The sequence below is a fragment of the Diabrotica virgifera genome, chromosome 5, assembly GCF_917563875.1.
Source record: "Diabrotica virgifera virgifera chromosome 5, PGI_DIABVI_V3a".
NCBI classification, from domain to species: domain Eukaryota; kingdom Metazoa; phylum Arthropoda; class Insecta; order Coleoptera; family Chrysomelidae; genus Diabrotica; species Diabrotica virgifera.
Genome location: NC_065447.1, coordinates 33676690 through 33748778, shown reverse-complemented (window position 1 = coordinate 33748778; position 72089 = coordinate 33676690). Strand labels below are relative to the sequence as shown.

General features: G+C 32.6%; 1 protein-coding gene across 1 annotated transcript; it reads right to left on the bottom strand.

Annotated features, from left to right (window-relative positions):
* Positions 1–27936: 27936 nt before the first annotated feature.
* LOC126885337 (zinc finger BED domain-containing protein 4-like) lies at positions 27937–62611 on the bottom strand. The gene is made up of 3 exons (XM_050651893.1): positions 60903–62611; positions 28137–28190; positions 27937–27985 (listed from the first exon to the last, which is right to left on the bottom strand). The coding sequence occupies exons 1-3, from the start codon at positions 62609–62611 to the stop codon at positions 27937–27939; spliced, it is 1812 nt and encodes a 603-aa protein (XP_050507850.1).
* Between the last annotated feature and the right edge of the window lie 9478 nt (positions 62612–72089).

Below are 72089 nucleotides of genomic sequence, written 5' to 3'. Positions count from 1 at the left end.
AAAATATATTTATTACAATACTCATATCCTGCAATTGGCAGATAAAATTACTGGGTTTCAGAATAAGTTGCTCTTATGGAAGAGAAAATTAGAATATCAAGAAATTGACTGTTTCCCTGCTTTACAAGGTATTCTACAAGAAAACTCGATAGAAATCCTCGATCCCTCTTTAAAAAATATGTTTACACAACACAAAATATAAATGTTCAAATAGTTTTTTTTTTTGTTATAACTATAACCTGTTACTAGGCTAGTACTTACTAATATTGGTAAATTTTTTTGGGGCTTGGGTTGAGGGGCGTCGCAAAAAAATCCAAAGTCTCAAGGGCGTCACAGTACGAATAAGTTTGGGAAGCCCTGTACTATACTATTCTACTGTTTAAACAATAACAATTGTTTTGTATAAATAATTTTAAAAATATCGGTAAATTCATCATTTTACTTTGATCAAATACGTTTTTATTTCATTTTTGATTATGCTGAATTCGAATATGGCCTTACAAGTTCTTATACAGTATGTCTGCGTAGCTAGGAACCATATATGGAAATCTTTTTTTATTGTCAATTCTACGAAAAAAAGTTATTCTTCATAAAATGGCATATAATCATAGTCTAAACTCTAAAACTCAGGTATGTCAAAAATATGAATTTAGTTAAAGAGGAAAATAAATACCTTTATATTCCAGAATATCAAAAATTGTTATTATGAAAAGTTGTTTGGAATTAAAAACTGTGTTTGAATATACAATAATTATATCCTTCTAACTGAAAAAAAAATTAAATTTCTTCTTAAATTACGGATAACCATCGTCATTTTATTACAATTATGATAACTATTTTATTATCAATTTTAAGAAAAAAAAGTTATTCTCCATAAAATGCTCCACCTAATCTAAAATCTAAGATACAACCATCAGATATCAAACAGTTTTAATTTTATACGAGGTATGTAAAAAAATATGAATTTCGCTTAGTTAACAGTTAACAGTTAAGTACCTTTATAGTTCACAATATTTCAATTAGAAGGATGTAAGTGAATTCTGAAACATAGTTTTTAATTCCAAACAACTTTTCTCAATAACAATTTTCGATATTGTGAAATATAGGTAAAGGTACTTTACTCTTGAGTGAAATTCATATTATTTGACATACCTCGTATAAAATTAATAAAATGTGATATCTGATGGTTGCATCTTCGATTCTATATGATGCAGAGTATTTTATAAAGAATAACTTTTTTTCGTAAAACTGATAATAAAAAAAGTTATCAGTTAAGTAGATAGGTATAGGAAAATATATTGTAAAATAAATGAGCAAAATTGGTGAATCGGCGAATGAGCCTTGAAGAGCCCGTAGTCATACAACTCCAAAGAAAAAAAAATACATCCTAAGCTTTAAAAAAATATCTATAACATTGTAATAAATATGTTCAACCTTGAGTAATACCGTCTTAAATTAGTGGTAATTCTGTAAAACTACGAAGTTTTCAAAAATTACATTTTTTGAAACGTCGTATCATTTAAATTAAATTTTTGAGATTTTTTTGAAAGAAACATCGTTTAGTAAGATGTTTGAGAGCTAAGTTGTGCATATTTGAGAGTTATGTAAATAAAATTGTATTAGTTACACATTTTTAAATAATTTTTAAATAAAATTCATGTAAGTCTCACTTTCTGCCCACACCATACTTATACCCATACATTCTATTTCTTTTTATTATAACCATAAGATAGCTTAATTGTTCTTCTTTCATGTCCAATTTGTGAAATTTCATTTGATCTATCAGTTAAATAATTACATTAAAATAACTCAACCGTGCACTTCGCCGTACGCTAGTTTACAGTGCGCCAATGTTTGTGAGAAGGGTGACTTTAGCGTTATAAATAAAAAAATATAGAAGATACAGATTTAATTTTAGAAAATTCTTTATATAAGTTTTTTTTGTAAAATTTTCTGAATTTTTCAATGGTCAAGTTAGTTTTTTTCTATATTTTATATTTTCGGAGTTATTTAAAAAACATGTAATATCGCAGTTCATTTGTATAATAAAAAATGAAGCACCCACTTCTCGAGTAGAACTTTTTGATATGTTAGGTCTGGATCCCGCGTTTGAAAAAAAGTTGATTAATAGCAAGCTGAAAATTTGTTACTAGCTTAAGGGTGTCTAGTCGGACAAACTTTGATATATGGGAACACTGGAACAGGGGAAGTTTTAATTGTGGAACAGGTTAAAAATTTGGAACGGTCAGACCACGAAAACGGCACATGTATTTTGTCCGGCAGAACAGACTTAAACTCTCCGAACAGAGATTAAACTCTCATGCAAAAATCAGACTGCTATTTATCACCAAATGGGCGTTTTAATGAGTGGAACATGTAGAATATGTCAAATGACAGGAATTATGACAGGTGATAAATAGCAGTCTGATTTTTGCATGGGAGTTTAATCTCTGTTCGGAGAGTTTAAGTCTGTTCTGTCGGACAAAATAAATGTGCCGTTTTCGTGGTCTGACCGTTCCAAATTTTTAACCTGTTCCACAATTAAAACTGCCCCTGTTATAGTGTTCCCATATATCAAAGTTTATCCGACTAGACACCCTTAAACTATTAACAAATTTTCAGCTTGCTATTAATCAACTTTTTTTTCATACGCGGGATCCAAACTTATGTTGTTTATTAAACATTTCTTAATGAAATAACAAAAAGTTCTATCTTGTTTGATTTTTTCCGAAGTGAAAATCTATAGGCACTCCCCTATTAATCATAATTTGACGTGCCACTAGAATTCTATAAAAAAATTCGGCGATGTGTCATTACATTGGAAAATATTTATAAAATGGGTTTGCTACAAATTAACAAATGGCTAATATTAAGAAGCCGACATGATAAACTTTAAAGCGATAAAAGTGAAGAAACTTTTACTGGGTCAAGTGTTATCAGGGTTAACTATATAGGATTGACGTAATGAACGACGAAAGAGATCAAATGTCTTCTCATTAACATCCAGAAGAAGAAAAAAATAAACAAAAGGTAAGAGTGACAGATGATCTTAAAATTATTGTGTTCAATATATACAGAGAGAGTCTGTAATTTGGAATAAATTCAATATCTCAAATACTAATTGTTTTTTTGAAGAATGTTCAAACTCGTCGATTAGTATTTCAAATTGTCCTTTTTGACATACAATAATAATGTATACAGGGTGTCCCAATTTCGAGATTTGACGTCATCGTTGATTTTCTTAAATGGCAACACTGTCATTTTAATAGCAATTTCGATAGGGTGTGTAAAGTTATACACAACTGCAAAATATCAAATTTTTATTTTCTACCATTTACAAGACAATAGAAAATAACAAAGTTATATTTGTAATTTGGAATAAATTCAATAATTAAAATATTAATTGATTTTTTGAAAAATACTCAGACCCGTCGATTAGTATTTCAAATTGTCATTTTTGACATACAATAATAATGTATACAAGGTGTTCCAATTTCGAGATATGACGTCATCGTTGATTTTCTTAAATGGCAACACTATCATTTTGATAGCTATTTTGATAGGGTGTGTAAAGTTATACACAACTGCAAAATTTCAAATTTTTATTCCCTACCATTTACAAGATAATAAAAAATAACAAAGTTATGAAAAACAAGTACCCCTAATCAAATAATAATTGAATTTAATTATTTCAAATAAGCACATGCTCATAAAGTTGCCCATTGACAATTTGACAATAATTGAGGGCAACGTTATGAGTATTTGCTTAATTGAAATAATTAAATTCAATTATTATTTGATTACTTGTTTTTCATAACTTTGTTATTTTTTATTATATTGTAAATGGTAGGGAATAAAAATTTGAAATTTTGCAGTTGTGTATAACTTTACACACCCTATCAAAATAGCTGTCAACATGACAGTGTTGCCATTTAAGGAAATCAACGATGACGTCATATCTCTAAATTGGGATACCCTGTATACATTATTATTGTATGTCAAAAATGACAATTTGAAATACTAATCGACGGGTCTGAGCATTTTTCAAAAAAACAATTAGTATTTTAATTATTGAATTATGACAAATTGCAGACATAACTTTCGATATTTTCTATTATCTTGTAAATGGTAGAGAATAAAAATTTGATATTTTGCAGTTGTGTATAACTTTACACACCCTATCAAAATAGCTATCAAAATGACAGTGTTGCCATTTAAGAAAATCAACGATGACGTCATATCTCTAAATTGGGACAACCTGTATACATTATTATTGTATGTCAAAAAGGACAATTTGAAATACTAATCGACGGGTCTGAGCATTTTTCAAAAAAACATTTAGTATTTGAGATATTGAATTTATTCCAAATTACAGACTCTCTCTGTATTAGATAGATAGTTAAAATGTGTTTTATGATATTTAATGAAAGTTTATAAATAAATAAAACAGTGTAATTCACAGTTTGTGACTTGTAACTCCATTATTCTATTCTATAACTATATTATTATCATTATTCATTAATACTTATTATTACGTTGTCTATTACGTTTTTATATTATCCCATGGTACTCCTTTGATATAATAGTTGTACGTTGTTGAAGGCCTCTTCTAAGTCTATAAAACATAGCTAGGCAGAGCCGGTCCGAGGGCCGTGCGAGCCGTGCGCCCGCACAGGGCGCCAAGGGTTTGGGGGGAATTTCCCCCCTACCCAAAAAAAATAAAAAGCGATCAATTATTTAAATTATGTCAATTTTTAAGCCAATTATTCATTCATTTATGATGAATTAGTAATATTTCACAAAGCCTTAGTCAGTTTTAATTTTATTATAGACAAAAAGACATAATTGTATGTGTGGAGGAATACTGCGCACCCCGCGCCATTTCTTCTACTAAGCGACGGGGGACTGGCGCGGTGTGTCGCCTTGCTCTCTGCATTGTGTGCAACGTGCTTTTTGAATTTAGTCAAGACCAAAAAAGGGTAGACGCATATGCAAGAAATATAGCTACAAGTTTGGCCAAAAAGTTGAAAGACTTCCGATTCATCTGCTGCTTAGTAACGTGGCATATGAGTTTGTTTAATATAAACCTCATAAGCAAGAAACTTCAAGAGGTTGACATGGACATAGCAAACTCTCTTGCTTTGATTTCTTCAACGAAGCAATTTTTTCAAGAAACAAGGAGTGATGAAGGATTCAACAGGGAAGTGGCCGAAATGATTGAAGTGGGCCCAGCATTCACTAAAGAAAGTTAACTGTGGCCGAGAAAAAAGAAGAAAATGTTTTCTTATGAATCAAGTGATAAAACAGTTCTTGATCCTGAGATCGTGTTCAAAACTAAATTCTTCTACGCGGTCTTGGATCAATGTATCTCTTCTCTGGGAGACAGATTTGAGCAGCTTCAATACTATCACCAACTGTTTAGGTTTCTACATTCAAAGACCACAAGTGATGACAAAACCTTATTAAAATGCTGCTAGGATTTACACATTGCTCTTACTGATGGCCAGCGTAGTGACATTGATGGTCACAATGTCGAAAAATAAAAAATAAGACAAAGGCAAAATCAAAGGCCCAGTTGACATATTGAGCTACTTAGCAGACAACGGATTTGTAGGGAACTTTCCTAACCTGTGTGTAGCACTGCGAATCCTTCTTACTCTCCCAGTGTCTGTCGCGAGTGGAGAAAGGAGTTTCTCCAAGTTGAAAATAATAAAAAATTATCTCAGGTCTTCATTGTCGCAAGACAGATTGGTGGGACTAGCTTTGATGTCAATTGAGTTTGCAGTGCTCGACGATATTGATGTTAATGCAATTGTAAATGAGTTTGCCCAGAGAAACTCTATGAAAGTTAACTGCGCTCAACTTAGCCTATAACATAATAACACAATGTCATGTCTCGTTGCCTTACAAGGCCTAACACTTTATGTCCAAAGCTCAACATTGTTATTTTTAAGTTTAATTCATTTTCAAGTTCAATTCTTATTAATTTAATAGTTATTTATGATACAAGTGTTAAAAGTACACGTTTAAGACACGCATGTGAAAGTTTGCAGAATGAGCGAAGCGAGTGGGGGGGGCGCCACAATAGTAATTCGCACGGGTGAAATATTACCCACGGGCCAGCTCTGTAGCTAGGCTACCCTGCTAGATTACAAATGTCGAATATGTAGCTATAATTAATATACTTAAAAACCTAATTCTCGTTAACTCCTCGAGTGTTCTTGACAATCTTACATCTTTTCAGGTTCACTAAAAATTCTCTTCGTCTTCTCTTCTTACTTTATCATTTCGTTTATTGTTAAATGTTTTAATTTATTGGATGTTACCTATTTCTGGTATTTTAGGAATTTCGTTTGTTTCTATTCTAGACTATTCATGTTTTGTAATATGCTTCATTTTTGTATCATGTATCTAATTTCTTTGTTTGATCTCTTATGAATCTACAATTGTTTTGCTGTAAATCTGTAAAAATCATGTGCCATTTCTTTCGAAATCTTTTTCAACGCGAACGGTTCTCTTTTTTTTTCGTACTTATACATATCTATAATATGTTTCTTTTTACCGACCCTCTTATATTTTCGATGTATGTATATGTATTCCATAATATGGTATTAATTTTTTCTCGAACTCATTAAGTTGTTAAGAGCATTTTAAGTTAAGTTTTCAACTAAATCTTTTATAAGAAGATGAAGTTTTCGATCCTAATAGCATTATTAAAAATATTTAGAAAATATTAAAATATTACTAAGAGATTTTTAAATCGAAAACTTATTGGTCCATTTCCTTGGTAACACCTCCAAGGCTTCTAAAATTTGCAAGCCAAATGGATGCTGAAGCGAAGAAGACAAGAGGGAATTCAAAAAACTTACAATTCACGACCCCGTCTGTTCAGCTGGTAAATTCCAACAGAAAATGGACCTAGTTACTCGAAGGAGTAAAGACCAATATAAAAATAAAATAAAAATTTTATTTTTAATTCAGCTGCAATGCGAAGGCAAAACAATCTTACTTTTCAATTAGAATACGGAGCGCAGTCCAGTCCCTTGAATCGCGATTTTCGGCTCTTATTGGAGCTTCATCGGAAAGATGTTGGAATTTACCAGCTGAACAGACGGGGTCGTGAATTGTAAGTTTTTTGAATTCCCTCTTGTCTTCTTCGCTTCAGCATCCATTTGGCTTGCAAATTTTAGAAACCTTGGAGGTGTTACCAAGGAAATGGACCAATAAGTTTTCGATTTAAAAATATTTTAGTAATATTTTAATATTTTAATATTAGTAATATTTTAATATTTTCTAAATATTTTTAATAATGCTATTAGGATCGAAAACTTCATCTTTTAATTGCCAGATGACGCTAGTCACCTAATATTTTCACTTCAGTTGCAATGGGTGGGAAAACCTCTCAGTGCGGATCAATTGGGATATGGAGAACAAGCCTACGTTCTTTCCGATGAGGCTCCAATAAAAGCCGAAAATCGCGATTCAAGGGACTGGACTGCGCTCCGTATTCTAATTGAAAAGTAAGATTGTGCTGCCTTCGCATTGCAGCTAAATTAAAAATAACATTTTTATTTTATTTTTATATTGGTCTTTACTCCTTCGAGTAACTAGGTCCATTTTCTGGTGGAATTTACCAGCTGAACAGACGGGGTCGTGAATTGTAAGTTTTTTGAATTCCCTCTTGTCTTCTTCGCTTCAGCATCCATTTGGCTTGCAAATTTTAGAAGCCTTGGAGGTGTTACCAAGGAAATGGACCAATAAGTTTTCGATTTAAAAATCTTTTAGTAATATTTTAATATTTTCTAAATATTTTTAATAATGCTATTAGGATCGAAAACTTCATCTTTTAACTGCCAGATGACGCTAGTCACCTAATATTTTCACTTCAGTTGCAATGGGTGGGAAAACCTCTCAGTGCGGATCAATTGGGATATGGAGAACAAGCCTACGTTCTTTCCGATGAGGCTCCAATCAGAGCCGAAAATCGCGATTCAAGGGACTGGACTGCGCTCCGTATTCTAATTGAAAAGTAAGATTGTTTTGCCTTCGCATTGCAGCTGAATTAAAAATAAAATTTTTATTTTATTTTTATATTGGTCTTTACTCCTTCGAGTAACTAGGTCCATTTTCTGGTGGAATTTACCAGCTGAACAGACGGGGTCGTGAATTGTAAGTTTTTTGAATTCCCTTTTGTCTTCTTCGCTTCAGCATCCATTTGGCTTGCAAATTTTAGAAGCCTTGGAGGTGTTACCAAGGAAATGGACCAATAAGTTTTCGATTTAAAAATCTTTTAGTAATATTTTAATATTTTCTAAATATTTTTAATAATGCTATTAGGATCGAAAACTTCATCTTTTAATTTTCAAATATTTTCACTTCAGTTGCAATGGGTGGGAAAACCTCTCAGTGCGGATCAATTGGGATATGGAGAACAAGCCTACGTTCTTTCCGATGAGGCTCCAATAAGAGCCGAAAATCGCGATTCAAGGGACTGGACTGCGCTCCGTATTCTAATATAAAAGTAAGATTGTTTTGCCTTCGCATTGCAGCTGAATTAAAAATAAAATTTTTATTTTATTTAAATCTTTTATATTAGTAATATTTTTAATATTTTTCAATATTATTAATGTTTCTATTAGGTTGAAAACTTACTTTGCCTTTTAATAATTTTATTTATTTCACTAAAGAACCAAGTTTTTTTTACATCAGTTATTTCTTAGGATCTCTAAATATGCGTAATATTGTTAATAGATGTTAAGATTTATTTTAGTTAATATTTTTTAATGACTAATTCTTTATTAATTATAAGAATATTATAATTAATTGATAAATATTACATTGTTGTCTTATTTTTTAACCATATTCCTATAAACGGGTTCAATCATGCGGTTTAAGTAGTTATATTAATCATTCCATTATCTCTGATTTGCAAAGCGGTAAGATGTAGTCATTGATTCCAGAATCGGACTCCTCACATAGAAGCCATAGAACTACCTACTTTTTTTTATAAAAGTCCTAACAAGATACTTTTGTTAAATAAAATATGAGTATTTCAACACCTCGCGTCTTTTGCGGTGAGTTTTTTATAGAGGTACAAAAAACAAAAAAGCCATCCCTCAACTTATTTTGCGGTCCGGAATTATTGTGATTCTGTGTTGTGACATATTGTTTCAGTCAACCACTGATGTTCAGGGATCAACAATTCCTATAAACCGCGAGAACAATGTAGCTTTGAGTTTTTTTCGTTTTCTGTATTTTATAATATAGGCTGTTCAATCATTTTTGCGGTTCGATACGAAAAACACAATTTTATGGTTTGAAATACACTCTATTATTCAGTATAGTCTCCCTGAACATCTTATTCCTGAATTTTTATACACATTTAGAAAGAAAAACAATTGTCCTAGGATAATTAGGGACGAAGTTAGCGCCCCGTTTCTTTAATTCACCGGTTCTTGCAAAATAGTATGATAAAATTGATCCAAATTATGGCATAACCCAGACATCCAAAGTGAAAGTTATCCTCCAACACCAAATTGTTCTATGTGGTCCACATAATGTTCAGAAAAAAGTCACATCATTTTTCACCTCCACTTTTCACCCAACGTAACTCTGGAACCGTTGATTTTATAACAATTGTGTATTAGACCTTTTTTGTTTTCAATTTTATGTAGAAAATTTGAGTATAGAACATAATTTACGCTAAAGCATAGGTTTAGAAATATTGACGAAAAACGTAAAACAACTACTAATTTACCGACTTCTCCCCCATCTCCCCCCTAAACTGGACGCTCAAATTGGTGTAACTTTTTACTGAACAATATGTGGACCATATAGAACAATTTTGTGTTGGAAGAAAACTTTTACTTTGGATGTCTGGGTTAGGCCTTTTTTTGGACCAATTATAATATACTATCTCCGTAACTTTGCAACCGTTCATTTTAGAAGGGTTATGCATCGGACCTTTTTTATTTCAAATTTTATGTAGAATATTTTTGTATAGAAGATTGTTCATGCTAAACTGCATAGTTTTAGAAATACTGACGAAAAACGTAAAAAACTACGAATTTACCGATTTCTCCCCCCTCTCCCCCCTGGTGTGACTTTTTTCTGAACATTATGTGGACCATATAGAACAATTTGGTGTTGGAGGATAACTTTCACTTTGGATGTCTGGGTTTGGGTCTAGTTATACCATACTAAAATAATTCTGTAGCCTGGTTTCAAAGATGGCCAACTCCATTTAGCAAAATTTTCAGTATAGGCAAAAATCTGTTTAAACTGCTTCCACACAATTGGTACTGTTGAATTTTTTTTTGTTGATTAATAGTTATTTCCAGAGCATCTTGGAATAATAATATTTATGCTTTTTACTGTAGCTAAAGGGATATTTAACGTTGAAATATGGAGTTGGCCATGTAATGTTTGTAACCAACATGTGGAGATGTCGTTTATGTCACCAAAAATATTGCTGATGGTGTTTTTAGCTTCTGACTTCAAACCTTGGTTGGTCCAGTCTTTTCCTAAAAGTTTGACTGTCCCATGCTTACTAAACTCTGAATGATACTCTTCAAGCTGCACAATTGTATCTCTTTTCTTTACACTTCGTTCTATGGCACCAAAAATTCGATCACTGGGTATATATGAGTGACCCGTAACAGGAAACACAAGTTCCACTGTTGTGATTGAAGTTTTAGTCCTGTGCAGCAAGATTCTTGTTTTGGCCTGGACACCCATCAGCTACCAGCCTTAAGGTGTCTTTTCCTTCAAAGTAACCAGATTTAGATCTGCACTCAAGTTCTTCAAATACACCAGAGGCTATCTCATTCGAAGACTTTTTCATTTCGTGTTCGGCCCAAGAGTAAATTGATACATTTTCTTTGCGTAATGCTTCGGTTCCAGTACAACATCCAGAAACTATCGTTAGATTATAGCAGTATAACTGTCTTAAATAGTACACACTCTGATCTGGGAGTTTTGGCAGAGGCATATTTTTTTGCATATCGTACGACATTATAGCAACATTAGGTTCATCTTTTTTCAAAAGGTTAAAAAACCCTTTAGCACGAGTAGTGTGAACAGTGTACTCTACTTTAAGCGTTTGCAATATTGCCTCATTTTTTAAAATCTTCTGTTTGGCTCTTTTCTAATTTGAAGGATTTGGTAGTTTCTTTCTTCCTTTCAACAAAGGAGATTCTTTAACATTAGTTCCTTCCATGTTATTTCTGCAGGTTTATTACACTAATATCTTTTTAGTATATTAGTAAAACTTTAAAATACTATACAATAAAACAACACCAGTCACAACACACCAGAATAGCTCAGTTTACTGCTATCTTCTGTTCCACCTAAGGCGGTGAAGTGACGTCAGTCACGTGACAGAATGAAGCCGTCTGATTGGTGCTTTGTGGAGATGGCTGTTTTTGTCACCAACATATTTCAGACCCGGCCGATTTTGTAACCAAGTACTATTCAAATGCAGTTTTAAAATTGTTCTGGCCATTTTTGACACCAAAACTCTTTAGATTTGGATTCCTCGTGTTATTTTACACAAGAAACAGTCAACCTTTGAATTTTCAAAAAAATGGAGTTGGCCATCTTTGAAACTAGGCTACAGAATTTTACAATATTTAGAATTATTTTTTGTCATTTTTTTAATTAAATTAATAGTGTAAATCTTCTTCTTTCATAAACTATTCAAAGTATTACTGTGACTTCTTCATTTTATGACTTATAGTGTTGCAAAAAAAATATTAATTTGGGATAAACAAATTAAATAACTTTTAAACTATTTGACCAATTGCTTTGAAATTTAGGGTATGATTTAAGCACCAGAAGTCTCAGTATTCCGTGTAATATAAAGGTTCTAAGTTAATTTTTACATAAGTTATGAATATTTATAAAAACTCAAAATGTATGATTTATTTTGTAATTTTCTAAGCAACCAATAAGGAGAGACATATTCAGCGAACGCCATACTGAAGTTTTTATAATCAATTACTTTTAATGGGAAATAAGCCACAATTTTACCAGAAAAATGCTTTTATTAACGTTTCGAAGCGCAAATCGGGTTTCGTTGTCAAAATACAAAATACTACTAAAATAAACAAAAATGTTGTTGCTAAGTAAAAAAATTCTTCTAATAATTTATTTAATCTGACTCATTTATATTGGCGATTCAGACGTATATTATACATTTTAAAGTAGAAGACTTTAAAATGATACCGCCAATATTTATGAGTTGCGTTCCTGGGACGACTTTACTAAAAGATAGTTCATTCGATTACATGAAATCAATCCCAACTCAAGAATATCCGTCACAAAAAAATCATAGCATGTGATCTGTCTTTAAAAAGACAACCAAATGTAACGATGACAGTAAAATTCTCGCGTTAGAGATTCCATAGTAAATCACAAGGGAAAACCCTCGTGATACTATCGTAACATCGTAAGTATTTGGTCTTACATTTAATTTACTTTCAAAAAACTAATACCAAATTCTGACTTTAATATGTTTAAATTATAAATAATATTAATAATACATAGATATACAATGAGTAATACTAAAATATAAAATTTGTATTAACTCGATATGTTATTGACTTACTAATCGTGGTATTTTCTTTCTATTGACTTCCTCTTTCAGTATGGGTAACCCACATCTTACTGCATTCTACCGAGGAATTTGCGACACAATTGGTTTCATTTAGCATAATTAGAGCCGCTTCTTTGATTTTTCTCTTTTTACTATCTGATTCTTTCAGGACTATACTTGAATCTCTCCACTGAACTCTATGTTCATTATCCCATGCACGTTGACATATTTGAGATCTATCAAATTCTCTATTCTTAATATAAGGCTGATGTTCACTTATTCTAACGTTTATTTTTTTGGTAAAATTGTGGCTTATTTCCCATTAAAAGTAATTGATTATAAAACATGCCACAAGAAAATAGCTTCAGAACAACTGAAATTTTTTATACGATTTATGAGTTTCTTACTCTCAAATTTGTGTAAAATGCTTAACTTTTGGTAATAGACGAAAAAAGCAAAAATTTACCGCTTTTTGATCTTCATTTGTTTATAACTATGTATATCATCAAAATTGGCTGCAGGTAACATATAGGTTATTATTATAGATGTCCATACTTCTCAAAAAATTTGGTTTCGGTCTGGAGGGGGTTGTGTAACCAACAGGATTTTTTTTCCTTATTTCTCTGAACTATATTAGGCAAAGAGCTAATACATAATAATTATTGACATTTGAATTCTTAAAAAAGTTTTTAATAATTAATATATCAATAGAGTTTTTTTCTTAATACTATAGGTCAATAAATATATATGTTCCAAATATTTATTGTCCCGATGCCAGTCCAGTACTGGCAAAAGGACAGCTTAATGCACAAGAGTATCAATTGCAGTTGATTCCAATTAATGATCATTACTCAGTTTGCTGATATACATCGTTCCTGCTGCTGTTGCCGACGTTCTTTATTCGAAATAAAAAAACTCTTTCACGGGTTTACAGAATGATCAGACCAATCAAATTAATCTAGGAGAATATTATTATTGTTAATATTATTCAGAGATTCACTATCTCAACTCGGGCCAGACAAAATTTACCTTTAGCTCAGAGAAACAACGTTTCTTCCAGAGGACTCTGATGTTTTTAACAATTTTTTAAATTATTAGTACTCTATGACAGAAGACACTACTCTTCCTACAGTAGTGAATGATTGTATGTTTGTTTTATTGTTATGGTTGATTTTTGTTAATGGGATTGCCATTTGCACTAGCACAAGCTTGTGGTAGACGCCGATGTTGGCAAATTATGTTAAAATTCTTGCATCTAATTTGTTTTAGGTATAAAAATTCGATAAAGTCAGGGAAAGATAAAGGCAGTTTTTGTTTTCATTTGATTCAGAGTTGGACCATCATCTCCATATAGCTATTTCAGCATCTATGCATCCTCAGTGAAGCTATGCAGTCACAACTCTGAAACAAATATCAACAGTCCTGCCTATTTAAGGGAAAACAAACAATGAACAATCCATTTTAAATCCAAGACTTTTCGTTAAGAAACTGCTTTCTGGCTGCATCCTGTATCTCTCCGGCTTTTACAGTATTAAGCGCAAGAGACGACGAATATAGAAGAAAGCAAATAAAGGACACTTTGGCCACGTATTTACCTTCTTTTCGTCTAGGAAAAGGACCGAAAGACAGTTTCAGGTACTCAAATCTGAGTAAAGATGAAAAAGATAAAGGCAGTTTTTGTTTTCATTTGATTCAGAGTTGGACCACCACCTCCATATAGCTATTTCAGCATCTATAAATCTTCAGTGAAGCGATGCAGTCACAACTCTGAAACAAATATCAACAATCCTGCCTATTTAAGGGAAAACATCCAGCTATATGGAGATGGTGGTCCAACTCTGAATCAAATGAAAACAAAAACTGCGTTTATCTTTTTCATCTTTACTCAGATTTGAGTACCTGAAACTGTCTTTCGGTCCTTTTAATAGACGAAAAGAAGGTAAATACGTGGCCAAAGTGTCCTTTATTTGCTTTCTTCTATATTCGTCGTCTCTTGTGCTAATATATTGTAAAAGCCGGAGATACAGGACGCAGCCAGAAAGCAGTTTCTTAACGGAAAGTCTTGGATTTAAAATATTGTTTATTGTTTTTATTTCAATTATTCTAATTGTATACAAGTAGTAAACTTTGTATCTATAGTCCGTCCCACCTTGACTTTAGAGTATAGGGAACATAGGCAATGCAGTCCTTATGAGAGTTTTTAGCGCGGTGATGCCAATTTTATCAAAAAGAATTGGTAATCGAACATTAGAGAGATTAAATTAAACCTGTTTTAGAGAGGCAATCCGCAATTGTAGGATTCATATGCGTAATAATTATAGTATCTCAAATAAATTTAAACGCATACGAATCCTAAAATTGTAGATTGTTTTTCTAAAACAGTTTTAATTTATTCTCTCTAATGTTCGATTACAAATTCTTTTTGATAAAATCGGCATCACCGCGCTAAAAACTCCCATAAGGACTGCATTGCCTAATATGTTCCCTATACTGTAAAGTCAAGGTGGGACGGACTATAGGGCTTTTCGTCTTCCTCGTATAAAAATTCGGTTGATCTTGATGAAATCGATTATTGCCTTATTGTTTTGATTATATATGTTTATTTGTACAGTTTTTTGTTGAGGAAATATGTATTAATATTAGGAGAAACACTGGATTATGACTTAGATCTTCTTCTTCTTGATGTGCCTATCCGTAACGAGCGTTGGCGATCATCATGGCAATCTTTATCTTATCGGCAGCAGTGCGGAAAAGCTACACAGATGTTGTGTTCTGAGGTTCTTTAACTCAGAACACAAGGTTCTGAGGTTCTTTAACCAGGGTATTCTTCTTCTTCCTGGACCTCACTTTCCCAATATTTTTCCTTGCAGGATGACTTGTAGGAGGGCATGTCTGGGCTCATTTCGCATAATGTATCCGAATTATCCTAACTTTCGAGATTTAATGGTGGTCAGTACCTCTCGGTTCTTCTTCATTCTTCTGAGAATGACATAGATACTCACTACTTATTTATCGATTACAAGGTAGTCTTCGACTGTGCAAACAGGGGAGAGATGGTTAAGGCAAAGAGAGACCTAGAAATACCAAATCGGTTGATAATCTTCGACTCTGCAAACAGGGGAGAGATGGTTAAGGCAAAGAGAGACCTAGAAATACCAAATCGGTTGATAATTTTAAGATTACCTCGAAACAGTTAAGCGAAGTGCTCGCTCCTATGTACTTTTCAATTTAACACTGGAAGTAATACATATATGTCACCTGTCACTGTCACAATCACATAGTTACAAAAATGGGCTTAATAATAATTAACATCAACACTCAAAACAACGAAATAAATGAATTTAGGCATGCAACCCGAAATACTACAATCGCTCATTACATAAGGTTATCGAAGCAGTTAATGGGGGTCGGCGCAAAATCTTTGTCCAATGTTATTTAAATATATTAATTTTTTTTCACATCCTGAGAAAACTAATAAAAATATTTTTGAAAAATTTTAACGAAGAATGAAAGACTACATGATTACCAAGGGCCGAAAGTCCATTAGAATAAACAAAAAGTTTCTTTTGAATGAGATATTTGAAATTAAAAATTTTTCACTAACTTCACACTAAATTTTCTCTTTTTTTCACCCCCGTAACTTACTAAAATAAACTTCTTCCTTTCACCCCTGTAACTTATTAGAATAAAAATTATAGAAGTTTTCAGGGACTTTCGGACCTCGGTAATAATGAAAATGTAATCTTTCATTACGTCTTTAAATTTTTCAAAAATATTTACATACCTATTAGTTTTTTCAGGATTCGAAAAATATTAATGCATTTAAATAGCATTCGACCAAGATTTTGCGCCTTCCCGCTTAAGAACACTAATGGGAGTATCTGGGATTAATATCCTTTGGAAATCCTCAAATATATCAAAAAATAAAAAGGTGAAACTCTACAAAACTCTATACAGCTCAAATATTTTGACTCTAACCAAAAGTAATTTTGATATTTTGAGATAAAAATACGGAAGAAAATTTTCAAAGCGGTGAATGACAATAATTGTATACAGAGAAGACGATATAACTTTGAATTACGCAGAATATACCAGGAACAGATATCGTCAAACACATCAAAATAAGAGATCTGGAAGTGGAAAGGGTCTTATATGTAATGCGGATGGAGTAAAATGACTCAAAAAACGCCGCTTTATATCCCATTGGACAAAGCATATGGGGAAGATCTATAATAGAAGTCCTTGAAGACAAGAAACTTGCTAATATTTACTTGACGGAGGACTGCCATGGATAGGTAAAACTGAACGGAAATTCTTAAGAAATCTAGAACCCACAAAATTCAGTCAACATCTCAACAGCGCTGTTAATAAAGTCTTCGTAGAATTTTTATTTAAAATGTTTTTGGAAGTTTAAGGTAAGGGGTACCCCCTATAAGATTACGATAGGCAAAATGCACTCACTCACAGAATTAAATTTTTTTCATTTTTCACGTTTTGTACGATTAAAAAAGAAGACTCAGCGCAATTTTGTTTTTTAATTTTAGTTTTTATTTTTCTTTAAATAAATGGGATGTAATCAATTTAAAAATTTCAAAAAATCTACAGGCATTTAAAAACCATATCTATTTTTATAGACCTGTCGGTAAAGTGTACATAACCTCAAAATGCTTTTTTTAAGAGTATAACTTTTTATTGGAGATGCCTGCACTAGTAACTGAATACTTTAGGACAGAGGTTCTCAATCTATGGTACATGTACCACTGGTGGTACGTATCATTATTGGCGGTGGTACACAAAACATGGAAAAAATTAAAAAAAAGTAGTACTTAGTAAGTATTGATAATACAATTTAAAAATATAGGTGGTACCTACCAAAAATAATAAAAATAACTGTAGGTGGTACATCACTCAAAAAGGTTGAGAACCGCTACTTTAGGACTTAGGACATTCAAAAATTGGGCGAAACACTTTCGAGCCCCCAAAAAAAACCCCAACGTTTTTAGGATGTAGATTAAAAATGCGCAGTATTATCTATTAATCACATTGAACGTAAAAAAAATTTAATTCTGGGTGTGAGGGCATTTTGTCTGTCTTAACGGGGTTACCAATTTATTATTGTGATATTCTAATATTTAAAGAAGTGGAGAAGTAAAAAAGATAATTTACACATGTACCTTATTATTTCTTGTTCATTAGTTTGTATGGTATATAGGCATAGTCAATTTTAACAATAATAATTAACAGTACCTATCTAAATTTGAAAATTGGTTTAGTCTACATTAGTGTATTTTATTATTCTGAAAATAGAAATACATAATTTGAAAACAAACTAACAGTGGGGTACACAATATTTAAAGCTAGAGTTCATTGTATGACCGACCTCGTTTGACAAGGGAGATATCCGTAATTAATGCTTTGATATTTTTAAATGAGAATATACATACGAATATTAAAGAAGTACACATATTTTTGATAAAATTTTATCTCGTGTTTCGCCATAATATGTTTTTGTTGCTCCACAAAATTATACTTTTTGTACATCATGAGGCTTATCTCAGATTTGTTTTATTTTTATTCAGAGAGATTATCTGTTCATTGTTTATATTATATTAAATATACAACAGATGATCGACCAACCAATATGTTTGGTCCTATTAAAACAGTAGAAAATATAGTAAGAAACTGACGCAATCAAAACATATAAATTTGGGGCCAACAAACTTCAAATAATATACAGTGCGTCCATAACGTAACGCATAAATTCATTATTTGGTAAACCGGCAACTTTCAGGAAAAATCCCGAAACGGGACGATTTTTATTTTTAAATTACGATTTTTTGGCATATCATATCATATCATTTTGTATATCGTACTAGTGACATCATCAATCTGGACGTGATGACGTAATCGATGATTTTTTAAATGAGAATAGGGGTTATGTGATAGCTTTTTTGAAAGGGTATTCAATTCTCTATTCACTAATATAAACATTAGCATGATTATTTATACAGGATGTCCAAAGAAAAAATTTTTTAATTAAATTAATTGAAACAAAAAGATGAATCTATGCCATTTATTCAATTCTACAGAAAAGTTCAGAAAACAGAAAACAGTTTTATTTGAAAAATATACATTGATTTTCGCTAAAACGAAATGTTCAAATTGCCACAAGGCATGTGGGTGGCAGTTTTAACATTGAGTTTAAGCAAAAACAATATTTTTTATTTGTCAAATAAACATTTTTTTTTCCTGTTTTCTGATAACAGTAAGACGTATTTTGAATTAAATAAATTACATACATTCATCTTTTTGTCTCAATTAATTTAATTTAAAAAAAATTTTTGGATACCCTGCATAAAAATTTTTGTTAATGTTTAAAGTATTGAATAGAGAATTGAATACCCTTTCAAATGAGCTATCATATGACCCCTATTCTCATTTAAGAAAATCATTGATTACGTCATTACGCCTAGATGGATGACGTCGCTAGTATGATATATGTATATGCCAAAATATGGCTCATAACATAAACATTAATTGTTCAAAATGTGTTTCTTCTTCGTTTTAACGTTAACATTGATAATTAACCTAATTTGGGTCGATTCCACTCAGGTTTGAACACGTCTTGGTCTTACCTTCTACCATTTGTTCATTCATTTGTATGCAATCAGAGATCACCAATTATGTTCCCTGGGGGTCCGTTTCGAGAACCTATAACACATCCGGGGTCCGGATTTAATCCTGCCTGTTTCTGGTTGTTTTTTCTGCAACAACCAACAATGTTTAACAACTGGATGGAACATATTTGAAAAATAATGCATTTAAATTTCGAATTTAGTACTAGTTTACTAGCTTATGTTAAGTGGGGATGGGGAGGGAAAGGGGGGAATGGTTTGAAAATTGTGAAATTTTCGATTTTTTTATCATTTTAAGTGAAAGTACATAACATCAAGAACATTTCAGATTGATTGATTGAAAATTACGGGAAATACAGCATGATAATAATATCCCTCGCGCCAGCCAGCGTGCTTGAGGGTAGTGAGAAACGTGTTCCTATTCTCTTTTGTAAATTACTCCACGATTCACAAACATATTCCAGTGTGCATCACTTTACGATTTTACAGACAAAAAAGAGATCGAAAATAAAAAAGTTGTCAAAACTTTAAACTCATTGTTCTCAAAATTGCTTTTTTCGAAGGCGGCGAACATTGTAAGAAAACTATCTGGCCGATCCACTAAAAATGTTACATAGATTTTCTTTAGACATTTTATGAAGTAACGCTGTCGAGTTATTTTTTTATGCTTCTTTTTCGTTTAACAATAACAAATATGGTGATTTTCAAAGCTAGAAACACATAGTGATTGAATGATGTTTTCAATGCATTTCTAATTTGAAATCGAACGAGTAGGCGCGCACACAGAATTTCTACGTATATTACGTACATTAAAACGCATGCATTGGGCACGGGAAACACTATGTGTTTATAGCTTTGTTTAACAAATAAAAACTTAATTTTTAGCAATGAAAATAATCAAAACCGATAGAATTTGACTTGAACTTTCAAATGCAGTAAGCAGAATTGCTATTTTATTTTTTAATCAAAAGTTATTCCGGTTCAAAAACTGCACTTTTTCGATTTTTTGAAATTTCAACCGCGTTTATCTCGAAAACTATGCATCATACGAAAAAACTTGTAGTACTATTTTTTGCTGAGAATCACCCAAAAAATACAAAAAAATGTTTTGTTTTGCGAAAAATCGCTGCTATGTAATTCCTCAAGTTCTTTGTTTATAACAATCTTATCGACATCCGGATCAACTGCTACCCAAAAAATTCTTGTTCTATGGGTCAAAATACATAAAAAAACTTGAATAAGTCCATCTGAATTAAGGAGGCCGTTGTACCCCCCCTGGCGACAGGACTATTGGTAAAATCATGCGATTTTTGCCAAATCAGAAAACTCGAAAAGCACGTGTATTATAAATATGTTCACTCTTACAAATTGAATAAAATTTTGTATAGGTAATCAAAATTTAATAAAAATTTTATGTACATATTTGAAATGTTTCTTACTATTTATTATTTATAATTTTATTTCTATAAAAATTAAACAATTTTTTCGCTCTTCACTTTTTGCGGGGGGCCCGCCCTTCACTTTTTACCGGGGCCCGCTCATCCCTCTCGGCGGCCCTGCTTGGTCTACCTCGTTTTCTCTTTCTCTCTGATTGCCATTTTAGTATTTCCTTTGGTATTCGTTGTTCACCCATTCTTTGTATATATCCGGACCAGATAAGTTGTTTTGTCGATAAGTCATCGGCAATTGTTCGTTTGATTCCCATTATTTGTCTAATACATTCGTTTGTAATCCTTGCTCTTTTTCTCTCAGCTCTTTTGTTGCTCCAAAAATCCATTTCGTTGCACTCAGCGTTGCTAGTGTTCTTTCTTTTAGTGGCCATACCTCACAGCTGTATATGTAGATGTAGAGTGATACTTTTCACTACAGTAGGGTGACCAAATCATAAACCTGAAAAAACGGGACACATCCAACGAACAGTAGCGCACCTAGAATTTTTCTCTGGGGGTGGTTGGCTTGGTCATCGAAATTATTTTGTATTGCTCGTGAAAGACAAGTTAAATTTTCCTACTGTTCTTTATATATGTTTCAAATACCCTGGGGGAAAGGGGGTTTAAACCGCAGACCCCTCCTAAGTGCGCCTCGGCCAAGGAAGGTTTGAGGCGATACCCAAACAGGGAGGGACGATTGAAACATGGTCTTTTAGCTAATTTGGGACTTATAATTCCTTTTCAATTTACTTTTGAATATGTAATTTACGTACGATCAAGACTGCGAAACAGACAGATCACAAAAAACTTCGGCCAGAATGACATGGATCAACAACCCGTCAGAACAAAACAGGGAAGAATACAAAATAGCGAGAAACAAAGCCAACTCAACAAATAAAAAGAAGAAAAATGACTGGTTTCACTGGAGGATATTGGAAAAGACAGAAAACCCTGTCAACAAAAAATACCCCCATTGTTGGCAACAAAAAATACCCCCAGCATTAAAACAAGAGGACTAAAAACCAAAAAGAAGAAACCGTATTTGAAGAAAAACAGATCATCAGAATATGGAAACAATATTACGAAAAAATGCTATTCACTATGAAGAAAACACACTGCGATCTGCGATGAAGAAGTAAGGCCGTACAAGATAACGACAAAGTAGAAATTTTCACACAAGAAGTACAAAAACAAATATTAAAAACATAGGAAACGGAAAAGCAGCAGGAGAAGATGAAATAGCAGTAGAATTAATAAAATACGAACGAAGAGAATTACATAAAGAAATAAACCCGCTAATACAACAAATATGGACAAAACAGACTACCAGACAATTGGAACTCAGGTATTATAGTGCCTATATATAAAAAAGGAGATCGGGAGAAGTGAATGCATATTACAAGAATAACAGAACGGGTTCAGACCAGTGAGGCCGACGACTGATTGCATACATACAGTGGAGCAAATAATTTAAAAATCGAGAGAGTACAACAGAGAAATGCAATTACCTAATGTATTCATGGATTTTAAAAGCGCTTTTATACAATCAATCGGACGAAAATGATGGATGAGCTAGAGAATGTTGGAATTCCAGAGAAATTAAGACATATGCTCACAGTGAGCCTAAAGAACACCAGAGTAAGGCTCAGTTTCAACGGAACAACTTCTAAGGAGATCAATGTAAACAAAGGCGTGAAACAAGGTGATTATATCTCCCTAACACTATTTAATCTGATGGTAATCATAAGGAGGATCATACTACGGATCAACTTCAACTAAAAAATGACACTTATAAAAGCAGTTGGAAAATTAGATATAGAAGCGAAGAGAATAGGACTAGAGATAAACCAGCACAAAACAAAATACATGACGACAGGGAAGGATAACAAAACAACTCAGAAATATCTAATAACACGATTAATTATTTATATGGGAAATAAGCCACAATTAAAATGAAAAAAATAATTTTATTAACGTTTCGACGCCCAAATCGGGTGCCGTTGTCAAAATACAAAATATTACTAAAATAAACTAAAGTGTTGTTGCTAAGCAAAAAAATTCTTCTAATAATTTATTTAATTTCACTCATTTATATTGGCAATTCAGACATATATTATACATTTTAAAGTAGAAGACTTTAAAATGATATTGCCAATATTTATGAGTTGCGTTCCTGGGACGACTTACTGAAAGATAGTTCATTCGATTACATGAAATTAACCCCAACTCAAGAATATCCGTCATAAAAAATTATAGCATGTGATATGTCTTTAAAAAGACAACCAAATGCAACGACAGTAAAATTCTCGCGTTAGAGACTTCATAGTAAATCACAAGGGAAAACCAGGAAAAACCTGTGATACTATCCCGACATCGTAAGTATTTGGCCTTACATTAATTTACTCTCAAAAAATAATACCAAATTCTGACTTGTAACATGTTTAAATTATAAATAATATTAATAATACTAGATATATAAGTAATACTAAAATATAAAATATGTACTAGCTCGATATTATTGACTTACTAATCTTGGTATTTTCTTTCTATTGACTTCCTCTTTCAGTATGGGTAACCACATCCTACTGCATTCTACCGAGGAATTTGCGACACAATTGGTTTCATTTAGCATAATTAGAGCCGCTTCTTTGATTTTTCTCTTTTTACTATCTGATCCTTTCAGGACTATACTTGAATCTCTCCACTGAACTCTATGTTCATTATCCCATGCGTGTTGACATATTTGAGATCTCTCAAATTCTATATTTTTAATATAAGATTGATGTTCACTTATTCTAACGTCTAATGGTCTTGATGTCTCACCTAAATAAAATTGTTCGCATTCACAAGGTATTTTATAAATGCAATTCTTTGTTCTTTCTTGATCATTGTTAGGTTTAGTTTTAGATAGAATAGATCTCAATGTGTTTGTTGTTTTGAATGTTGTTGAAATGTTGAATTTATTTCCTATTGTTTTAAGTTTCTCGGATAGTCCTTTTATATATGGTATTGATATTTTCCTCGTATTATTTCTGGTGAATGTTGTAGGATCCCGTTCTAAGTTGTTCTGTTCCATTCGATCCAATCTTGACAATTCCTTATTTATAAACGATAAAGGATAATCATTTTTTAATAAAACAGATGTTAACAATTGTTTTTCTGCTAAAAAGGAATTTTCGTTAGAACAAGTAATTTTGGCTCTATCATATAAGGATTTAATGATTCCCTTTTTAACGTTGATGTTGTGATTTGACTTGTAATTGAGATATCTGTTGGTGTGTGTTGGTTTTCTATACACTTGAGTCTCATATCCAATATCCTTCTTTGAGATCAAAACATCGAGGAAAGGTAGGCTGTTATTGTATTCCTTTTCCATTGTAAATTTTATTGTCTCTTCTTGATCGTTTATAATATTCAGGAACGTATCCAACAATTCTGATCTATGAGGCCATATTGAAAACACATCATCTACATATCTCCACCATACTGTGGGTTTTAAATTTTGTTTAGAAATAATATTAGTTTCGAAGTCCTCCATAAATATATTAGCCAATAATGGAGATAAAGAAGAGCCCATTGCTAGACCAAAATTTTGTTTATAGAATTCATTGTTTAGTTGAAAATAGGTATTATGGGTACATAATGTCAATAACTCCATTATAGCTGATACATTTAGTCTTGTCCTAGTTGCCAATGTATTATCATTCTCTAATTTCGTTTTGATTATGTTTAAAGTTTTATCTAATGGTACATTTGTAAATAAACTGTTTATGTCAAAACTTACTAAAATATTATTTGGATTAAATTCAATAGTTGATAATTTGTTTAAAAAATGTTTTGTATTTTTTATAAAAGTGTCATCATTATTAGCAAATGGTTTTAGAATGTTTAATAAGAATTTTGATAGTTCACTACAAGGAGAATTGATGGTACTACAAATGGGTCTAAGTGGTATGTTCGCTTTATGAATTTTCGGCACTCCATAAAAATGTGGTGTCTTACTGTAGTGAGGTGTCATTAATTTTCTTTGATAGTATGTTAGATCATTTTTAAATTTGAATAAAGTTTTATATATTTTGTTTTCCAGTGTCTTCGTTGGATCCTTCGTTAATTTGCTATAAGGTCCATTTGTAATTAGATCTGTAATTTTGTCCTCATATTGTATTTTATTCATTATTACAGTTGCATTGCCTTTATCCGCTGGTAGGATTGTTATGGAGTCATCATTTCTTAAAGTTTTTAAAGCTTTCATTTCCTCTTTGCTGATGTTCTGTTCAATTTGATTAGACTTTTCCAATTCAAGTTTACATAGTACCCTATATTGTTCTTTTTCATGAGTTGGTAGACACTGGGATATTTTCTCCACTGAGCTGATTATGTCTAATTTTGGAATAGATGGATGAGTAACAGCATAGTTTAAACCTTTTGACAATACCAAATTTTCCGTTGCATTTAAATGTCTATTTGATAGATTGATATATAATAGAAAACAAAATATATAAAACTTTATTCAAATTTAAAAATGATCTAACATACTATCAAAGAAAATTAATGACACCTCACTACAGTAAGACACCACATTTTTATGGAGTGCCGAAAATTCATAAAGCGAACATACCACTTAGACCCATTTGTAGTACCATCAATTCTCCTTGTAGTGAACTATCAAAATTCTTATTAAACATTCTAAAACCATTTGCTAATAATGATGACACTTTTATAAAAAATACAAAACATTTTTTAAACAAATTATCAACTATTGAATTTAATCCAAATAATATTTTAGTAAGTTTTGACATAAACAGTTTATTTACAAATGTACCATTAGATAAAACTTTAAACATAATCAAAACGAAATTAGAGAATGATAATACATTGGCAACTAGGACAAGACTAAATGTATCAGCTATAATGGAGTTATTGACATTATGTACCCATAATACCTATTTTCAACTAAACAATGAATTCTATAAACAAAATTTTGGTCTAGCAATGGGCTCTTCTTTATCTCCATTATTGGCTAATATATTTATGGAGGATTTCGAAACTAATATTATTTCTAAACAAAATTTAAAACCCACAGTATGGTGGAGATATGTAGATGATGTGTTTTCAATATGGCCTCATAGATCAGAATTGTTGGATACGTTTCTGAATATTATAAACGATCAAGAAGAGACAATAAAATTTACAATGGAAAAGGAATACAATAACAGCCTACCTTTCCTCGATGTTTTGATCTCAAAGAAGGATATTGGATATGAGACTCAAGTGTATAGAAAACCAACACACACCAACAGATATCTCAATTACAAGTCAAATCACAACATCAACGTTAAAAAGGGAATCATTAAATCCTTATATGATAGAGCCAAAATTACTTGTTCTAACGAAAATTCCTTTTTAGCAGAAAAACAATTGTTAACATCTGTTTTATTAAAAAATGATTATCCTTTATCGTTTATAAATAAGGAATTGTCAAGATTGGATCGAATGGAACAGAACAACTTAGAACGGGATCCTACAACATTCACCAGAAATAATACGAGGAAAATATCAATACCATATATAAAAGGACTATCCGAGAAACTTAAAACAATAGGAAATAAATTCAACATTTCAACAACATTCAAAACAACAAACACATTGAGATCTATTCTATCTAAAACTAAACCTAACAATGATCAAGAAAGAACAAAGAATTGCATTTATAAAATACCTTGTGAATGCGAACAATTTTATTTAGGTGAGACATCAAGACCATTAGACGTTAGAATAAGTGAACATCAATCTTATATTAAAAATAGAGAATTTGAGAGATCTCAAATATGTCAACACGCATGGGATAATGAACATAGAGTTCAGTGGAGAGATTCAAGTATAGTCCTGAAAGAATCAGATAGTAAAAAGAGAAAAATCAAAGAAGCGGCTCTAATTATGCTAAATGAAACCAATTGTGTCGCAAATTCCTCGGTAGAATGCAGTAGGATGTGGTTACCCATACTGAAAGAGGAAGTCAATAGAAAGAAAATACCAAGATTAGTAAGTCAATAATATCGAGCTAGTACATATTTTATATTTTAGTATTACTTATATATCTAGTATTATTAATATTATTTATAATTTAAACATGTTACAAGTCAGAATTTGGTATTATTTTTTGAGAGTAAATTAATGTAAGGCCAAATACTTACGATGTCGGGATAGTATCACAGGTTTTTCCTGGTTTTCCCTTGTGATTTACTATGAAGTCTCTAACGCGAGAATTTTACTGTCGTTGCATTTGGTTGTCTTTTTAAAGACATATCACATGCTATAATTTTTTATGACGGATATTCTTGAGTTGGGGTTAATTTCATGTAATCGAATGAACTATCTTTCAGTAAGTCGTCCCAGGAACGCAACTCATAAATATTGGCAATATCATTTTAAAGTCTTCTACTTTAAAATGTATAATATATGTCTGAATTGCCAATATAAATGAGTGAGATTAAATAAATTATTAGAAGAATTTTTTTGCTTAGCAACAACACTTTAGTTTATTTTAGTAATATTTTGTATTTTGACAACGGCACCCGATTTGGGCGTCGAAACGTTAATAAAATTATTTTTTTCATTTTAATTGTGGCTTATTTCCCATATAAATAATTAATCATAAAAATGCCACAAGGAAATAGCTTCAGAAAAACATTAAAAATCTAATAACACAGAACCATAAATTTGAAACTGTATCCAACTCTAAAAACCGGAAAAGAAAGAACAGAGGAAAGAATCCTGAAAGGCAGAAAAACATTCGGAATTAATAGAAATCTGCTGAGAAGCAAGACTCTTAGTATAATATGAAGTCTATATAAGACCTTAGTAAGACCTATTGATAGAGGATGGAAATAATGATGATGAACAAGAAAGAGGAAGATAACTTTCTGAAATTTGAAAGAAAAATAATGAGAACAATCATGGACCACAATGTAACAAGAGAGGGAGAAATAAGTATAAAATAAAATTCCGAAATTGAAGAAAAATTAAAGAGAGAAAATATAGTCAGATACATAAAATCAACCCAACGCAAATACGGGACATTTAGGCGTCCCGAGAGACTTTTTTGGGACCCCGGGACAAATCGTTAAAAACGGGACAATTCCGCGCTATAGTCACCCTACGCTATAGTCTCATATACCCTTTTTTGTTTTTCTTCGGGCTTATTTTATTACATCTACATATTATCTATATATGTAACTTATATAGGTAATTTAATATCTTTTCAATTATTTTCTTGCTATATACTATATATTAACCTTAGTTTGTCCTTTTCGAAGCCCATCCAACTGTAACAAATAACAAATTATTGAAAAGTATTATATAGTTAAAAACATAAAATCAGTACATAAAATCGGTACTTACTTTTATAAGTCGTAATCATATTGGATGATCGTACTGAGAAAGAGAAGGATATCATGTAATTAATAACGAACTTACCTTGAATTTTCTGCTCTGTTTCTTGTCATTTTTAAAGTTTTTAAATATGTATTCCTTTAAAGAAAGCAATATAAGTTAATTGCATTAGTTCAATGGCTACTATGCTAATCGTGGTTTTATAGCTTAGTTGCAAGCGCTTCCAATGTCAAAAAAGTTTCCCCGTGGCTTTTTATTGGTCGATTTCTGCTACTACTTCGTTCTTATACTGAATTAGATTAGTAGTTTAGTATTTTAGTGCTTTGGACCTTCCGGTAGAAATCAATGAATGACCGTTGGCTTAGTTGGCGGCCACACTATACATACATACATACAAACATTTTCCCCTTTTTAAATAGAAATTGAAAAAAATTTCTTAGTTCGGTAACTTTTGAAAGGTATAACCGATTTTCAAAATTAAACATGCGTTGGAAAGGTAATTACAGTCGATTCGCTAATCTGAGACACAACTGTCTACACTACAATTACAATAAAGATGCACTAGAAATAAACAAGCACGAGGAGCACTCCCAAATCATGATTTGGGAGTGCTCCTCGAATATTCAACGTGTCTTGGTTTGTTTATTTCATCAAGTTTGACATCTAAAACTCTACTTACGTTCAAATGATTTTTAATATACTCTACTATTGTTAAGAATCATTAGTATAGCTAAATTTTTAATTTTAGTATACAGGGTTGGTCGAAACTCGGAATGAGTATTTTCTGAGTTTTCTTAAATGGAACACCCTGTATTTTAGTATTGTAATGAAATGATATTTTATAGTACTTTTTTATTTCTTAAGCATTCCCTATACCTAACTGCTTTAATTTGTGCTTATTTGTTAATCGCACCAACAATCTGAACTACGTAGGTATTTTGATAGCTAAACCATTATTGGTAATTTTAAGGACCAGTCTGGATTAATATGTATTTATTTCTGAAAAATTATTTGGGATTGAATATTTTCACGGCCAACCTAATAAAATTTTACGTATTTTTTGTTGCAAATAATGTTTAGCTTGAATCACCAATAACTCACAAATTAAAGCAGTTAGGTATAGGGAATGCTTAAGAAATAAAAAAGTACTACAATTTCACTACAATACAAAAATACAGGGTGTTCCATTTAAGAAAACTCAGAAAATACTCATTCCGAGTTTCGACCAACCCTGTATACTAAAATTAAAAATTTAGCTATACTAATGATTCTTAACAATAGTAGAGTATATTAAAAATCATTTGAACGTAAGTAGAGTTTTAGATGTCAAACTACTACAATTCTACAGGGTGTGAATATAGCTACGAAATTAATAAAAAAACGTAATTATCTTTTAAAATACCCTGTATAATATTACAAAACCTCATATTTTAAGAAAGAAGACATCGAAGAGAATCCAAAAATGTAAAAATATACAGGGTGTACCATTTAAAAATACGAAGTTATAAGCAACTTCTGGTATAACGGGAAGTTGCAAAGAGATGAAAATATTTTCATTTAATAGATCATCCTTCAAAACCCCTTTATTCCAATTTTCATAACTTTGTTGCCTTTAGTTCTCGAGATATTTTTAATAGGCCAGATATCTCCCTCACCCTATATAGTGCATTTTTATTGTGATTGTAGTGTAGACAGTTGTGTCTCAGATTTAAGGTGACCAACTATTTTTTGTTCAAAAACACTTGTACACTTTGCAAGTATTTCATACTCGAAACAAAAAAAAAGAAAAAACGATAAAACCGTTTATTTTTTTTTAAAACATATTTTTCTTCGTAGTGTATTTATTTGCTACATGAAGATGTACCTATAATAATGTAGCCACATCCGAACAACTTTCATTTTGCATATTAAATTTGACTGTTAAGACGGCAGATAATGTTTTTACAGAAAGTTGTGACTTCTCACTGCTCCAATTATAATCATTCCCTAGTGAAAATACCTTTCAGCATTACTTAGCAGCATTACTTAACAGCAGCATTAATTAGTGCCTCGACAACATAAGGAAATTTCTATTAAAACTTTTAAATTTTCATGTGGGATATGTTCTACTCTAAAATGCCGAAAGATTTCTACCCATCTTTTGTCAAGTTCTATTTTCTCATTGTTCCATTTCTTCAATGTTCCTTCATTTAAATATAAATTTACTCTTCGAATTTATTCAAAGAGAAAATTGTCATTAATAACAATATCAATATCTTTCAATTGCCACTTATAACTTCATCTTTCAATTGCCAGATGACGCTAGTCACCTACCCTATTTGTTTCAGTTGCAATGTGTGGGAAAAGCTCTCGGTGCTGGTCAGTTAGGATATGGAGAACAAGCCTGCGCTCTCTCCGATGAGATTCCAATAAGAATCGAAAATCGCGATTCAGAGAGCTGGATTGCACTCCGTATTCTAATTGAAAAGTAAGATTGTTTTGCCTTCGCATTGCAACTGAATAATAAAAATGGTATACATTTTTATTTTAATATCAATATCTTTTAGTTCCTTCATTACAAATTCGACTACTGAAGAAACTTCTTTTTATTTAATATTGCTGTTTAGAAGGGTCCATTTGAAACAATTTAATGCTCTAAAGTCCTACTATCCATTCTATCCGTTCAAAATGAGTATAAAATTATACAAATGAGTACTTTCAGAGTACAGGATTTGAAAAGAGTACGGTTTGCGAAAATAGAGTACAAAACTCAGTAAATGAGTACAGTTGGTCACCTTACTCAGATTAGCGAATCGACTATATCAGTACTGTCAGAAGCCGCAAAGGTCGAAATTAAATTTTCGAAATTTTTGTGAGTTTTGGGGACGAGAACGAAAAACAGACCCTAAATGGGAAGGGCCTTAAAATCCACACCCTTGAACCAAAATGGATGGTTGACATATGGATGGGCGAGTCTTTTCATAACCCGTGTTGAGCTGGCCCCCCCCCACTTGCAAAAATTAAAAAACAAATAGCGCTGATTTATGAGCTATTTATGAGCTCTCATATTCCGCAAACTAAAAATTTTGAGCTCGTTCCACTGAGCAGGAATTTAATACCCTAGTGGGGGGGGGGCTGAGTCAGCCCCCCCCACTACTTAAAAATAGGAATATTGAATCGGTTTTTGCGGCAGAATTACGAGCTATTTATGAGCTCTTGAAATTATATAGTTTCGATTTTTGAGCTCATCCCCTTCACCCCCAAACAACCCTTTAATTGATTTAACTTAAGAGAAAGATGCTGAGAAAACTTAAAATATATCGTATTGCGAATATAATTCCTATAGCTTATATACTCTAAGAATAAACTATTAAATCAAGAGCATTTCGATTATTGAGCTACAACCCCTTCGCTAGAAATCGACCCTATCTTCCCGGCTTAAGAGAAAGTTGTATTTAAAATGCGTTAAACTAATTATTTGGCGACTACATATCATTTAATAATTTATAAGCTTCCAAATTACGCGCATTTAGATCAGTAAATTGCAATTTATTTTGTATAGTGCAGTCACTGAAGGTAAAAATCAACGATTACCTTCAATTTCGGTGAACCTTCATCGATTTTCACGAAAATTGGTCAGTGGTTAGAGGATACGTCAAGAAACAAAGGTGACATGGTACCACCTTGCGCCTTTACCCTGAGGGTGGATACCGCCCCTTCTCGTGGGTGAAAATTATTTTATAAAAAATAAATGCACAAATCAATAAAAGAACAAATTAAAAGCAAAATTTATTATATAAAGTTAATAAAATAAGTCAATACTTTTTAAGTTATTAAAGATCAAAGATTTTAATTATTTGTGAAAAAAATGCATGTTTTGAAAAGGTTTTTTGTAAATCACTGAAAAACTTTAAGTTTTTACAAAAAAGTTAATAGTAGTTTAATTCGTGTAGCTTATATTCTAAGAATAAACTCTTAAATCACGCGTCTTTCGATTATAGAGCTACAACCCCTTCGCAAGAAAACGACCCCATATTCCCGGCTTAAGAGAGAGTTGTTCTTAAAATAATTTAAATTAATTATTTGGCGACTACATATCGTTTAATAATTTAGGAGCTTGCAAAATATACGCATCTCAATTATTGAATTGCCATTTTCTTTCTATAGTGCAGTCACTGAAGGTAAAAATCAACTAGTACCTTTGATTTCGGTAAATCTCCATTCATTTTCACGAAAATTGGAGAGCGGATTTTGATACTATCAACTTTTTCTGCATCTTATTTTTCATAGGTATTTCTAAGTACTTTGACAAGTATTTAGTACCTAAGTGTTTAAAATGCATCTCTTTCCCGTTATTTAAGCTTGAACCCTTAGATTTTAACAGTCGCGGAAAAAAATATACATTTAATTACCAATAACTTACTTTAAATTAACATTAAAAGGTTTTTCAAGTAAGCAATTTATTATATTTTTTATTAGCTTCAATTTTAGCGATGAAAACTTTTTTGTAAAAACTTACAGTTTTTGAGTCATTTATGAAAAATCGCTCTAAAGCATGCATTTTCTTTCCAAAAATTAAAATATTTGATCTTTAATAACTCAAAAAGTATTGCTTTATTTTAATCACATTATATAACAAATTTTGCTTACAATTTGTCCCTCTCTCGATTTGTGGGGTTATTTTTAATAAAGTAATTTTCACTCCCGAGAAGGGGTGACATATACCCCAGGCTAAAACCCCAAGTTGTTATTGTCAATTCGTGAAAATAAATGGAGATTTACCGAAATCGAAGGTACTAGTTGATTTTTACCTTCAGTGACTGCACTATAGAAAGAAAATGGCAATTCAATAATTGAGATGCGTATATTTTGCATGCTCATAAATTATTAAACGATATGTAGTCGCCAAATAATTAATTTAAATTATTTTAAGAACAACTCTCTCTTAAGCCGGGAATATGGGGTCGTTTTCTTGCGAACGAGTTGTAGCTCTATAATCGAAAGACGCGTGATTTAAGAGTTTATTCTTAGAATATAAGCTATACGAATTAAACTACTATTAACTTTTTTGTAAAAACTTAAAGTTTTTCAGTGATTTACAAAAAACCTTTTCAAAACATGCATTTTTTTCACAAATAATTAAAATCTTTGATCTTTAATAACTTAAAAAGTATTGACTTATTTTATTAACTTTATATAATAAATTTTGCTTTTAATTTGTTCTTTTATTGATTTGTGCATTTATTTTTTATAAAATAATTTTCACCCCCGAGAAGGGGCGGTATCCACCCTCAGGGTAAAGGCGCAAGGTGGTACCATGTCACCTTTGTTTCTTGACGTATCCTTTAACTACTGACCAATTTTCGTGAAAATCGATGAAGGTTCACCGAAATTGAAGGTAATCGTTGATTTTTACCTTCAGTGACTGCACTATACAAAATAAATTGCAATCTACTGATCTAAATGCGCGTAATTTGGAAGCTTATAAATTATTAAATGATATGTAGTCGCCAAATAATTAGTTTAATGCATTTTAAGTACAACTTTCTCTTAAGCCGGGAAGATAGGGTGGTTTTCTTGCGAAGGGGTTGTAGCTCAATAATCGAAATGCTCTTGATTTAATAGTTTATTCTTAGAGTATATAAGCTATATGAATTATATCCGCAATACGATATATTTTATGTTTTCTCAGCATCTTTCTCTTAAGTTAAATCAATTAAAGGGTTGTTTGGGGGTGAAGGGGATGAGCTCAAAAATCGAAACTATATAATTTCAAGAGCTCATAAATAGCTCGTAATTCTGCCGCAAAAACCGATTCAATATTCCTATTTTTAAGTAGTGGGGGGGGCTGACTCAGCCCCCCCCACTAGGGTATTAAATTCCTGCTCAGTGGAACGAGCTCAAAATTTTTAGTTTGCGGAATATGAGAGCTCATAAATAGCTCATAAATCAGGGCTATTTGTTTTTTAATTTTTGCAAGTGGGGGGGGGGCAGCTCAACACGGGTCTTTTCATATACTTAGGATGGGATTTGGTCCAATTTTCAATTCAGTCAGGTTTAGAAAATCGAAAATTTCGTGTATGTATATTATAGTGTCGCATACGAAAGTGTCCGTACGCGTAAGAAACGCCGAGAGGCAGCCGTAAAGCCAGAGGCCGTAGCATCACATATAGTAAAAACATCCAGGGCACCAAAGGAAAAAGCACACACCATCTACGTAAAGAGAGAACTTAAAACTTTAAAACATGTAGCCACAGAAACGGAGCATTCCCTCCCCTTCACCAGCGAAGACATATCAGAGGCTCTTAAAGACGTTAAGCCAGCAAAAGCACCAGGATTTGATAATATTCACCCTGAATTCCTAATAAATTGTGGCAAGTATACAAAAGTTTGGCTGGCTCGATTTTTCACAGACATCATGGAAACTGGAAATACCCCACAAGAACTAAAGCGCTCTAAGATAATAGCCATACTAAAGCCAGGCAAACCCGCCAACAACCTAAAAAACTACAGACCAATTGCACTTCTCTCTGCTATCTACAAACTATTAGAGAGGCTTATATATAATAGAATCAGCACAGAACTGTTCCAGGTGATCCCAGTCGAACAAGCAGGTTTTCGACCAGAACGAAGCTGCGCGGACCAGGTAATGTCACTCACCACCTACATCGAAGCCGGTTTCCAAAGAAGACTTAAAACTTCAGCGGCGTTTATTCATCTCTCGGCAGCTTACGATACAGTATGGAGAGAGGGCCTCATATACAAAATTCTCCGTGCAATCCCCTGTAAACCAATAGCACGCCTAATAGAGCATGCTCAACGACCGAATGTTTCAAGTAGTGATGGGCACAGATATCAGCCCACCAAAGAAACTCAAGAATAGCCTACCACAGGGGTCAGTGCTCTCTCCACTACTATTTAGCTTATACTTAGCAGATATGCCGGAAACACAATCAAGAAAGTTCGGATACGCCGATGAATGGGCCCTCACTACACGATGCAGAACACTAGAAACGTCTGAAGAAGTTCTGACGGCAGACATATATATTGGGCAAATATTATCGCAAGTGGCGACTTCAACCAAATGCATCCAAAACAGTAGTCAGTTGCTTTCACCTGAACAATAAACTTGCTGGAAAGGAACTCAACATACGGTTTGAAAATACCACACTTACCCACAACAAAACACCTAAGTACCTGGGCGTAACACTAGACAGAACGCTATCATTTAAAGAGCATCTAACAAAAACTGCCCAAAAGTTGAGTACAAGAAATAACATCATACAGAAGCTCTGCGGTACCACCTGGGGAGCATCGGCTTCCACTCTCCGCTCTACTGCCTTAGCCCTTGTTTTCTCGACCGCTGAATATTGTGCTCCAGTTTGGCTACACAGCCCACACGTAAAAAAGGTCGACACTCAGCTGCACAGCACTATGAGGATGATAGCTGGTACAATTAAATCAACTCGCACCCAATGGCTTCCAGTATTAAGTCACATCCCACCTCCACATTTACGACGAGTTGACGCACTTACACGTGAATACAAAAAGATCATAAACAATATAAATCTGCCGATCCACCAAGATACCGAGGATGCACGAAATACCCGTCTCCGCTCTAGAAAACCACCAATAAAAACGGCAAGAATGATACATGAGGAGTTCAACATCACGAATAACGCATGGCAAAATAACATGCCCTGCATTACCCACAAGCCACCAGGTTTTGATCTTCCACGTAAAACATGGTCCACTCTAAATAGGATCCGAACCAGATATGGCAGATGTGCATACATGCTACATAAATGGGGAAAGAACCCGTCTCATCAATGTGACTGTGGGGAGAACCAAACCATTGACCACATTATTGAAGAGTGTCTCTCAAGATCCTACAATGGTAGCCCTGAAGACTTCCTGTTTGCAACTTCAGAGTCAATTGATTATATTAATACACTTGATGTTTGTTTGTAAATATTTAAAGTTTGTCATATATTCTTTTTCTCATGATCATATTTCAGTGCGTCACAGTTTTTCGATTTCTTTCTAATAGACTAAGAGCCGCAATAGGTGAAATTTCTTAATCATTTTAGGCACAATGGGACCCTATAACTTAAATAGTAGAACCTAAAAGAAAACGTTTGAACACTGTGCCGTCACTTTTCAGTGGCACATGCGTCGACAGTGGCGCATCAAACTTTCCACTTATGGACGGGATAAATAAATTAAAAGTTTAGCTCCCTTACAAACAGAATTAAATTTTTCTTATTTTAAGTTCAATGTGATTAACACATAGGATTCAGCGTAATTTTAACCCACCACCCCCTTCCCCTTGCGCCCACCATCCAAAACTTCATTTTTCGTTTTTATTTTTTTTGTGGGATGTAATCAATTTTAAAATTTCAAAAAATTCACACGCATAGCTGAGACTTTTATAAAGAATGGTTATTTTTTATAGACCCATAAGTAGAGTGTACATAACCTCAAAAATATTAAAGAAATTTTTTTTTTCAAAAAAGCGTATAACTTTTTTTTGAGGAATAGCTGCAGGTCTAATTTTTTCTTAATCTTCTGTGTTTTATCAAACACTATATTTTTAATTTTTTTCAGATTTTTCCGTAAGGCTTCCCACCTTCAAAAATCCGAAAAACTGTTTTTTGGGGGGTTTTGGGGGATTTTCCCTATTTTATAGACTTCATAATATATCAAATCAATTTTGTTTTTATAGGTGATATGTAACTTGAAGTAACTGAGTCCTTTAGAATATTTAAAAATCAGAAAAACACGTTCAAACCCCCCAAAACCCCCTTAAAAAATAGTTTTTTGGATTTTTGAAGGTGACCAGCGTTACGGAAAAATCTGAAAAAAAATTATAAATATAGTGTTTGATAAAATACACAAGACTAAGATAAAATTAGATCTGCAGCTGTCCCCAAAAAAAAGATATATACTTTTTTCCAAAAAAAAGATTTAAAAATTTTTCGAGGTTATGTACACTCAACCTACAGGTCTATAAAAAATAGACGTGTTTTATAAAAGCCTTAACTATGCTTGTGAATTTTTTGAAATTTTAAAATTGATTACATCCCACCAAAAAAAAAATAAAATCGAAAAATAAAGTTTTTGATGGTGGGGGCAGGGAGAAGGGGGTGGTGGGTTAAAATTACGATGAATCTTATGTCTTAATTACATATAACTTAAAAAAATAAAAAAAATTAAATTCTGATAATGAGGGAGGGTATTTTTTAATTTATGTATCCCGTCCATAAGTGGAAAGTTTGATGCGCCACTGTAGACGCATGTGCCACTGAAAAGTGACGGCACAGTGTTCAAACGTTTTCTTTTAGGTTCTACTATTTAAGTTATAGGGTCCCGTCGTGCCTAAAATGATTAAGAAATTTCACCTATAGCGGCTCTTAGTCTATAACGCATTAAATTGTATGTGACAGAAAAAAACGTACGTCGCTGATTACAGACATTTACAACATTTATTCTAGTTATTCTAGTTGTCAATAGATGGCCATAATAAAAAAATATTTTTTTTAATTAGATAATAATATTACAAATATAATCTGTATAATTTATAACAGAGGTTCTCAATCTGTGGTACATATCATTATTGGCGGTGGTACACAAAACACAGAAAAAATTAAAATAGTAGATAGTACTTAGTATGTATTGATACTACAATTTAAAAATGTAGATGGTACCAAAAATAATAAAAATAACTGTAGGTGGTACATCACTCAAAAAGGTTGAGAACCGCTGATTTATAAGACTATACAAATCAAAGAAAATACCATTTTATAAATGCAAGAAACACATTTGATTTGTTTTTATTCCAAATTGAAAATAAAATGTGACAACTGTCAGATTTAACTAAAATGTTATGTTAGAATAAATGTCATAAATGTGTATTATCACGGACTTACCCTTTTTCCTATCATTTGTTACGCACTGAAAAATGCTCATGAAAAGGACAATACCTATATTACTAGTGTTTGTAATTTTGTTCTAAATGTGTTGTAATTGCCATACGATAAATAAAAAATAAGTGTCGCATGTACGGGGGTTGTGCGCCACTGGCGAGAGCTGCCGTTCTCTGGGATGTTTTACTAATGTTTATTTATCTGTTATTGATACAACACTAACATTAAAATTATGAATACATTATTTTATTTCTTAAAACAACTTAATTTTTTTGTCAATTGTCATTTTTGACTGGGGGTCATTTTGACCAACGTTGGCCATCCGTGTAAAAAAAGGTTGGTCATCGGAAGGTTAAGGGTTAAATTCCCTTTAAAACACCAAAACGTTCTAAGAACTTCGTATTGGCAGTAAAAAATACCAGCATCGGACGATTTTATTTTATTTAAATCTCTGTGGTTTCAAGTGCATTTGTTGTAAGACGATCGCACAATATTCCTGGCGCTGTAATTTTAGCGACCACACAGCAGAAAAATGATATTTTTATTCTTCAGCGGTCAAAAGTTAAAACCATAGCACATTAGTCACGTACACAGTATCGCACAGTTTCAGTAATATTAAATTTTACCAAGATAAGGTTATAAATTTCGAGAATCCGTGGCCAAAACAATCATGTTATCTGAGGTTGCTGTGTAATGACTAGTCCTACGCAATTTTAATGCTAATGAGGGAGTATTATTAATTTGTTTTATCGAGAATGCGGTTAAAATTATCGGATGTTGCAGTATATATTTCAGTTTAAAGAAATCTCAAATTAAATATTTGCCGAAAAATTATTTAACCACAGCTAAAATTATCCTTAAAACACATTTTATATCAAAACAATATCAAAACAAAGTGTATATTCTTAACTAGTATAAGGTGGCTTTAGAGCTGGTCCATCAACCCGATGAACCCGATTTATGTGATGAGAAATACTGGAAAAACCAATGATTTGGATATCGACACTTTATATTATACTAAATCAGGGGCGTCATTTGGGCGTCCAGGGAGGGGCATATGCCCCCCCCCCCTGGTCCTAAAAAATGACTGAAATTTACAAAAAATACATCAATATTCATCATAATATCATATATAATGTATAATATATATAGTGCTTGCCCCCCCCCCCCAAACAAAATTTCAAATGACGCTCCTGCACTAAATACTATCCGAAGTTGCTTAAAATCAGAACTCAATGTAAAATCATTCTCAAAGGAATGTCAAAACATTAATCTGTCTTTGCCGATTCACCTCTGCATAATATATGATTCTTAGTTTTTTGAGATGCCTTTCTTTATTTTTTTCAATTGCCTTTTTTCTTGTATCTTTGTTTATATATTTACATGTTTTCTTTTCTCTGGTATCCTGTTTTTGTGATTTTTCTGCTCTTTAACCATTATTTTAATTTTAGCTTTTATTTCCCTTTCATAGCAAATACACTAAGCACCAAAATTAACGCACCACCTTAAAAATGGGACGTTTTTGATGTCTCGTATTTCCTAAACCTGTTGTCCGATTTGAGTGATTTTTTAGTATAGTATAGCTTTGTTCTTCAAAAATACGTTATAATACTATTGCTACAGAGGTAAGTGTCATTGTATACCGGGTGTAACAATGATAGTGTGTTTTTTCCTCAAAGTTTGGAACACCCTGTGGAATATTCTAGAGTATATATAATATTGAAATTAAAACTTTACTATAGCCTTAGGCTTTCTTAACATTTTGCTTTTTGATTTATTCGCTTATGTGGGATAATAAAAAAGTTAGGTACTTTAACAACTAGCAATGTTATTTATCAATATAGGGTGTTTCTAAATAAGTGCGACAAACTTTAAGGGGTAATTTTGCATGAAAAATAATGACTGTTTGCATTATAAACATATGTCTGCAAATGATTTGTTTCCGAAATACGGGATGTTGAATTTTTTCTTACAAACTGACGATTTATTTATTGCACTAAAACCGGTTGAGATATGCAAATAAAATTTGGTAGTTTTTAAGAGGCAGTTATTGTGCATTTTTGACATACAATTAAGAATTTTATATTCACCATTGGCGTGCATACGGGATGTATCTAAAATATTTATACCCGTATATAGGCCAATGGTGAATATCAAATTCTTAATTGTATGTCAAAAAATGCGCAATAACTACCTCTTAAAACCTATCAAAGGGTACCCCCCGTTAAGATAGGCAAAATGCCCTCACTCTCAGAATTCAATTTTTTTAATTTTTTTACGTTCTGTGCAATTAAAAAATGAGATAACGCTGATTTTTAGCTCGCCACCCCCCTTACCCCTCCCCCCACAGCCAAAAACGTAGATTTTTAGATTTAATTTTTTTTAGTTGGGTTGCAATTGATTTAAAAATTTCAAAAAATTCACATGTGTAGCTGAGGCTTTTAAAAAACATGTCCATTTTTTATGGACCCTTAGGTCGAGTGTACATAACCTCAAATTTTTTTTTAACTTTTTTAAAACCTATAACTTTTTTTTTGGAGGGGGCTACAGGTCCAATTTTTCTTTAATTTTGTGTATTTTATCAAAAGCTATCTCCCTGATTTTTTTCAGATTTTTCCGTCAGGTGCGCCATCTTGAAAAATCCGGAAAACTGTTTTTTTAGGGGGTTTTTGGGGGTTTTCTCCATTTTATAGACTGCAACATAGATCAACTCAAGGTTTTGTTAATAGATTATGTATAATTTGAAATAACTGAGTATATTAGTATATTCAAAAATTGGGCGAAACACTTTTAAACCCCCCAAAAACCATGTTTGTTTAAAGTTTTGTAAGGATTTTTGCGGGTCTAATTTTTGTTTTGAAGGTCGATACAGCCTGAATATTTTTTTTTATTTTTTTACGTTCTATATGATTTTAAAAAATTAGGACTCAACGCAATTTTAGCCCACTTCCCCTATTCCCCCTCCCCCACAGCCAAAATGTCAATTTTTCGATTTTATTTTTTTTAAGTTGCAATTAAATTATAAATGTTGTTCTGAAGCTATTTCTTTGTGACATTTTTGTAATTAACTATTCTAAATGGGAAATAAGCTACAATTTAACTAAAAAATGATTTTATTTTCCATCTGTAATGCGATAGAGAGAATTCGATAATCTGTGACGCACTGAAAAAATGGTTTGGGACGATCTATATAAATAAGTCAGATTAAATTAAATTATTAGAAGATTTTTTTACCAAGCAACATTTTTGTTTAATTTATTAATATTTTGTATTTTGGCAACGACGTCCGTGGCGGACATCGAAACGTTAATAAAATCATTTTTTAGTTAAATTGTGACTTATTTCGCATTTAGAGTAGTTAGTAATGATTAAATTATAAATTATAAAAAATTCACACGCACAGCTGAGGCTTTTAGAGAATATCTATTTTTATGGACCCGAAGGTCGAGTGTACATATTATAACCTCATTTTTTTGTTTTTTAATAGGTACGTATAACTTTTTTTGGCGATGGCTGCTAATTTTTTTGTGTTTTGTGTATTTTACAAACCATCTACGTTTGGCTCATAATGCAAATAGTCCCCGCTGTATGCTTGTCCCGTTAGGTAAATTATTCCGATTAATTTTTTTGCACAAACTTACTCAAAAACAGGTCCTTACAACAAATCCACAAGGTGCCAGGCAGTACCGCGGTAGGAAAATTGTTTAAACATTTTTTAAACGAATTCAAAAAATCAATTTTTTCACTTCGGACTTTGTTTTAGATTCTCTGGATCAAGCTGAGCAAAAAAGGTATCTTGTGATTTTTCTATAAAATTGACTGTTGTCGAGTTACATGCAATTTCAAATTTAAAAAACGCGAAAATGGCCATTTTCAAGGCTTAATAACTCGATTAAAAATTATTATTATGAAAGTCATTATTGTGAAAGCCAAGTGACCAACTCAAACCTTAAAGCCCCCCCCTGCAATAGCCTAAAGAAATTTTTGTCATTATTTTATTACTAACTATTATTTTTAATAATTAAAAATGAGCGATAAGCATGTATTGAAGCGGCCGTCCGCGAGAGAGCGAGATGTACAATATTCATTGGACGTTTTAAAAAAATATCGAATGGAAGTCAAAAATACGTTTTAAAAAAATAAAAAAGGAATTTTGAGGTTATATTGTACACTCGATCTACACGGGTCTATAAAAAATAGATATGTTTTGTAGAAGCCTCATAAAATTTTTAAATTAATTGCAACTTTAAACAAAAAAAAAATAGAAAAATTGACGTTTTTTGTGGGGACAGGGGGAGGGGGGTGGTGGCTAAAAATGCGATTAGTTTTATTTTTTAATACTATATAACGTAAAAAAATGAAAAAAAAAATATTCAGGCTGTATCGATCTCAAAAAATACCATTAAGCCCGCAAAATCCTTACATAACTTAAAAAAAACATGGTTTTTGGGGGGTTTAAAGGTGTTATGCCCAATTTTTGATAATCCTTAAATACTCATTTATTCCAAATTATACATAATCTATTAGTCTACTTTAAAATGTATAATACGTGTCTGAATTGCCGATATAAATGAGTCAGATTAAATAAATTATTAGAAGAATTTTTTACTAAGCAACACCATTTTTGTTTATTTAGTATTATTTTGTATTTTGACAACGACACCCGACTTGGGCGTCGAAACGTTAATAAAATCATTTTTAGGTAAAATTGTGGCTTATTTCCCATTTAGAATAGTTAATTACAAAAATGCCACAAAGAAATAGCTTCAGAACAACATTTATAATTTAATTGCAAACCAACCTAAAAAAAATAAAATGAAAAAATTGACATTTTTGGCTGTGGGGGAGGGGGAATAGGGGAAGTGGGCTAAAATTGCGTTGAGTCCTAATTTTTTAAAATCATATAGAACGTAAAAAAATAAAAAAAATATTCAGGCTGTATCGACCTCAAAAAAAATAATTAGACCCGCAAAAATCCTTACAAAACTTTAAACAAACATGGTTTTTGGGGGGTTTAAAAGTGTTTCGCCCAATTTTTGAATATACTAATATACTCAATTATTTCAAATTATACATAATCTATTAACAAAACCTTGAGTTGATCTATGTTGCAGTCTATAAAATGGAGAAAACCCCCAAAAACCCCCTAAAAAAACAGTTTTCCGGATTTTTCAAGATGGCGCACCTGACGGAAAAATCTGAAAAAATCAGGGAGATAGCTTTTGATAAAATACACAAAATTCAAAAAAAATTGGACCTGTAGCCCCCTCCAAAAAAAAGTTATAGGTTTTAAAAAAGTTAAAAAAAAATTTGAGGTTATGTACACTCGACCTAAGGATCTATAAAAAATGGACATGTTTTTTAAAAGCCTCAGCTACACATGTGAATTTTTTGAAATTTTTAAATCAATTGAAACCCAACTAAAAAAAAATTAAATCTAAAAATCTACGTTTTTGGCTGTGGGGGGAGGGGTAAGGGGGTGGCGAGCTAAAAATCCGCGTTATCTCATTTTTTAATTGCACAGAACGTAAAAAAACTAAAAAAATTGAATTCTGAGAGTGAGGGCATTTTGCCTATCTTAACGGGGGGTACCCTTTCATATGCGTATCTCAACCAGTTTTAGAGCAATAAATAAATCATCAGTTTGTAAGAAAAAATTCAACATCCCGTATCTCGGAAACAAAGCATTTACGGACATATTATGTTTATAAAGCAAACAGTCATTATTTTTTAATGCAGAATTACCTCTTAAAGTTTGTCGCACTTATTTAGAAATACCCTGTATTGATGAATAACATTGCTAGTTGTTATAGTACCTAAGTTTTTTATTATCAAACATAAGCGAATGAGTCAAAAAGCAAAATGTTAATAAGGCCTAAGGCTACAGTTGAGTTTTAATTTTAATATTTTATATACGCTAGAATTTTCACAGGGTGTTCCAAACTTTGAGGAAAAAACACACTATCATTGTTACACCCGGTATACAATGACACTTACCTCTTTAGCAATAATATTATTACATCGACATTCTTGAAAAACAATGCTATAATATACTAAAAAATCACTTAAATCGGACAAGTTTAGGAAATACGAGACATCAAAAATGTCCCATTTTTAAGGTGGTGCGTTAATTTTGGTGCTTAGTGTATTAATACAACAGGTCTGATCTACCACAAAAAACATCAATCCTTAGCATTTGTGGACGACTTGGTAATCTTCGTTAGAAACAAAATTGAACTGATAGAAGCAGACATAAAACTTTAAGAGACGGTAGCAATCAAAAGATTGGTATATAAAAGCACAAACAAAGTATATGGAATGGACAAATAAGGAACTCGTTCGAGGGCAATACGCAATACATAACAATGGCAACAACAAAGGAAACACAATGTAAATTCGAAAAAGTTGAAAGAGTTTTTGAGTACTTACATAGTACTCTGTCTTCACCAGAAAACCTAAGTATGAAGAAAAAATACAGAGAAGACTGATGTCGGGCAACCGCGTCATATTTATGCTCTCAATAGTTTGTTAAGAAGTAAAAATATGTATATCTAGATTAAAAGGATCTTTAAGACCGTAGTAGGGCCGATCGTGACGTATTCTTCTGAAACATGGGTCGTACTAAAAAAACCAAGAGTAGTTATTGGTTTGGGAGCAAAAAAATCTGCGCAAAATTTTTGGCGGGAAAAACTTAAATGGATAATGGATAAGAAGAGCAAATAACGAGCTATCTGAGCTTTATGAAGGATTTACCACATTAGCAATAATGAAGGTTCAAAGACTTAGGTGGTTGGTTTCAGAAAAGGTTCTATCTAGAACAATAATACTATCTAATGAATTGGTTGGCAAAAGGCAAAGGGAAAGATCGAGGTAAATATGGAGCATCGAAGTTAAATAAGATATGAATAGATGTAATTAAGCGAACTGGAAAAGAAAAGCAACTGACGAAAAAAATCATACATAAAGCCATAGGCCTAGTAGGCTCGTAGTACATACTTAGATATTATTGAAGTTATACTTCTTTAGGCGAGATTGCGAGTGAATTTTTATTATTATGCGCACACAGACAGTATGGAGTCCGTTGCTAAATACAAAGAATATACTCTCTCTTAACGTCTATATTCTTTGGTAAATCTTTTAAGTTATGTATGTATCAGTCCAAAAAAAGTGTGGAAAGAATATATTAGTGTTTTTAGTAATTATATTTATTAAAATTGTTGTGTCTTTGGATTTGTCTTCCTCGGGAGTAAGATAATACGTATTATTAAAATATATAGAAAGCAGTTTATTAGCGAAAAGTCTTAGATTTAAAATATTGTTTATTATATTTTTATTTCAATTATTCTAATTGTTTAAAAGGTAGTAAACTTTGTATCTGGGGCTTTTCGTTGTTTTCCTCGTAATACGAGAGATGTCGCTAAATTGCGTCTCAAAGGTGGGCTCATTGCATTGCGATGGTTTGCCTTAAATTGGCAGAATTGTTTGTATTTCCTTCAGAGTTGAGACTTCTGAGCTTCACTGATGAGGCATAAGGATGCTGAAATAGCTATATGGAGATGGTGGTCCAACTCTGAATCAAATATAAACAAAACCTGCCTTGACCTTTTTTATCTTTTTAAAATATATATATTTGTTACCGTGATTTGTCATAATGTCGCAGAAACCGTATAAACAGTGAGGTCGTGGATTCGTGGGTCATTGATTCGACTGGGTCTACCCCAAAAATCCCGACAGCCACAATCCCGACGGCCAAAATCCCGACACGCCAGAATCCCGACAAGCCAAAATCCCGACAGACCAGAATCCCGACAGGTTTGATAAGTTTCTTTTTAACATATAATTACATTTATTTCTTGTTTTTTGTTTATGGCCATCTGTTTTTTATTTTTTGTTACTAAACAAAAGTATTTTGTATTAAAAGTATTAAACAAAAGTCGGAATTTTTACTTATGCGAGGATTGTTGCATGTCGGGATTTTAGCTGTCGGGATTTTGGCTGTCGGGATTTTGGACGGCACCGGATTCGACTACATATCGAGAGGTTCCGGGTTCAAATGCGGGCAATTGCTGTCTTTTTTTTTTAATTTTTAGATTTTTGGAAAGTGGTAAGTATTAAAATTAGTTTAATATTTAAATAAAATAAAAATAAACTGTCTAAAGTATTTTATTTCGTTGAAATCATATGGAAGTATAACTTCTTGCGTGCGTAGAAGTAGAAAGTACACACACATTCTTTTTTATTATAATTAGTATGAGATCACTGCAATCCATTGAAAAGTGTACACATTCACTACTAAAAACTGCACAAGATGGAGATCAATTTGCTCTAATGATGATATAGTATTGAAGAGGACACCTAACAAAGAAGTCTGATAAAAGCTAATCATAAAATAATATTGATGTATAATAACTTGACATAAAAAGGAAAAAATTCCTCTCATTGGCTGTCGGCTGTATACCATAATAAAAAATTTACTAAGGAAGTAAAACTTCTCTTGTAGGTAGATGGTATATAATTTTATTAAAATTTTTCTAAAAAGATCCAAGTTGGATTAAAGTGTGTACATCACTAGTACAAAACAACAAACGTTTTCGGACTAATCAGTCCATCATCAGGTTGAAACCTAAAATAAGCAAACCACTGTATAAAAAGGCAAAGTTGAAATTTTGACTGTTAGAAAGTTAGGAAAAAGTTAAAACATGTGGTTACTTACTTCAGATCCAAAGTAGTTGGAACTAGCTACACAGTTAGGTCGAATGACCTTAACATTACAAAAATTAAGGCATTTCGGCTACAACAATGTCGACAATAAGTCCATGTTAAAAGAATACAATTAGACTATAATGGAGTCATATTCTTTCAATGTCATATTTCAGTCTGTCAGTTTGAAGCCAAGATGAAGACTCCATTATAGTCTAATTGTATTCTTTTAACATCGACTTATTGTCGACATTGTTGTAGCCGAAATGGCTTAATTTTTGTAATATTAACGTCATTCGACCTAACTATGTAGCTAGTTCCAACTACTTTGGATCTGAAGTAAGTAACCACACTGAAAGTTTTTCCTAACTTTCTAACGGTCAAAATTTCAACTTTGCCTGTTTCTACAGTGGTTTGCTTATTTTAGGTTTCAACCTGATGATGGACTGATTAGTCCGAAAACGTTTGTTGTTTTGTACTAGTGATGTACCCACTTTAATCCAACTCGGATCTTTTTAGAAAAATTATAATAAATTTATATACCATCTACCTACAAGAGAAGTTTTACTTCCTTAGTAAATATAACAATTTGATTAGTAAAAAGAATGTGAATATACTCAAAAAATGAGAAAAACCAAACAACGTTAACAGATTTTTAAAAAATGCTTGTTCTGTCTCATTTGCGTTCTTGTTTATTTATTAAATCCCCGCGAAAAAATATTTATAGAAACAAAATATGGGTGGAGGCGATAACTAAATTGTTTTTTATAGTGGTTTAACACAAATCTCCATTTATTGAAACGACTGTTTTGTTGTTATATAGAGAGTATTTCGTAGATGAAACACCTACACGTAGGGTCTGTATTTTGCATTCTTTAGATAAAAATTACAAAACAACAATGAGCCATAAAACAGTTTTAATCCAATATGGCAATAACAATAATTCTTATTTGTTTTGTTTATTACACATGTTTATTCGGTTCGTGAATAAGTCGTTAAATAAAGCTGTTTGTTTTATTAAAGTGATACAGCTACGTAGAACGTAGTCGATCTAGGAATAAAATCGGTGACCGATATTAATCCCCAAGGCGACCTGTTATTGTATTATTTTTATGTATAATTTTAATAAAAGCTTACATGTGGATAGGATTCCAAAAGACTGGAACAATGCAGTGATAGTCTTGTTAGACAAAAAAGGTGATATTACTAAATAAAAAAATTAGAGATCCATCTGCCTCTTGACACATATGCGTTGGTTTGGAAGAAGAACGTCACAACTCAAAAATTGCCATTTTTGAGGTTTACCCTCTAACCAACTCTAAATGTTAAACTTTATTATGGGAAAAATTGTCAGAAGTTGCACTGTAATTACCGCTATATGGCGACTTATAAATAACAGTTTGACTTTGTCAAACCCATGCATTACATTTTATGGAAGAGCGTCGCAATATAGTTGTGTTTCAGTTGTTGTGGAAGTTACCACGTGTTTTTTGGAGAACAGTGTTACAAGTTAAAAAAGGAAAGTATTTTTTGGGATTTTGTGTTTATTATTTAATGCAAGACAGTAATATTGCTTTCTAAATATGAAAATTTCATCTCTGTCTGATGAATGAAAGAAATTGTTTTCCAAAAATTTTATTTCCAATAATGTTTTTTTACTATTTTTATCTGAATTATATTTCTAGCGTAAATTTTGTTTTGTATTATTTTAATTCGCCAAGACATAAGGTCCCTGTAGGTTGAGGAATATTACCAAATACCACTAAAGATTATGAAAATGTTACTTTTACGAATAATATTAGAAATATGGCAAATAAAGAAGGTAGTATCGAAGACGAGGCGGTATTGCCGTATTTCCCGTGCATTTACTGGGCTATAATATAAACTATAATAATTGTAAACGTGTTCCCGACGTTCTATTAATTTTAATCCATTAATGTTGGTATATTCTTGTTACTGACTTCTTCATTAGAACCTGTTTCATTCTGCTGTTGGATTTCCACCACATTTTTCTTCATTAAGTACGATGAGAGCTGCTTCTTTAATTTCTCCCTTTTCACGTCTGTTTCTTTCATGATTATTGATGCATCTTTCCATTGTATTCTGTTCATAAGTGGCGTACCGATAGATTAGAGGGCCCTGGTTTCAGTTGGGATGCGGGCCCACCCGCCCAATAAAAACTTACATTGTATAACACGAGTATCGAGCATCTAGCCTATTGCATTGGGATTATTTTTTTGATCCACCATATAAAACTTGCATTGAATATCTCAGTTTCCGAATTTCTGCAAGTTTGTAGTTTACCTACCACTTCATGGATCGTGCTAATATAGAAAATACAAGTGTTTGAGTTAGCACGTTAGGCAGGCACCGGCGGTTAGTCTTTAAACAAGGACTTCGGCAAGCAGGTAAAACGAGCAAGGTAAAACAAAAGCGTTCCCTGTGTTTCTTAATAAATTTTGTCCATTGTCCCATGCATGTTAGCATATCTGTGATTAGTCGAAGTCTCTGTTTTTGATGTTTGTTTTTCATACTCGTTTATCCTAACACTTTGCGGTTCCACATAGAAATTGTTGTATTAATAGGATAAATATTTTATATTATGGAGCTAAGGAATAGTATATTGTACAAGTGAGAAAAGAGACATATTTCTCACAAGCGCAGAAGATTGTTGGCACGAGCCGAGGTACGAGGCGAGGCCCGCAAATCAAGCGAGGGAGAAATATGTCATTTTCTCATGTGTTGTACACTGTACTTTTTCTATGGATGCGGTTTTGTCAAGAGTTCAAACTTCAAAATTAAATAATTTAGGTGCTTTTAGTTAGGTATATTATATGCATAAATAGAAATAATACATATACATGTGGATATTTAATATTCTTAAAATTTTAAATACAATATTTTTAAAAATTCTAATTCACAGTTACTTTGTAAACAGTTTTGAAAGGTAATTCCTGGTAAGTTTTGCTTTAACACATTTATTTGACAACATTAATTATTGTGTTTTTATTGTGCATACTACCATGGAAACGGCGATCATAGTATTGAAGACCGTAGGAGAACCCGTGAGAAAAATATTTCTCACTGCAATGGCCGACTTTTCTCACTGTGTGAGGAATTGTTCGTTTTGAATGTATAAGTAGTGAGAGAAGTTGCATATTGTATATCATCCATAGAAAAAAAAGAATGTGTGTGTACTTTGTACGCACGTAAGAAGTTATACTTCTTTTATTATGATTTCAACGAAATTAATATACTTGACAGGTTATTTGTATTTTATTTAAATATTAAACTAACTTTCTTTACCTACCACTTTTAAATTTTTTTTATTAAACCGATACCAAACATATAAAAAAAAATATGAATCGCCCGGGATGTGAACCCGGAACCTCTTGATCTCCGGTCACACGCTCTACCACTGAGCTATATTCCTTTTGCTTTGGCAGGTTACAAGATTTCTCATACATACTGACAAATTTAATAGACCAAGTGAGGTACACAAAAATACTTTAAATATACTTACTATTATTATAAAATATCTTATTCCCGAGAAAGACAAATCCAAAGACACAAAAATTATAATAAATAATACATTTACTAAGAACACTAATAAGTATATCCTTTTATATTATATAATATGACTTATTTGCGCTGACAGCGCTGATACATACATATCTTGAAAGATTAGCAACGAAATACATACTGTCTGTGTGCGCATGCGCCCGGCATTATAAAATTTCACTCTTGATCGTAAAGAAGTATAACTTCAAAAAGTACTTGGCTAGTCCAAAATTTTGTTTATAAAAATCATTTCTAATTGAAAACAGGTAAAAACAGGTGTCAATATATTATCCCGCTCTAATTTAACTCTTATTATTGTTTTTAAAGTTTTCTACATTGGAGGCGCTGGTGAACGTCAAAATGATTTCCGAAGTAGAAACCGAAACGTCAAAAATCAGTTAAAAATGTAATTTTTATTCAATTTAATTCACTCAGTTGTGTTATTAATAATGTAATAAAGTTAAAATAAGATATTATTTAACTTTGACATTCCACATCAGTTTCAGCTTTCAGCACCTTTATCTATTCTGCAATGTCGATATGTATTACATAAAATCAATAATAAACCAAACATGACTAACAAAATTCTTTAAGTCCTTGTCGTTGACATGACTTTAATTTTTTCCTTTCAAAAATAATATTAGAGCCATCTTCCAGTTCGAGGAGCTTCAAGTGAATAAGATAAGAACGCAACCAGATGAAGTTGCTTTGCATAATAAAAGGCCTGTTTTCTTTCGTTCGAGTATCATTGCCACTTCTTGAAACAGAGTGTTATTTTTATTTAGATCAAAAAGCCTACTTGTTGGTCTGCCCTATCTTGTTACCAATTCTTGGTATTTAATGTGAACTCATAAAAACATTGTGCAAGACACGAGAATTATTACGAAGCATATATAATAAGTTTTATGCAAGAAGACAGTTTTCTGTATTTGAAATAAGATAATATGCAGTTCTTATAAATTTGACCAATGAAATCAATTGAAAAAATCAATACTAAACGCTCAACTTACAATCAATCAACAGAATATCGAATATACATATCTGGGCACGAATTTAAATAGCCAAGGGTACCACTCAACAGAAATTTAACAGCGAATAATAAAAGCGAAAGCAGCGTACGTTAGAATGAGACCCATTTTCAACAGTCGAGATATTAGTCCAGGGTAATAAGGTTTTCTCCATGACACTTGAACAGCCAGGGTACTGAAGCGTTTTTTCGACAGGTAATACGGGTATGTAATACCTATAAGAGCAAATTGTAACTATTTGCTGCGTAGAATATGGCGGCCATTTTTATTTATAAACAATTAAGTGTCAAAGAATGGCATTTTTCACTTTTTTTTCAAATCAATGGAAAACAGGGAAACTGGTGGTTTTTTTTGTACAAATATCTTCGAGATTATGGAAAAAGCTTTAAAATGACGTATTACAAAGTTTGTCATGCTCATTTATTGTTAGTATAATTGCGAAAAAAGGTCGGAAATGCAAAAAAAAATATTTTTGCAATAACTGTTGTAAAAATTAGTGTACAGCTTTGAAATTTTGGTCAAATAAGGGTTTTTTTTGTGCTTAATATGTCATAAAAATTTCAAAGCGATTCATTCGATTGTTTAAATTTTATTCAAATTGTTTATCCCAGAGAGCATTTTTTTGCAATAACGTAAGTCAGAAAAAAATGACGTTAGAACCATTCCACAGGTGTCAAATGAAAGAGCATGAGCTATATTTTCAACTTGGTTTAAAAAAAAAGTGAATAAAAAATGCATTTATTAGTAATAAATAATTATGCAAAAGTATCGTAAATCTTTCCTTATAAACTTTTTATTTTGTTATATAAGAAATTATATATATTTATTACAATTTTTTATCAATTATGGTATAAATAACATTACTTGGTAGTTGTGCACTTAAATCAGGGTAAAAAAGTTAATTTTTTTGGAAAAAGTTATTCAAAAAGTTTATAATGAAAAATTGACGATACTTTTGCATAATTATTTATTACTAATAAATGCATTTTTTATATGTTGCATATGTTGAAAATGTAGCTCATGCTCTTTCATTTGACACCTGTAGAATGGTTCTAACGGCATTTTTTTCTGACTTATTGCAAAAAAAATGCTCTCTGGGATAAACAATTTGAATAAAATTTAAACAACTGAATGAATCGCTTTGAAATTTTTATCACATATTAAGCACCAAAGAACCCTCATTTTTGACAAAAATTTCAAAGCTGTACACTAATTTTTACAACAGTTATTGCGAAAATAATTTTTTTGCAATTCCGACCATTTTTCGCAGTTGTATTAACAATAAATGAGTATATCAAACTTTGTAATACGTCATTTTAAAGCTTTTTCTATAATCTCGAAGATATTTGTAATAAAAAAATCACAAGTTTCACTGTTTTCCGTTGATTTGAAAAAAAGGGAAAAATGCCACTTTTTGACAGTTAATTGTTTATAAATAAAAATGGCCGCCAGATCCTACGCAGGAAATAGTTACAATATGTTCCTATGGGTATTACCTGTCGAAAAAACGCTTCAGTACCCTGGCTGCTGAAGTGTCACGAGTCACGAACAGGGTATATTTTTGTCTTATTACCCTGGCCTATGTATCATTAAAAAGAAAATACCGTTTGTTGAAATGCTACATATTCACAGTTCTGCTCTACGGAATGGAAGCGTGGACACTAACTGTTGCATCTATGAATCGGCTCGAAGCTTTCGAAATGTGGTGTTATAGGCGCATCTTACGTATATCCTGGGTTGACCGAATTACTAATGTGGAAGTCCTGCGTAGAATAGGGAAAGAGTGTGAAATTCTCAAAACCATCAAAACAAAAGCTTAGAATATCTAGGACATGTAATGAGAAATCAAAAACGTAACTGCCTTCTCCAACTGATTCTCCAACCCGTGTTGAGCTGCCCCCCCCCCCCCCCCCCACTTGCAAAAATTAAAAAACAAATAGCCCTGATTTATGAGCTATTTATGAGCTCTCATATTCCGCAAACTAAAAATTTTGAGCTCGTTCCACTGAGTAGGAATTTAATACCCTAGTGGGGGGGGGCTGAGTCAGCCCCCCCCCCCCCACCCCTACTTAAAAATAGGAATATTGAATCGGTTTTTGCGGCAGAATTACGAGATGCGTATATTTTGCAAGCTCATAAATTATTAAACGATATGTAGTCGCCAAATAATTAATTTAAATTATTTTAAGAACAACTCTCTCTAAAGCCGGGAATATGGGGTCGTTTTCTTGCGAAGGGGTTGTAGCTCTATAATCGAAAGACGCGTGATTTAAGAGTTTATTCTTAGAATATAAGCTATACGATTTAAACTACTATTAACTTTTTTGTAAAAACTAAAATTTTTCAGTGATTTACAAAAAACCTCTTCAAAACATGCATTTTTTCACAAATAATTAAAATCTTTGATCTTTAATAACTTAAAAGTATTGACTTATTTTATTAACTTTATATAATAAATTTTGCTTTTAATTTTTGCTTATTGATTTGTGCATTTATTTTTTATAAAATAATTTTCACCCCCGAGAAGGGGCGGTATCTACCCTCAGGGTAAAGGCGCAAGGTGGTACCATGTCACCTTTGTTTCTTGACGTATCCTCTAACCACTGACCAATTTTCGTGAAAATCGATGAAGGTTCACCGAAATTGAAGGTAATCGTTGATTTTTACCTTCAGTGACTGCACTATATAAAATAAATTGCAATTTACTGATCTAAATGCGCGTAATTTGGAAGGTTATAAATTATTAAATGATATGTAGTCGCCAAATAATTAGTTTAACGCATTTTAAGTACAACTTTCTCTTAAGCCGGGAAGATAGGGTGGTTTTCTGGCGAAGGGGTTGTAGCTCAATAATCGAAATGCTCTTGATTTAATAGTTTATTCTTAGAGCATATAAGCTATAGGAATTATATTCGCAATACGATATATTTTAAGTTTTCTCAGCATCTTTCTCTTAAGTTAAATCAATTAAAGGGTTGTTTGGGGGTGAAGGGGATGAGCTCAAAAATCGAAGCTATATAATTTCAAGAGCTCATAAATAGCTCGTAATTCTGCCGCAAAAACCGATTCAATATTCCTATTTTTAAGTAGTGGGGGGGGGCTGACTCAGCCCCTCCCTCACTAGGGTATTAAATTCCTGCTCAGTGGAACGAGCTCAAAATTTTTAGTTTGCGGAATATGAGAGCTCATAAATAGCTCATAAATCAGGGCTATTTGTTTTTTAATTTTTGCAAGTGGGGGGGGGCCAGCTCAACACGGGTGATTCACCAAGGGAAGGTAAATGGTAAAAGAAGACCGCGAAGAAGACGCATTTCCTGACTTCAAAATTTACGAAAGTGGTATAACACGACTATCACTGAACTGTTCCGCGCTGCGGTAAACAAAGTCAAGATAGCCATGATGATCGCCAACAACCGGAATGGATAGGCACTTTAAGAAGAAAATATAGATTTTTAATAATACATACTTCTTGAACCTTATTTTGGGTATCTCATGTAAGTGATTATGCAAAAAAAACGAATGGGAATATGTTTCTGAACGAACCCGAGCTTTTGTCTAATTTTATGTATCTATCTAGTAAACACAGAGAAACTCTAGCAGTCTAGTATGTACTATTGTATAATAGTACATATCTAGTAAAAGATCTGTCGTAGACGGGGTAAAGCAATCTTTAAAAAATATATATATAACTTGCGCACCACACCTCTTCATTCCAGCAGAATCGATGACTTTTCAGTGCAATTTAAACATTGCATCGATATCGCCAGTAGTTTATTACCCAGTAAGTAAATTAAATCTTGAAAAATGTGCCGTATCAGACGTAATATGAAAACAGAAGGCGCCAAAACAGAGAAAGTTGTTTCTGAAGGATATTTAAATACATGTCGAAGGCATATGAAACTTAATAAATTATCATATTATCTGTCCCCAGATTTACGATGAGAGAAATTTTAAACTTTATTAATAATTAGTTGGATTATACTAGATGAGTTTGGCAATCTTGCGGAAGAATGGACAAAAGATTTTAAGTCTCAATGAGTATTTCAGAGATTATGTGTATTTACTAACTAATAACGATGAATGATAAAATTTGCCATAAACATATATATGGGTGTTAACTTGGATCCCAGTTCACTATGACAATTTCTACAAGATCAACAACAAAAGAATTCAATAATTCAACCGGGAATATTCCAACTTATGGAACAGCAAAAAAGAACTCCCAGATATACAGCAGGATATTGGGTTTATTAAAACAAATTATTGTTGCAGGTTTCTTGTGGTGTTTTTGGGTTTTGATAAGGAGTCATTAAAGATGGTTCTATTCCATATTTCCTCATCTGCTAGGCCCAAAGCACTTTGTGTATTGCAACGCATAACTAAACAAATCTCTGATTTTTCAGAGTTTTGAGTCCACTGTCATGAGTATAACCGGGCCATTCCTACATTGTGAATTTAAACTGTGCATCACACGCTGCTTGGACATTAATGTTAGCAAAACTTTTGCGGTTTATACATATCCACCTCCAAATTGGGAAGGTTTTCTAATAAGGTCTGCAATACAACACTTTAATTCCAGCTGGAAACGAATAAACTTGTTGCCTAAGACGTATTTCCATAGATTGATTCCTGCCAGATTTTCTCCATTAATTCTGCAGTTATTGTTTTTGGGACAGTACTTTGGTGGATTCCATTTATTTCTCCTGTCAGTGGCGGCTCGTGGCCTTACAGACAAGGTCGGCAAGATTTTTTTTCTCATATACACCATCCAATTAAAAGGCTTAAATCATCATAGGAGATTTTTTTGTTTTTTTTTTTGTTTGGTTTACTTGACATTATCTCTTGTGTCATAGTGTTTCGACAATACGTTTTGATTATTTTGAGACAAGAGAAATCCCGTTCATTTGAGGCAGAAGTTAGTGGTAATAAGAGAACTTATGAACAGTTTGTTGTAGTGAATTGCAGTACGTACTATATAAAATTATACATATTTGTAACTTATCTCACTTTCCGAAAATATTTGGATCAGCATAATTTTTAAGTAACTTGTAAATAAATATATTAGAAATTTTTTGGCGAAGGTAACTTTTAAATTTTGAATTATCAAAGAGGTCAAAAATCTGCAAATCTTCAAAATTCGAAAAACGAGTATCTATTTGCATAATAGCAGGTATCCAAAATTTCAAAATATACTCGTTTTTCGAGATATGTATCATGCCTTTGTCTTTTTTTGGGGTCGTTCGAAAATATCAAGCGAATCCAAAACGTCACTGCGTATATATTGGAAACTTCTATCATTACGAAAATCTCTGAGATTTTGCACCAGCACCACTGCCTTATTGCTTTTACTGACGTCTGTAAAACCTAAAAACCTCTCATAAATATTACCACGTAACGCCTATCGAACAACAATTGAAGACATAAGTGGATAAAGGTCATATGTCACAAAATAATGTTTTTGAGTAATGAGCATTTTACTGTCTTTTGTTCCAAGTTAGTTATTTATTTTGTAAATTTGCATTGCTACACTTTTTTAAACAGGTATTTGAAGATACCTTTTTCACATTTTAAATTGAATTTAAAAAAAGTTACTTTAAGCCTAATATTTTAAATTTTGTGGACATATTACCTTTATCCACATAGTAAAAATAATTAAAAAATATTAGGGTTAAGTGGATAAAAGAGTTAAGTATCAAAAATGAGTATTTATTGTCAAAAAAATTGCAATACAAACTGCAAAATTAATAAAAACATATTTTTTAGTAGGTTCTTCTTTTCTTTTGGGATTTTTTTTATTTTCCTCTATCGAGTATATTTATAAAACCATCTATACTCTTCGGGAACAAATTTTATTCTGTCTCTTAAATTTCCGAGTGTTTCCAAACTCAAACTACCAGTTTTATTTTCCAGTCTTCTTGGTCTATATTCAGTTGTGGTGCGAATTTAAAAAAAAAAGTTACTTTAAGCCTAATATTTTAAATTTTGTGGACATATTACCTTTATCCACATAGTAAAAATAATTTAAAAATATTAGGGTTAAGTGGATAAAAGAGTTAAGTATCAAAAATGAGTATTTATTGTCAAAAAAAGTTGCAATACAAACTGCAAAATTAATAAAAACATATTTTTTAGTAGGTTCTTCTTTTCTTTTGAGATTTTTTTTATTTTCCTCTATCGAGTATTTATAAAACCATCTATACTCTTCGGGAACAAATTTTATTCTGTTTCTTAAATTTCCGAGTTTTTCCAAACTCAAACTACCAGTTTTATTTTCCAGTCTTCTTGGTCTATATTCAGTTGTGGTCAGATGTGCTGTCCTTTTTTTTTCTTAAATCTACTTGCTGAAATGACATGTAGTCATTAAGGTATCTATGTCTTAATAGAGATAGAATCAAATTCGTCCAGTCTTATCCATTTTACGTAACACGAAAATTAACCGTTTGATTTGAAGTGTTTGTTTGCTTTTTACATAAATAGAGGTTCGTCAGCAGATCTTCAAAGTAGTAGAAAAAATTCTCCATATTTACACATTTCACATGGATAAAGATATTATGTCCAAATGCGATTTTGGACATAATACCTTTATCCGCTAGAATTCGAAAATCTAGTGGGACATATTGCTTTAATACCTTCCTGTTATTTTTGTTTAGCTAAAAATAGTTTATTTTAAAATTTTAAAAGGTAAAACAACATATTAGAAGAACAAAAACCTAATAAAACAATTTTCCCAAAAAATGTGACATATGACCTTATGTGACCCAATGTGACATATCCACTTATGTCTTCAATTGATAGAGTAGTTGTGAATGACATAATAATCAAGAGTTTCATCTATATACATCTAGCGAAAATCAAATGGTTTTCAGAATCTCAGATGAGATTCAATAACGATGATTGATTTTCTACTGAAAGAAATATACGTTTGGTTGCTCTTCGACTCGTATTTCGTTGAGTTTTACCAGTTTTTACGTGTAAATAGTGAAGCTCGAGATGAGCTGGAGCTGGGGTCGGCTTGCCGAAAACAGTTAGATGAATGGCTCGGATCATTCATTTTTTGAAAAGTCTCTTATGTCAGGGATCACTTAACGCTCGGATTGGCCGAATCCTTTTAAAAACCATGAATAAAATTCAGTCTGTACTATCTGACAGATTTTTTTATTTCACAAATACAAATGATATCAACTCTGATTAAATTAAATAATAAAAAAAATCTATATCTATAAATGTGTGGCCGACCCTGATCGGCCGCCACTGTCTCCTGTACTGTTTTGGTAATCCGGATCAGTTGCATAACTCAAAAATGCTTTCTAGGTTTGTCACTAGTTTCCTCATTAAAGAAATCTTTGTTAAAACTTACAATATTTCCAGAGACGTATTCCAGAGTGTATTGAGTCTTCCAGAGAGATATAACCTTCTACACCTCATAATATAGAGCAAAATAGTCAGAAGAAGAGGCCCAGGCCGAATAAGAACATCCTGGCTCCGAAATCTTCGGGAGTAGTATCAAGATACCACCGCTAATCTTTTTAGAGCTGCCGTAAACTAAGTTATTATCGCCAATATGAACAACAACGTTCGATAATCGGACAGGGTAATGACAGAAGAAGAAGAAAGACATCTTTGGCTAACCAATGCACTTTGCTTCGTTGAAACGAAAGATTCAACGTTTCAACTTCGTTTCTACAATCATTTGGTGAAGTTTCTACATCTTTTGTAACGTTTTACGGTTCTTACATTATTTAGAAGCGCTATAATTTCATTTGAAGTATTTGCTTATGGTGCAGCAAATGCTTTTGCTTTGGTTGTAAAGATACTTGAAGGTTTTGCCACAAGTATTTGAAGTAGAAGCATTTGCTACATTTTATTTAGCCCCAATCAGTGGCGGCTCGTGGCTTTAGGAACAGGGTCGGCAAGGTTTTGTCTCCTCAAATAGGTATGCCATCTAATTAAAAGGCTTCAATTTCATAGGAGATTTTTGGTTTTTGTTTTTTGTTTTTTTTTTATTTTTTTATTTTTTTTTGTTTTTTTTTTGTTTTTTCCTATAAATTTAGAACCTAAACCTGTTTATAAATTAAGTCTATTTAGTCTATGTTGTTTCGAAGTAGCAAAATGGGTTATAACGTCATTGTAAAATTTATTATTGCTTTGGAGAGATTTTAAAAGTTTTTTCTATTGACATTTGAAATTTAACACAAGTTTGACATAAATTTTGAATCGTCAAAGTGGTCAATGACTTATAACAGTGAGTAAATAATAGTTTTGCCTGGTGCAATAGTTTTAACTTTTGCCTGGAGACCATACAATTCACCGGCAGCGCCGTCATAAATTTGCCTTACCAATTTATTTTTGATATCAAAAAATTTTAATATGTCATTTAAAACACCAAAAATATGTTCTGTCTTATGGCTTCTATTCACGTCTGAAAACCTAAAAACCTCTCATAAATATTAGACGTAACGCGTATCGAAGAATAATTGATACTTGTGAATGACATGTTACCTCTCAGTAGTTTCGTCTACTTATATCGAAGAGCATCAAAATGTAACTACTAATCAATTCTTTCATTCGGTGCTGTTTTAGGTACGCCGCTAAATGTCTTCAAGTCGGAAAGTAAATTAGAAAATTTGTTAAACAATTTTATTTGTTCTCTATAACTAACTTGATGTAACGAATCCTCCGATTCATCCTGTCACCTAAAGGTAATTCCTAATAACTTAAAAAAATTACAATATCAATCATTAAACGACGTAAAACTACCTACTTACCTACTTCATAATTTTATCCCGGGCGCGATAGTAAGGTACGTGGCTAGGTACTAGTGATGTAACGAATATTCGCATTCGCATTCGCATTCGCGAATATTCGCATATTTTTGCATATTCGCATTCGCATTCGCATTCGAGAAATTTGTGCGAATGTTTTGCGAATATGAAAATCAGATAAAAAAATAATTTGATGTCTAATATTAGGTTAATAATATTGTTCTGAAGCTATCTTTTACGGCATTTATGTAATTTACTGTTCTAGTTGGAAAATAAGCCACAATTTAACTTGAAAAATAATTTTGTTGAAGTTTCGACTTCCACTTCGAAGGTCGTTATCTAAATATAATAGATAACGACTTCCGAAGTGGAAGTCGAAACGTCAATAAAATCATTTTTCAAGTTTTAATTGTTAATTATTTCCCAATTAGAATAGTAAATAAGGTTATTAAAATCAAAATCTATTCACTTTTCATTTTTCTATTAAGAAAAGGCGACAAAGAGCAATTTGAAAACAACAAATTATGCAATGTAAACAAATAAAACAAATTATTCCCTAAAACTTTTATTAGCCTGAAGCTTTTAATTTTAGACAATCAATCAATCTTGAACGAACTAAGGATTATTCAGCTACCAATATATAAATAATACTATAAATAGTCTATGTTTTTTTAAGTCAACAGTTTAAACAAACAAAAATAAACAAGTTAATAATCAAAATTTAAAAGAGGAATATTAAACTTTAAAAATAAAAGTCTCGACGCCTTTTCTCCTTCAAGTCTGTTTCGATGTGGTGTATAAAGAAGTCCAGCGCCACTAAATAAGCGCTCGCTCGGGACACTTGTTGGTGGTGTAACTAAATATTGCCGTACTACAGGAAAAAGAAGATCGTACCTTCCCTTGTTAACTTTCCACCATGTTAGAGGGTCGACGTCACCTGCCACGCGTTTTTCCAATGAGTATTCAGTGAGAGTTTTACGGATTAAAAGATGGACAGGGTTTTGAAAACTAAGAAGAGGCATGTCGTCTTCACTATCACTTGTATCCATCAGTAAACTCATCTTTTCTTTTAGAGACAGACTGTTGCGAGTTTCGTGATCTTCAGATTGATTTAATTTGATACGCTTTGCATTCGGGTAAGATGAATTGCAAGATATGTCGGTTTGGCTGTCTCCCAGCAAATCCAAAATATGCTCTATGACACGCTCTTTAGTCGACGTATTTTTAAAAAATTTTGATTTATATCTTGGGTCAATGAAGGTCGCCGTGGAAAACAATATTTCATTCTCTAAACCTGAAAACTTGCGAATGAGCTCGTCTTTCAAGACAGTAATCGTATCACCAATGTGCTCATCGGAAGAATCAAGATCATGAACAACTTTTTCTAGAGTGGTGATTAAGGGAATCACAGAAGAAATAGAAACATCGCTAGCACTTAACTCTTTGGTTATTTCTTCAAATGGTCTTAGTAAACCGATAAGTTTTTCAATAATCATCCACTCGTCAGAAGCCAATTGGGGAATTTTATTATTTGCCGATGCGTACAGACATAACGACTCTTTGACTTGTAAAATACGCTCCAACATATAAAAAGTGCTGTTCCACCTAGTAGTACATTCTTGTATAGTCTTCAGTGGTTTTTGATTAAGCCTTTTTTGTATACTAGTCAACTCATCTTGGGCACTGGTCGAATGATGAAAATGAGTTGCCATCTTTTTACATTTTGTTATGGCAGACACAACAGTTTCTTGAGCTTTCATTCCTGCTTTTAATACGTTTTGAATCTTGTGAGAAGCACAGTCAATATGTTCAACATTTAATAAGTTAACACCTTTTTTCATGTTAGCACCTGCATCGCGAACTACACATTTCACTTTATCTTTAGGTATTTCCCAAAACGACAAGATGTCTTCAAGTTTGTGAGCAATATTTTCTCCGGTGTGGCGGCCTTCATTGAATACTTCTGCTTTTAACACTATCATTTTCCTTTCAAATTCTTTTGTGATCCCATGACAAGTTAAACTCAGCAGCGAAACTCCAGAACAGGTATCAGACCAAATGTCGGTAGTAAATGATAATTTTTCGAACGACTTCAATAATTGAAGTATTTTCTCACTTACTTTGCAAAATAATTTATCGCAGATAAATGAAGTAAAATACTGACGCGATTTTAAATTATAAGACGGACACAAATGCTTGATAAGTCTTACGAAACCAACACTTTCCACGAAACGAAATGGCAAGTCCTCCAACGCAACCATTTCACTTATAAAATTATCCACTTCCAATGACTTAGCAGAATTATTATCCCACTGTTTTGTTTTATCCACACATTCTTGAAACGATATTTGTTTCATAAATGATTTTATTTGATGCGAAGATGATGCCTGCTCAAGTGATTTAGATGCATCTTGTTTTCGTTTTTCACACTCTTCCAATTTGGAAAACTCGGTTTTATGCATTGCCTTTAAATGATTTCTCATGGCCGTTGTAGTTCTTCCTTTCCTTGAGTATTCTTTATTACACAGCTTGCACTTAGCTCGTTCAGCATCGCAAATTGGTGTGAAATAAGTCCATATTTCACTATAATTTGATTTACTCATCTTAATAAAAATCTCTAATCAGACTTTAGCTACAAAATTCACTTGTATGTACTTGAGCACGAGCAGAGCAAGGCGAGTGTAGTGACACTTGAGTCATAATTGTAATATATATTAACCTTTGATATAGGATATTTTAACAATATTATATATCACTGATATAAAATATGATATTGTTAACTAATTATTATGTCTACGACTTCCGTTAGATGAGTTCACATTGCAATTCAGCAAATTGCAATTAAGCAATTTTCGAAACAAGATTACACACCCACACACCTCGCGCGAACGAGACTGCCGGCAAGCCTTAGAATTGGCGTCTAATTAAAAAACTGAATATTCGCATTCGCATTCGCATTCGCGAATGTCGGTGGCAGATATTCGCATTCGCATTCGCATCCGCGAATGTTAAAAAAATGACATTCGTTACATCACTACTAGGTACGTGCCTTGCTACCGTTTGCACCCGTTTGCAGATCACCATCGGCAGATTGGTTTCTGCCGTACTTGCCATTTAAATAGATACAGGAAATGTATAATTGGTTGCCTATCGGCTAATATTCCATAGCTTCTTATTACAAGCAAATCTTCAATCTGGGACGGCTTGCCGAAAACACCCAATCGCAATCGGGTGCATGACTATAGGATCATATTTGAAATGTCTCCTACGCACAGCGCACAGGGATCACTTAACGTATGGGATCGATCGAATTCCTTTAAAAACAATGAATAAAATTTAGTCTGTATTATCTCACAGATATTTTTTTTATTTCACAGAAACGAATATCATCAACTCTGATTAAATTAAATATTTAAAAAAATCTATAATGTGTCCATAAATGTGTGGGTCGGCACTGCCGACCCTGGCCAGCAGCCACTGACCCCAATGTCTTCAAATCATTACAGTGGGAAACTAAAGGCATCAGTATTGACAGTTCCAATTTGACTCATATCCGATTTATCGATGCCATCGTAATAATACGTGGCAATATTCTTGTCTCACTACTACATGAAGCAAATTGCGTAGCAAGGCTCCTCAGTGGAATGCAGATGAATCTAATCACCTATACTAAAAGTAGAAGGCACCAAGAAGAAAATACCAATCCACCAACTATTGTAAAATTTACAAAACCTGCGAGATTACGTTAAATGGGTAACGTGGAATGCGCGTATAGGAATAAGAAATACTCAAGAAACTAAACACTAAACAGACACCAATAAGACACCAAAGAAGAGACCCAAAGAGGCCGTTTAAACAATTTTTTTCAACAAATACAAAAGATCACCATTTTTGACCCGAAAAATTTTAGATTTTTTGGGTTATTCTAAACAAGAAAAGGTATCTTGTGATTTTTCTCAACAGTCTCATCACATGGACTATTATGTACTTCGATTTAGCCCTCTTTTGCGATCTTTTCGTCCACTGTCTTAGCTTCATATTCCTGAAGACTTGAAGATTCTAATACATACCAACAACATATCAATGCGGATAAAAAGTTGGAATGGAGGAATATTTTTTTAAAAGTAGACCAATCAAAAAGACTTGTCTCGTCAGTAATCATGATGAGTAAACAATAGAAATAAATAATACCAAAAAATATATTTTTCGTGATTATAATACTTGTGTAAATATCCAACACAGACGGACTATAAAGTTATGTACTACATTATTTATAATACGTAAGTGGTCAAATTAGCGATAATAATGTTTATATAGTATAAGGCACAAGGTAAGCAGTGGCTTCTGATGTATTCTTGACAAAATATTAAATCTCTTGCGATTTCTAATCGCAAATCGAAATCTCTAAATTTAACGATTTTCTTTCCAATTTTTAATTATTAAATAAAATAAAATGTTAATTTTTTGTAATATTTAAAATAAATAAATTTAGGATACACTACGCTTCCTGTGAATAAAATTTCCTAATACTTTGTACATCATTATTATTCTCGGTATTTATTTTTATTTCACACGATGTTCCTATTGCAAAAAATATCCTCATTTGTACCAAAAAAAAAACGAAAACTTAAATAGCATTCAGTGACAAACACTCACATCTGGCAACATTCTGTCGGTTTATCCGATGCGTCAAGATGCGTGGTTTTCATACAGCGTTGCCACCTGTTGCTTACTCAGTAGTAACTCGAGGATGCCAAGTTGTGCGGTTAAGACGGACACACACGTTTGTTTACATTTTGCACGACTGTGATTTTTAGCATAAGAAGGTTTAAAAAGGCATTTTAATGCAAAAAATTTTAATATGTAGTTTTTTTTATATTTGTGTGTCTCTCAATATAAGATATTAAATAAAATTGCTCTGTGTCACATTTAGATATCATGTCAGATTATCTTTTAATTACATATTCATGAACTAATTAACTTTTTTTTCACTATTCAGATTTTTATTCATAAGTATATTTATTAGCTTATGGTAGCGGAGCCCAAGCGGGGATTTTTGCAGTTACTCCAGCGCGTCAGATTATCACATGGGGAGAAACCTTGTACCCTGTAAATGTACCTCTACCATATTTTGGCTCTTTAATACAGGGGAGTTCGTTAAGGGGGGTCCGAAAAAAAATATATCCTTAGAAAAACTCGAAATCGTCAGATTAAGATAAGGTAAGTTAAATAGGTACATGCAAAACAGTGTATATTTCGATCTGACGATTTGAGCGGGGCGTAAGGAAATATGCCAGTCACAAAGTTTCACAAAAAAGCAAATATTTCGCGAAATTAACGTCAGATCGAAAAACTAAAAAATGTGTTTAATATTTTTCAAAAATCTATCGAATGATACCAAACACGACCCCCATGGAGAGGAGTGGGGGGTAAATTTAAAATTTTAAATACGAACCCCGTTATTTCGCGAAATGAACATCAGATCGAAAAACTGAAAAATACGCGTATTCAATATTTTTGAAAAATCTATCGAATGACACCAAACAATCCGAATGAAGTATTCACTTCAAAAAAATCAAGAGCGCAGTGCCCTATCAGAATTCCTGTCGTAGTTATGATGTACTATGATAGTGATATCGTAATTTATTATAGTCGTAGGTATAGAATTCCCTATTTACACGCATTTGAACAGGCCACAAAAGGATTTTGAATATACATAGCCAAAGTGAGTTTGTTCCTTGTTATCTTGATCATTTCCCTTAGCCTCTTTATGACCTGGTGCCTGGTACAGCTCCTTCTTGTTTGCTGCCAGTTTCTAAAGAGATTATTAACAGTAACAAACCGTCCTGGACTTTTGAATTCAAATATTTCAAATTTAATAAATGAAGGATATCGAAATAGGTATCTATAATATATAATATGATAGAACAAAAGTGGTAAATGAGCAAAGACAATAAAACCCAAATACGTCAAACCACATCTGAAATATCTCTTATATAAAGGCTGATGAGAATAAGAGAAGTGAATATTCTAAGAATTAATGATGAAATCTCATCAAATAAGGAACAAATTTGCTTACAAAAAGAAACAAGATGTGAGGGTAAGAAAAAGGATACGACATCTCAAAGTACTCATGGTCAGCATTTGGCAAACTATAGGCCATATTCTAAAAAGCGCAATTATGAAGCTAATACTTTAACGTGGATAAGACAGTAGCATTATCCTATAAAAATGCTCTTCAACCCCTGCTTGTTAATAACAGCCAAATCTCTACCGTTGATTCTGTAAAATTTCTTGGTATTTTTTAGACAGCAACCTCAAATGGTCCCTTCATATCGATTTGTTAAGTACGAAACTCGGCTCAGCCTGCTATACTATAAGATCTGTTTCGAAAGAACTCAATTTAGCGTCTTGTAAACTAACATATTTTTCCTTGTTCGAGTCTCATCTTCGATATGGTCTTCCTTTTTGGGGTTCTAGTACAGCTGCCCAATTAGATGTTATTTTTAAATTACAAAAAAGAGCAATAAGGTATCTGTTTGGCCTCAGAAAAACAACACATTGCAGAAGTTACTTCAAAGATCACGGAATTTTAACCCTTCCATCTTTATATATTTTAGAAACTGTTTGCTTAATTCGTAAACACATGCATGTCTTTCCAGCAAGGCCTCATCATGATTACTCCAAAAGAAATTCAACTTTTGATGTCTATTTACCGATCCCGTCCTCTTGAGTTAGTAAAGAAATCTATATTATATTCCGCAAAAAAACTATACAACCATCTCTCTTTACAACTCAAATCTGCAACATCTTTCCCCAAGTTCCGTAAAATAACAAAAGCTCATCTATCTAAAAGACCATATTATTCAGTAGAAGAGTTTCTTAATGACTAACTAAGAAATTACAGTAATGTATAAGTAACCAAACTTATCTATATTTGGATATCACATGCAGCAGCTTAAATTTATTAGTTCCTATGTCTGTAGTTTACTTTGTTGTATATATGTTCACTTTGCAATTTCTATTAATTTTTGCAATATATCGATTTTGTTTTTTTTCTTTACTTTATTAACTTGTATTTTTTTTATATTGACGATTTATCAAATTTCAGAAAATTGTATTTGTTATTGTTATTATTTATTTATTTTTTCTGACTTTATATTAAGCTTTGTCCATAAAATTTGTATAATTTTCAGTGGCAATAAAGCATATTTCTATTCTATTCTATTCTAACACTGGCGCAAAAATTGGCAAGCAAACTCATAGTTACACAACGAGCCATGGAACATGCAATGCTGGACGTGAGCCTTCGAGACCATATAACAAACCAACAAATCAGGAAAGGTCGGGAATTCAAGATGTCATGATCACGACGTTTAAGTGGATATGGGCAAGGCATTAAGCTAGAACACAAGATGGACGGTGTACAAGACGAATCATGGATTGGATGTCCAGAAACTACAAAAGAAGCCGAGGACCACCGCCAACTAGATGGACCGACGACGTAAAAAAAGGAGCGGGAAACTGGTTAGAGAGTGAAGAGAACACCAGAAAGAACTGAGTTAGGCCTATGTCCAGCAGTGGACGTGATTGGCTGATTGATGATGATGAAAATGAAAGGTTAATTGGAGAGAGAAATTGAAGAGGTAATGTTACTCCATCTCATACGTCACTTTTATCAAATAAAATTATTAAAAGAAACCAGTTAGAATTTACACATTGAGTTTTTGGTTTAGGGTGACCAAATCATAAACTTGAAAAAATGGGACACATACAAGGAGCAGTATCGCACCTAGAATTTTTCTCTGTGGAGGGATCACCGAAATTTTTTTGTATTGTTTGTGAAGGACAAGTTACATTTTCCTACTATTATTTATATTATTTATATATTTTTCATAGGTTCTAGGAGAAAAACCCCTGGGTGTGCCACTGTCAAGGAGGATTTGGGGCAATACCCAAACAGGCAGGGGTAATTGAAACATGGTTTTTTAGCTAATTTAGGGCCTATAAATCCTTTCCAATTTACCGTCGAATAGGTAATTTACGTACGATAAAGACTGCTAAACAGACAGAACACTAAAAAACTCCGTCAGAATGACATGGATCAACAACCCGTCAGAGCAAAACAGGGAAGAATACAAAAGAGCTAGAAACAAAGCCAACTCAGCAAATAAAAAGAAGAAAAATTACTGGTTTCGGTGGAGGATATTGAAAAAGACAGAGAAAACCATGAAATAAAACAATTTTACAAAAAAGTCAGAACAACAAAAAATACGCCTAGCATTAAAACAAGAAGACTAAAAACCAAAAAGGAGAAACCGTATTTGAAGACAAACAGATCAGCAGAATCTGGGAAGAATATTACGAAAAAATGCTATTCACTATGAAGGAAACACACTGCGATGAAGAAGTAAGGTCGTACAAGATAACGACGAAGTAGAAATTTTCACAGATGAAAAAGTACAAAAAAAAATATGAAAAACCTAATAAACGAAAAAGCAGCAGGAGAAGATGAAATAGCAGTGGAATTAATAAAATACGGAGGAAGAAAATTATATAAAGAAATAAACCAGCTTTACAAAGCAAATACGGGACATTTAGGCGTCCCGAGAGACTTTTTCGGGACTCCGGGACAAATCGTTAAAAAACGGGATAATCCCGTTTTTGACGTTTGGTCACCCTATTTTAGTTAGAACCGTCGGCGTCGACCTGAAAATAAAAAAAGAAAAACTAAAATACATGGTCGTATCAAGAAAGGAACGACAACGGATAAGACAAAGCATTACCATAAACGATCATAATTTTGAGGTGGTCAAAGAATTCAAATACCTAGGAACAACAATTACCAGTGACAACACAGGAGAATGGGAGGTTGAAATACAAATACTGGCGGGGAATAAATCTTTCTTTGTCTTTCAACATCTAATGAGGTCCAAGCTTCTCTCAAGACGTGTCAAAATCCAAATGTACAAAACCATAATACGACCAGCAGGGAGATACCAACATAACATGGACATTGAGAAAGAAAGAAATCAGTATACTATTGGTATGGGAACGCAAAATCCTTTCGAGTTATATAATATGGTGCTTGCAGGGACAGTGTGACAAATGAATGGAGGAGCAGATACAACATTGAATTAGAGACTCTCTTCGGACAGGGAAAAATCGCGAGATACATAAAAGCCGATAGACGCAAGCCATGTGGTACGGCGTGATGACGACAAACTGATTAACAATGTGTTTTGGGAAAACCCAGACGGTAGAAGACCGGCCTAGGAAAAGGTGGAAAGATGCAGTCAGAGAAGACCTGAAGAAGATGGAAGTGGAAAGTAGTAGCACAAGATCGGAACCAAAGGAAGACTCACAAAGAGTTGTATTTAAAAGCCAAAGATGATGATGAGTTAGAACAGCCTGTATAAAGTTCATAATTATTATGATAATAAAGTATAAAAATTTATTTAAAATTCTTCTTTTAAAAACGAAACAACTTGAAAGTGACAAAAAGCAGTACAAAAACCTTTTCTAATTTCACTAGTTACGTAGATTGACTGACCGGCGACCATTAAAACCAATAAAACAATTTGTCCATCAACGATGTAAACTGCGCTTAAGGTCGTGCAATTTATGTCCCAGTTATCCAATTTCAGTCTCGCGCCGTCTGAATACCGTGTCTGCCAAAACTGAACAGTCCCACTAGAAACACTTGTGGATGCTCCGAGCTTAAAGGAAAAACAGTTTTGATGTTCTAAAATTTACATCAAATAAGTATGCACGTTGTGGTTTGCAGGGACGGGCTGAATACTATTTAAAAAATATAAAGAACAAACCAACAAATAAATAGCCAATTTTTAAATAAGTAAATTTTAGATATTAGGAATCTTAACACAGTGTGCTTTACTATGGAGGTGAATCATAGAAATGCAATAAATCGGCTTAACGCGTTTCAGATGTGCACATTTAGAAGAGTATTAATGATTTCATGGGTAGGTAGAGTCACGAATATAATAGTGTTAAGGAGAATAGCATGTTTGTTACGTTGATTTTGAGAAAGCTTTTGACAAAGTAAGACATGAAAAATTAGTCCAAATTCTAAAGACAAAAAACATAGACAAAAGGGACTTACGAATAATAACAAACCTTTACTGGAATCAAAGAGCACAAATTGTAATAGATAACGAACCCAGTTCAGGTGCGGGAGCACCCCAAATAGAATTCTATTTTAGTGACGTCACGTTGCCTAGCAACCGTCGATCCTCCCATTATGAAATTCTATTTTGTGACGTCAGCAAAATAGAATTCTATTTGGCATGCTCTGGGCCCTGAAATTGAAATCAGTAGAGGAGTTCGGCAGGGATGTATTATGTCTCCATTACTCTTTAATGCATATAGTGAAGCCATTTTTGAAGAAGCATTGCTATCTCAAAGTGAAGGAATAATAATTAACAGAAGATCTATTAACAACATAAGATATGCAGATGACACCGTGATTATGGCAAGCTCTGCTGAACAGCTCCAACTACTACTAAACAAAAGAAACAATTTCTGTGAAGAATATGGACTTAAAATTAATATAAAAAAGACCAAATACATGATAATAACTAAGAAAACAAAGATACAAACAAGCATACATTTGTGAAATGTACCGATAGAAAGGGTTGATAAATACAAATACCTAGGAACCTTAATTTCAGAGAAAAATGATCAAACAACAGAAATAAGGACCAGGATAGAAATAGCAAGAAATGCGTTTGTAAAAATGAAAACAGTTCTCTGCAACAAAGACTCTGCTTAGAACTGAGAGTAAGAGCTTTGAGATGCTACGTGTTCTCGATACTACAATATGGACTTGAAAGCTGGACATTAAAGCAAGAACACATCAATAAGCTACAGTCATTTGAAATGTGGTGTTACAGAAGGATGCTTAGAATAGCATGGAGACAGAAGAAAACGAACACGGAAGTATTGCGAGAAATGGGTAAAGAATGTGAAATAATAAACACAATAAAAATAAGAAAGTTACAATATCTGGGACACGTAATGAGGGGACCGCGATATGAAATGCTAAGACTGATAATACAGGGAAAGATAAGAGGCGGAAGGAGTATAGGAAGTAGGAGACTGTCAGGGTTAAAGAATTTAAGGGACTGGTTTAGATGCAGTTCTATAGAACTCTTTAGAGTAGCGGTGGATAGAGTAAAGATAGTGATCATGATATCCAACCTCCGATTAGGAGACGGCACTTGAAGAAGAAGAAGGAGAATAAGGCAGAGAGAGGGAAATGGAAAACGCAATAAAAGAATAGAACTTGCAATATCTCGGACGTGTGATGAGAGGCGAAATATATAACATCCTGAGACTCATAATTTAAGGAAAAATAGAGGGTAGGAGAAGCTTAGGAAGGAGATGCATTTCCTGGTTGAAGAACCTTAGAGAATGGTTTGGTTGCAGCTTAAGGCAACTGTTCAGAGCAGCTGTCTCGAACGTCAAAATAGCCATGATGATTGAAAAATAGAGGGTAGGAGAAGCGTAGGAAGAAGATGCATTTCCTGGTTGATGAACTTGAGAGAATGGTTTGGTTGCAGCTTAAGGCAACTGTTCAGAGCAGATGTCTCGAAGGTCAAAATAGCCATGATGATTGCCAACCTTCGTTGCTGAGATGGCACTTAAAGAAGAAGGAGGAATCTCAAAAGTTACAGGTAGATCAGGGTGGATCGTTTAAGAGGTGAATGTGAGAGGTGGCATTCTGATTTGTGCAGAAAAGTTGTGTGATAACTTCAGTAATACTAATTGACTTATGCTCCCTCTCAAATAGGTCGGAAACATTAGTAAAATAATCAAAATATTAAAAAATTACTAAAAACATCGTTTTTTAAAGTTTTAAAAAATACTGATAATTATTGAATTTTCTATAATCTATATAATACGGATGATTACAAATCTTTTAATTTATTACCCTTGTTGCAAAACAGGGGAAAACAAGTTGTACCTATGTTCTTTTTCAATGTTCTTCAAACCTTTAAGTGGTACTTATTAGGACCATCGTTATTTGCCTAGAGAAACTTTATCATATAATAAAACAGT

Coding starts and splice junctions, on each gene's coding strand:
- LOC126885337 (XM_050651893.1), bottom strand. CDS start 62,611: ATGAGTAAATCAAATTATAGTGAAATATGGACTTATTTCACACCAATT. Junction 28,191..60,902: donor TGGAAAGTTAACAAGGGAAG/GTACGATCTTCT, acceptor CTTTCTTTAAAG/GAATACATATTTAAAAACTT. Junction 27,986..28,136: donor AACAGAGCAGAAAATTCAAG/GTAAGTTCGTTA, acceptor TATTTGTTACAG/TTGGATGGGCTTCGAAAAGG.